The sequence below is a fragment of the Actinia tenebrosa genome, unplaced genomic scaffold (genome assembly GCF_029948245.1).
Source record: "Actinia tenebrosa isolate PJP-AT-01 unplaced genomic scaffold, QUT_ActTen_1.0 PGA_scaffold10__47_contigs__length_13832649, whole genome shotgun sequence".
Taxonomy (NCBI): Eukaryota; Metazoa; Cnidaria; class Anthozoa; order Actiniaria; family Actiniidae; genus Actinia; species Actinia tenebrosa.
Genome location: NW_028292570.1, coordinates 10,764,792 through 10,836,880, shown reverse-complemented (window position 1 = coordinate 10,836,880; position 72,089 = coordinate 10,764,792). Strand labels below are relative to the sequence as shown.

Here is a 72,089-nt window from a genome sequence, read left to right as displayed (position 1 = left end):
ATACACATAAAGCTATACATAACATTTTCTGTCTCTTTTCCTTATATTTCTTATACACGTTGGTAATTTTTTTCATTATTATTATTATTATTTTTAATTTATTTATTTATTTTTGTTACCGACCTCCTCCCCTACTATTTATATGACATTTGAATGTTTTTGAAGAAGAAAACAGAGAGAGAGGGGAAAAAAAAAGAAAGTGACATTTTCTATTAAATTTAGATTGTTCTTCTAATTATTATTGTCGTATATAATAGACAATACAAACAAACAAACAAAAAAAAAAACAACAACAAAAAGAATATATATTATTATTTTTGCACTGTAAAGACTCAAAAGAGAAACTTATCTTAATCAATCTACACTATTTGAAATATCTTTGCTCAAAAATTTAGAAAAAGGGGACCACTTCTTTTCGAAAGATAGTTTTGCGCATTTTGATTTGGATAAAGCAATTTTTCTTTCTAAATCGAATTTAGCTTTTGCGTGCTTGAGAAAAGTTTGGAAAGTATAATATTCCTCACTTATAAAAGCATAAAACATGTTTTGCTTTGCAATCAAAATTAAATGATTTATCAAAATATTTTTTTTGATGTTGGTTAGATAACCATACATTATCAATGCTGTAGTGATTTCAAATTCAGCTGTAGGAGTAATTTCTAGCCACCATGCTTTAAATTTTTTCCAAAAAGATTGAGCTCTTTTACAAAAAATAAAGAAGTGCTTAGAAGTATGTTTTTCACGATCAGTACAAAACGGACAAATATCGTTTTCAGTGACGCCAATTTTAAATAAGTAGTTTTTTAAAGTGAGTATATTGTGAATAATTTTCAACTGAAACATCGAGAGTTTAATTTCCTTTGTTACAATGAAAGGGAGTGAATATACCGTACTTAGTTCGGAAGGGTTGACACCTTCCTGAAGAATCATAGGTTGATTTGTAGGCGGTAAAAAATCCCAGCATACAAAAATCTGTCTTATGGATTTTGCACTCATTTTGGATAAATCGCAATAAGTTTTTTCATATTCGAATTTGGAGGCCGTGTTTAGAAGCTTCTTAACTGCACTCACTACTCCCTGGTACGTGAGAAAATCAGTGTGAATGCCATATTTATTCTTGAAATCAGAAAAACTTTAAAATCTGTTTTCAGCATCTAAAAGATCCTCTGTAGTCCTGATACCTTGGTTAAACCATGATTTATAAAACACTGATGAATCACCGACCTTAATTAATTTGTTGTTCCAAATACTTTTTTCTAGAATACTTTTCTTTGAGGAAGATTTTGAGTTGAAATCTTGAAGATATCTCAGAATATTCTCATAGAAGGGCGGTATACCGGTTATGTTTAGCATCTTTACATCAAAATCGCACGTGAACAAGAAAAGTCCTCCATATCTAATAAGAGTTTCATGTGGTATTACTTTCCATTCCGCTTCTCTTCCATCTAATAACCGTTTGACCCAAGCAAGTTTGAGGGCTTTATCCATATGATTAAAAGATACCATATTCAACCCTCCCTCCTCTCTAGCGCCAATTATAGTTCTTTTCTTTATTTTGGCTGGTTTGTCTTTCCAAATGAAATTAAACGTGATCTTATCTACTTCCGTAGCAAAGTTATTTGGGACCGGTAGAACGGACGCGTTATAAATAAGTTTTGACAACCCTAACGTTTTAACAATATTAAACTCATCACACGTAGATGAGCTTGGCGTTGGTGCTTGGGTGGGAGGAGCCTCGGGAACTCGGCGGAGGTCAGCAGGTTACTATGGCAACCCTATCACCTCCCACCTAGCACCGTCACACTGACTTGGCAGTGGAATACTTACCTATACTTACCTTAGTGGAGGGTGGGTGGGAAAACAAATAGCGTTGGTGTACGGATCACAGATCATAAAGCACGGGCATAAAGGTAAGCTTTATCGCTTTTATAACATTGTACTATCGTGTATTTTTATTATTTTTATTTTTTATTGCATGATGTTTGTAATATCACGAATTTGTCTCTGTTTCGTTCCGGTGTTTCGTTCCGGTGTTTCGTTCCGGTGTTTCGTTCCGGTGTTTCGTTCCGGTGTTTCGTTCCGGTGTTTCGCTGTTTAGCAGTGCCCTTCTTGGACAGACCAGAAGCAGTGTATGGATCTCAGGAAGTATTTCAAGCAAATTTTTCACAACGAAGGGCCGAACAAGATATGCGAAGTCGAGGGCATCTTACTACAGTAACTGCTCGGCAACTTTTAACTATGAGTACCTTCGACTCTGTGGCAATGTAAGCACAAACCCAGGGCCTCAGTCAACTAGAAGGATTTGTACGGAATGTGAACGGGTAGTAGCTCGAAATCATCGGGCAACTCGGTGCGATGGTTGCTCCTTGTGGACTCACATTAAATGTGGAGGAGTCCTTCCAAAGGAATATCGGTTTATGAAATCTACCAAGGACTTTTCGCGCACCTGTAAATCCTGCCTTGAGTTATTACACCAACTTCCTTTCGCCGACGCAAGCCTAAATTCTAGCAACAGTTCGATTCTGGGCTCTGAATCCGGGGCAGAAGACGCAAACTCAGTCTGGGACGAATTTGACGAAATAGCAAAAAAATACCGAAAGAATCTCAAGATCGGACACGTAAATGCAAACAGCATTGGCGGTTTCAAGTTCCATGAAGTAAAGACCTGGCTGCTCTCTGGCAAGCTTGATATCCTTGTGATTTCTGAGACCAAGATTGATGAGAGTTTTCCTGATAGTCAGTTTCAAATCGACGGTTATCGTTTGTGTCGAAACGATAGAAAGGCCGGCGGAGGAGGACTCATGATTTACGTGAGAAGTGATATCTACTTTGTGAGGGTCCAGCAACTCAGTGGTCTATCTCCGGAACGTTGGTCTCGGTTTAGAACCGAATCAATTGTACTCAAGATTAAACTGGGCAAAACTTGGCTTGTTGTCGTTGGCATTTATAGACCTCCTTCGTTTCCCAAAACACAATGGACGGAGGAGCTTACACTTCTCTTTGAAGCTGTTTCTGCACTAAGCGATACTGTATTTTACGCCGGGGATTTCAATGCGGACCTCTTAGATCCCGACAAACCCCCTCGAGAAGGACGTTGTCTTCTGGATCTAATGGATATTTTTGATCTTGACTGTCTAATCACAAAGGCAACTCGTAAGACACACACATCCGAAACGCTGCTAGATTTGATATTGACAAATTCCAAGAAAAAGGCTCTGACATCAGATGTAGTTGATACGCAAATAAGCGATCATTCTTTAGTATACACCATTTTACGGGCAACGGCTCCAAGATCGCGCTCTCGAAAAATATGTTTTCGAAGTCTCAAGAACTTTAATCAAGAAAAATTTATGCAAGATTTGCAAACGGTACCATTTTCTATAGTAGATGTTTTTGACGATGCGGATGATAAACTTTACGCCTTTGAACAACTTTACACTGGTATTTTAGATGAGCACGCACCTCTTAAACAAACAGTTATCAGGGAAAACCAGGTTCCTTACATGACAGAGCAGTGGCGCAAGGCTATAAGGCATAGAAACAAGCTCTGGAAAAAGTTCAGCAAGGACCGCACAGACGCGAATTACGATCAATACAAAATTCAGCGAAATAAATGCACATCGTTAAGACGGAAGGCTATTAAAGAACATTTTGCGAAAAAATCTACGGAACCGGAAAACCCAAGGGAGTTCTGGAATACGTATCGGCCTTTCCTATGCACTAAAGCGAAACAAGCAAATGACATAATCCTAGAGGAGAACAACAAAGTCATAAGTGAAAAGCGTGAAATTGCTGAACTTTTAAATGAACATTTTATTAAGATCACAGAGAGCGTGGGGGCGGTGACTGAAGAGGAGTACGGAAAGAATTTCGTCAACCATCCAAGCATTATAGCGATCCAACAAAATAGCAACACGAGTTTTGAATTCCAGCGCACAAATCAAGTGCAAGTCGAGAAGCTGCTATTAGAGATCAATTGTTGTAAATCGTGTGGCTATGACATGATGACACCTAGACTTATAAAGGATTCGGCGGCTGTGATAGCTAAACCTATTGCAAGCATTTTGAATTCGTCGATTGACCAAGGTGTTTATCCGAGTGGTTGGAAGAAAGGACAGGTGACACCATTGTATAAAAAGGACGACGAGTATATGAAGGTCAACTACAGACCCGTCACAGTCCTTGTCGTGCTCAATAATGTGTATGAAAGGCTGTTGGCGGTACAGATGCAGGACTTTTATCGCGCGATCTTGTCTGACCTAATAAGCTCTTATAGAAAGCTATATAGCTGCGAAACAGCTTTGTTACGCTTGACAGAAGATTGGAGGGCAATGCGCGATAAGGGGGAGCTAGTTGCGGTGATGTCGATGGACCTATCTAAAGCGTTTGACGTTATCCAGCATGATTTATTGTTGACTAAACTAAAAGCGTATGGTGTTGGTGAGAGAAGTTGTGCGCTTCTGAAAGACTATCTCACTGGGAGACAGCAGAGGGTGAAGATAGGAGACACTTTCTCTAGCTGGGAGGGCGTTGGCCGTGGAGTTCCTCAGGGTAGCGTCTTAGGACCAATGCTATTCAACATATTCATAAACGATTTGTTTTTCCACGTCACAGAAGCCAAGTTAAATGCATATGCGGACGATCATCAAGTATACTGTTCAGGCACTGATCCAGCAGAACTTGAACACTGTTTATGTAGTGAAGTAGCTAAAGCAAACACATGGTATAAGGTGAACGCAATGAAAGTTAACGAAACCAAGCACCAAGCGCTGATTTTGGGAAAAACTGACCACAAATTCTCATTCCCTGTGAAAGATTCTCTGGACATTTTTGGAATGAATATAGACAATAAGCTCTCCTTTGACAATCACATCTCCGCCATTTGCAAAAAGATCAACAATCAGTTTAATGTTATGTTAAGATTTAGAAAACTTATCTCAAGGGACACTCTAATAAAGCTGTATAAGGCTTTCATTTTGCCGCATTTTCATTACTGCTCGTCGGTGTGGCATTTTTGCGGTGCGCGCAATGCCAGCAAAATGGAAGCTTTAAACAAGCGAATATTAAGGTTCCTTTTACAAGATTATGATTCTTCATATGATTTATTACTTGAGAAGGTCAACCTAAAATCTCTACAAGTTAGACGCCTTCAGAATTTCTTAATCATATTGTACAAAAGTCTATTTTTTTCTCACTACCCAGGATATCTAAACAGTATGTTTACTTTCCGGTCTACTTCCTATAATTTACGCGGTAACTACATTCTGTCTCTCCCTAAACCTAAAACAACTACATATGGCCTTCACTCTTTTTCTTATTTAGCTGCTACTTTATGGAATGCACTGCCGGATACTTTTAGAACCTCAAACTTTTTGGACTTCCGTCGTAATATACTAAAGTATGACTCTTTCGAGTAACTACTCATCAACATTGAAATTGAACTGATTCTGCAAAATAGTGTATATAGTGTACATATGTAAATATTAATTACCATTATATAATAGTTTTATAATCATTATTCAATAGCCCTTTTCCTTTTTTTTTTTTTTTTCCCTTTTTTTCTCTCGAAGATATTAGCTTTGTAAGCTACTCTGAAATTCGAGGTTAAATAAAGTTTATGTATGTATGTATGTATGTATGCAAACACCTTGTGTGGACCCTTATCAACCTATTTGGGGTGAATAAAGATAGCAACCTTTTATACCAAGTTTCTTTAACACCCTATGAGACCAAAAAGCTGAAAGCCCAAGTATGTTCAGACATACCTGCCAGTCTACGTTTTGATGATCGACGACAACAACAACACCAACAACAACAACCACAGCAACAAAAGCAAATAACAACGCAGTGTCCTCAACAACAACAACCACCACTACAACAACAACAGATATCAATGCAGTCTCGTCAACAACAACCACCACCACCACAACAACCACAGCAACAACAGCAAATATCAACGCAGTGTCCTCAACAACATCCACCACCACCACAACAACAACAGATATCAATGCAGTCTCGTCAACAACCACCACCACCACCACAACGACCACATCAACAGCTACAACAACAACAACAACAATCAATGCAGTATTTTCAACAGCCACAACAACAATCAGTGCAATATCAACAACCACCTATGCAGCAAAGCAATAGCCAGCTTCATCATCACCATAATGTCCAGCCACCTCCATACCCAGATCCTTTATTTGGAACATTCATGGCATATCTGTTACAGTATTGCCCTCAGCAAGTCAAGGTGTGCTTTGGGTGCGGGCAGTCACTGAAGCCGGGCGGAAATATAGGTACTATTTCATATGACCTCGTCATAGTTTCAAACGCCATTAGGCAACATAGAGATAGAAAAGGCGACGTCAGACAAAAACATGGAAACGTATACTACCACGTAAATACTGCGTGCTTGAAAAGGCATCAAGCCTACTTCATATCAAGTCTAGTCCAAATTCCAAATAATATTAAGAACTTCTTTCAACCTGAACATATTTCACTATTACGCGATATTGGTCTGGTAGTCTAGCCTGAGTTAGCCTTAAACATAATGATCCATTTTTGGATACAACGCAGGAAAATCATGAAACATTATATATGTTCTATATTCATCGACAGTTCATTGTGTATTCTATATATAACCTAAAACTCAAAATATTATAAATTGTACACAGTTTCAAATTAGATAAGTTGATTAGACAATCATTTTCATTTAGATCATCGACCATGTGATTAAGTACCGCCCAATTATATTTTATTGATTAGTTCATAGCAATATAAACGAAAATTCATTCAATTTATATGCAACTTAAAAATTAAGTAATTACCATATTAGATGAATAGTCATTCTTTAGATCAATGGCATCGTGATTAATGGGCCAATCTATATTTCAATTAATATAGTATTTTTCTCATATTATTGTTTCGTTTGTATTAAAAATTAATTGATTAATTGGTGATTACATTTAAATAATCAATAATTTAAGATTTTAAAATAGAAACATTGTAAGATTTGACAATACTTGAAATTAATCAGGTCATGTTAATAAAGCATATTGAAATACTTTACGTTTGTGTAATGGAGCACCGCTGCCGAGACATGGACTGCACTGGCGATCTTTTGTGTCTTTTGCTTTCTAGAATTAAAATAATGTATGGTTAAATAAACGAGAAAGCAATAAATCAATAGAATAAATGTATCGTACATATGAATACAAACGATGTGAGAAAAATTGCATACAACATGGCTGCCCAGCATGCGCCATAGTGAAAGTAAAAGTAAACAAAAGTATTTTAACCATGCCCATATCCAATATTTTTTCACACTCATTGTTTAAAGTGTCAGTCAATTTTTGAAGCAATCACATGTAGTCTTTATACGTCTTCCATTTTCTTTGAAATATCGTGCCGTCAGAAATATAATATGGCTTCGGACGTTTGATGTGTCAAGATCAATATTCGATTTACCGGTTCCATAATCCATCAAACATGAGGATGAAATGACTCTTTTTCCTCTTCGGCCAATGATTTCACTGTTGACAAGTTCAAATAAAAATTCAAAAGTCGCCGAGAAATCCACAGTTTTGTGACCATTTTGTGTCCCATTAGAGACAAATAATATTGACTTCGGTAAGTTTTTTTTTTTAACTTTATTTCACTATCTTTTAAGGTTTTGATCCGTCGGTCCGTTCATCTGTTGGTCTGCGCTCACATTTTGGAAACCCTCGTCCGAGTTGTGCTGGCCATGATTACAACAAGGTCAGCTCTCGTTCGAATATTTGTGTGACAGGAGGTCGTAGAAAATGATCTCCTATTTACATGTCATCAACTTGACATTCTGGTGTTTTGTTCGGTCTTTTTGTTCATGATTATAGCATGGCACGTTCTGTCCAACATTCTATCTAAAACAGACGCCTTAAATTACATTATAATTTCTACTATTCGATTTGATGTGGATACTAGTATTGCTATGCTATACTTTGATTTAGAGGTAAAATTAGTCTGTTAATTATATATTTTCGAATAATATTTTATAGCGCAATGATTTTTGTCTTCTTCAAGCCTATACCTCGTTCTCCATTGTAAAAGAAAATCCTCACGAAAATCCTCGTCCACTGATCTGAAAATACAGTCAGCATAGTTAACAATTATTAACCGGAGGCGAAGTGAAAATCGATGAATTATAGCCGAAACAAAGTCGAGATGAATAACTGTTATAACTGTGTAAGTAATTGGTTTTATACCATTACTTTTTACACTATAAATTAGCACTTATTAGATTTTTCGAATCTGAACTTATTTTTTTTCTTTGTTTTTTCGCTTGGGCAGCTTTGTATTTTTATTTGTTTAGTGCACCGCTCTTGCTTATCTCAATCTTGCTAACAAATTTAAACTAACCTTATTTTTCCCTTTACTTGTTTATTTTGTCAATTTTTAATTTTAATTTTTGTAGTTTATGTATTTTTTTCATTTCAGCAACTCGCAACTCTCAACTCGCAACTTTTTGACTCGCATTCTTCCCAAACCCATTGTGAAAGATCCTACATTGCGATCGTCCAGAACACCAGATAATTTGACAAGTGATGACATAAATGGAAGGCTCAAGGTGTTTTGGCTAACACCATCGTGGCTCCCTGCAGCTTCCGGCTCCAAACAAAGAAATGTGTTTTTCTCGAATCTTTTTTGCCGCTAAAACCTCAACTTCAAAAAGCTAAAAGTCCCTTGGATTTCATTCGATATTTTTAAAATTTGGAGAGTTTATAAAGTAACTCATCATCCAAAAAAGGGTGTCTCCGAATTTTGAAATTTAATTTCTTTCCAAAGGTATGACGCTTTTTACTCTAAACAACACTCCAAAAGCGATCGCTGAACTTTGATCAAAAATAGCAAGAGATAAGAAAACAGATATCAAAAATCTGGGACACCCTTTTTGAGCTTATTATCTCCTGAGTATGTCAAGCCATTTTTCGCAAACATAGCTTAAAATGTACATGTCCGTTAACGTTTTCACTGAGGCATGGTCAAATTTCGCTTCGAGGACAATAATGTGAACAACAATGAAAAAATCGTATTTTGAAAAGTTCTTCATAAACTATATTCACTCAGCTTTCAGAAAATGTATACTTTGTTTGTGTTATACTATAAATCCAGCGCGTTATTTAAGTTTGCGCGCATAGTGGTCGTAAACGTATCCTAATACCTTAATGGGGAAAAAATAATTTAGAGTTAAGTTATAAATAATCTAGAGTTAAGTTTATAGTTAAGAGGGTAGAAACTGTACTTTTGCCACCTTTCGATAGCAACGTAGCGCTGATTGGTGAGCAGATCCAGGTAGTTTCCTTTTACTGATATCCTATCATCGATGCCGGTCAGGAAGGTAAGTGCCCTCGATGTTTTTATTACTGCATTGCCATTTAACAATACAACCTTCAATGTTAAAAAATCTACTGCTTTTTTTGTTTATCGAGTCATGTATTGCTTTAAGTCAGTACTAAATATTCAACCTGAAGCCGAGTTATATGAAATATCTAAGCCAAGCATACTCAGTCAAATTTCATGGAAAACTAAAGCAAAAATGATAAGCAATACATGCTACATACTAGTTGTACATGATTGAATGAGGAATTCAAATATTCAAGTCATAGTATTTAAATAAAATTAAATGCCCTGTATTTTTTGTAGGATATGGAAGAAGAAAGAGTCCAATGAGTCTGAAAGTGAAGAGGTATGATTATCTGCAAGTACAAGTACAAACTTGATAATGAATGTGGTCACCTTAGAAAAACTTTCCATTTTAGTATGCTGTCATAATCCTATCTTAGGAAGCAGAAACTGAATTTCTAAAGAAGAGGCGGCAAAATATAGAAGAAAACAACAGAAAGATGTTGCAGCTTAGTTTGGTAAGCTTAAAATTTGTTTATAACATGGAACGAATGTCATGCTGAAAATAAGATATGAAATTTATCTTCAAGTGGTAAAAATATTTGAAGAGTGATTGCAGCAAACAAGTGAAATATTATAACACAAGAAAGTTACCTTTATAACATCAAGCTGATATGCAATTTATTTGTTTTATTTCATTTATTCATGCAATTTGCTGGAGTTGTATGAAAAAGGTGAAGTTTTATAACGACTTATATCATCTTTTAAAAAATCATTCACTGAAGGCAAGGTAATGTAATGGATAATTATTGGATGTAGACACATTCAATCACTAAACCTGATGTGGACTACTGTTTTGTTTATTTATTTGTTTCTGGCAAACAAACTGGATTAAAAGAGAAAAATGAAACTGGATTGAAAGGCTACAATTCTTGGTCTGTACTAACTGCGAGCAAGGCAGATGAAACTGTTGAACATCAAAGCAGTAAGGGAAGCTTGCAAGAAAAATTGCTTTTTATTGCTTTCCATAAATCCATAGCAGAGGAAAAGCTATGCCAAATGCTTGGGGAATACTTATTTAAATCAAAAAAAGTAATTAGGATTAAGAAGATATAACTAGCTAAAAACTAGTGTGAGCTGCGTCGGTGTTTCTAATGAAACAGTAATGATAAAAAGGTAAATCATACACCGTGAAAAGATGAAAAAACTTACCGACGTTTCGGACGCTAGTCCTTCGTCGGAGTAAAAAGGAAAAAAAATACCTTTTTATCATTACTGTTTAATTAGGATTAATGAATAGGACATGATTTAATATAGTAATTTAAAATGCACAGGAAAAAAAAAAGTAAACATCGAATAATTAATTTTAATGTTTTCCCATGTTACACCACAGGTTAAGTACTAAGTTGAGTATCATTTTGGCACATCCCTTTTCAAATATCCTCCATGGTAGGGTATGGGTAGTTTTTTGGGATTACACATAACCAATTCAAGCTCTATTTTTTGCTATCATAATTATTAATTATTTATGCACATGACACACGACTGCATTAATTTTGTCAGTCAATGTCATTAACGTTATTCACCGAAAAAAGACATTTACACATTTAGACATTTAGACTAAAAGAAATATCACGTGTCTCATTATGTATTCTTTGCCTCGTGCGCGTGGTTCGAGGTAATGTTTAACAAAGACTATAGCGAGCTCAATGGCGGCGGTAAATTCAAAACAAACACTTTCTTCTTTGGAAGTTCGTGTACTACACAGGAACAAGAAATCAAGTTTTAGAATAAGAAGTTTACCCAATTTTCCTGTAGTCGAAACTATGACAGAACTATGAAAGGAACTAGGAAATGCATTACCAGAACTCGTAGAGTGTATTCAGCATTGCGAGCTTGGTTTTGTGCAAGGGAAAAATAAAAAGATTTTAGTTGTAACAGACCAAGACGTTGATAATACCTATTGCTTTTTTGCTGCTTGACACCAGATATGGATAGACCCTAGTACAACCAAGGACACTTTTGAGGCTTCTACCAAAGGAGGGCAAAAAAGTACGCGCTAATAATCATGTCAGTTGTGCGAAATTAGTTTGCTAATGTACGTAGCTAATTTAATAGAGGTATCATTCAATAACCAATACGATATTTTTTATGTTTAAGGACGCTTTGAGAGATCAAAGGATTCTTGCTCTAATGAACAAATATTGCACTTAATTCAGAAATTGAAAGAATTGCACGGAAAAGACCAGCTTCAGCCGCATAAATACCGCATGTGGGCTGAAATGATAGTAAGTTTTGTAAGCTTTTACTATAAGAACGCGTTTTGCTGTCAAGATGACACGGTTTTAGATTTTACATGTTGCTACTTTGCGTATTTTCTGCCATAGTTTCAAAACGTTCAACTTTTTATTTCAGAGAATAAAACTTCAGCTCTAGCTGCCTACTAATAAACTGGATGTGATCATGGTGTTAGTTGCATTCCATCTATCTCATGCTCCATTTATTTCCTGATCATTTTTTTACAGTGTAATTTTGTTTTCAGATTGTTGGTACTGCAAGCGAAGAGAAAATGCCAGAGTCGCCTATTTTTACGAACGATCCCGCCAAACGTCCCACAAGACGGAATACAGCGATTGAGGCCTTTACAAAAGTTGGGCATTGCCAATGCGCTACAACCCGCTTCAAGTGCGACAGTGCATGACGAAAATAAGCAGGTGTTAATTGTAACTTTCTAACTGGGCACGTGAACTTGTTTCCATGAGAACTTTTGTTTGCTGATGTAGTTTTGTGTATTTATCTTACATCCAAACCCGTACATCGAACCATTCAGAAGTTCTGAAGCAAATTAAGGACCTATTTGAACTAAAAACTTTAGGTGCGATTACTGAGGACGAATACAAAACAAAGAAAGAAGAAATTATGAAGCACCTGTAACAACATTTGCTGATGATGAACGAATAATACTGCACATCTTACTGTTAAATTGGCTATATTAAAGCTAGTTAGTCCTCTGTATGTAATACTTTAGACTAACAGTCTCATTAGACTCTGTAAGATGTTAAATGCGAGCATCATTTAAAATATGTCGGAAAAAGCTCGAATATGGTCAACAACATATAAAAAGGATAGCAGCAGACGCTTTTGGAAAAAGCAGGGAGAGGGTGAGTGTAATCTTCTGACACCAGAGAAGGTAAACCAATTTGAACGTAGTGAAGTAGCATGAGACGCAGTTAGGCGAATTCTCTGATGGCAAAAGAGCAAATAACCTCTCGCAGTCTGAATTAACAGCAGTTTGAAACTGAATTTATAGCTGAAATAATCATAAATAACGCTCCTAGGTCTGGTGCTATAGCAAATATGACAGTGAAAGAGTTCAAGCAGGCCACACGCGATGATGATCAGTGTTCAGTAAGTGTGGCAGACCACAAGACAGGGGACTGCTATGGTCCAGCTGATGTTTTTTTTATCCAACACTCTACAACTATGTAAGGATTTACATAGACAATATTAGATTGAAGAACATTGGTAGAACATATCAAACGTTACTGCTAAAAAATATCCTAAATGTCACTAGCAAAAGAAAAGAAAAAAGGAAATTGCCCTTTAAGGTTACCAGAATGTCAGTTACCAAAATGCCTTATCTGGTTACCAAAATGCATTGCCTGGTTACCAAAATGTCTTGCCTGGTTACCATAATGCCCTACGTGGTTACCAAAGTGCCCTACGAGGTTACAAAAGTGCCATATTGGTTACCGAAATGCCCTACAAGGTTACCAAACTACCCTATTTTACGTTATGAAAGTGCCCTAAAATATGGCTCTCTATCTCTCTCTCTCTCAGTAGTATAGGGAATGGGGGTTCCAGCGCAATCTCAACACGGGGTAAGACCCGCGTCAAAAATCCACCTACGGACGACCCCCACTCCAAGTGTGGTTGAGGGCAACAGCGCACTTAAATATGTTAGTCTATATATGGAGTGCGAAGAATGTAAGAGAACTTTTAAGAAAGAAGCGGATTTGAAAAAGCATTTGAAAATGAAGACGAAGTGTATGAGCAGTTATGATTGTGGATGTGGTAAGAAGTTTGAGACTAAGGTTAAATTGTTTTGGCATTGTCAGGACTGTGAGTACGACTACGACGACCTAAAAAGTGCTTGGTATTAGGTATAAAATATTTCCTATTATATAGATGGAATCCCAAAGCAACTTCAGCACGGTGTCAATACCCGGTAACGGTGAGATTGACGTTAGACAGTTTTGGCGTCAGTCAGAAAGGAAGGTTAAAAGGACTCTCCGAAAAGGTATAGAAGAATTAGGAGCCCTGAAAGCGAGCATAATGGTAGAAGTAAGTTTGTCAAAAGACGAGGTAATGACGACAGCAATGTTGCGATCAAAGTCGTTAGTGATATTAGAATCCACGAATCTGGATAGGTCACTCAGTGAAGCCTTAGAAGCAATAATGGAGTCGCTGTCTAACTACACGAAAGAAGGATCGGGTTGGACAGTAGAGGAGGTTGAAGGAATAGAGATAAGTATAGCTAGGTACGTACCCATACGAGGGGGGAGTTACGTACCGCTACCAACGTGGGTAGAAAGGAAGAAGGCTATTGTAAACGTGAAGAATGAAGACAATCGATGCTTTATGTGGGCAATCAGGTCTGCACTGTATCCAGCAGAGAAGGATCCCTGTAGGACAAGTAAGTATCCCACAGATGATTTAGAGTGGGATGGTGTGGAATTTCCCATGCAGTTGATAGACATCCCCATATTTGAGGAAATAAACGATCTAGCAATTAACGTTTACGGAGTCAGAGAGCAGACGATAGTACCGTTAGTTCTGTCAAAAAGTAAAGGAGAGCGCGTACATTTATTCTACCACGGCGGACACTACTCATGGGTTAAACACATTAGCAGACTATTCTACAGACATACTAAGCACAAAGGCAAAAAGTACTTCTGTGACTGCTGCTTGCTGTCATTTACATCCTTAAATGCCCTAAAGAAACACGATGAGATCTGCCGCGGAGTCGAAGAAGTGGCGCAACGGATCCAGATACCCACCAACAAAGAGCTTTCATACGCAGACCATCAAAAGCAGATGCAAGTGCCTTACGTGATATATGCAGACTTCGAAGCGTTGATAACTAAGGAAGAGCAGAAACGTGGTGCCACGAATAAGGTAGGATTACACGAGATCTGCTCCTTTGGTTACATAGTAGTCAGATCAGACGGTAAAGCAAACCCTCCTGTGATTTACCGAGGTAAGAACGCAGCTAATGAGTTTCTAGAAGCATTGCGAGAAGAGGAGGGGGAGATTAGAGAACAATTAAGACGTCCAAAGAAGATGGAATTTACCAAAGAGAACCAGGAGGCTTTTAACAAGGCAAAAAAATGCCACATTTGTCAACATACGCTTCTTCAGTTTGGAAGACGAGCCAAGAAAGCGTGGGATGAAGATGGAAAGTATCTAGGAGAAGCTCATTTTAAATGCGGGAAGTATGCTAAGAAAGGTGAGAAGCCGGGAAAGCCCTCCACGCACTGCATTCACTGCCACAAAGCATTTGTTGAGGATTTCTATGTGGATAAGGTTAGGGATCACTGCCACATCACTGGTAAATACAGAGGAGCGGCTCATTGGAAATGCAATATAAACTTCAAAGTAAATCCAGACATGGAGATTCCGGTGTTCTTTCACAACCTCCGCGGTTACGACTCCCATTTGCTACTACAAGGAACAGACGGCTCCGACGTCAAATGCATACCCAACAACAAAGAGCGCTACATGTCCGTAACTGTGGGTAAGCTAAAGTTCTTAGATTCGCAGCAGTTTATGGCGGACTCCTTGGCAAACCTCGTAAAGTATAACACCAACTTTCCCATTTCCAGTCAATATGGTGCGGAAAGGAAAGGAGTCTACCCATACGAATACATGGACTCCTGGGATCGATTCAAAGAGTCCCTACCACCCAAAGATCGCTTCTACAGCACCCTAAACGAGTCCGGCATAAAGGATGAGGAGTACCAGCATGCGTTAGACGTGTGGGAAAAGTACTCCTGTGAGAACATGGGGGACTACCACGACATCTACCTAAGGTCTGACGTAGTGCTGCTTGCAGATGTTTTCCAAAGCTTCAGAAAGATGGCTATGGAATATTACGGATTGGATCCCGCTAATTTCTACACGGCTCCTGGGCTCAGCTGGAGTGCTTTGTTAAAGAAGACAAATGCGCAGTTGGATCTCCTAACGGAGTACGACATGTATCGGTTTATGGAAGACGGTATTCGTGGCGGCGTATGCGGACCCAGCCGACGTTACGCCCGCGCAAACAACCCCTTAGTAGAGCACGACCCAGAGAAACCAACCACATACATTTACTACCTGGATGCGAATAACCTTTATGGTTGGGCAATGTCACAGTACCTACCTGTGAGAGACTTCGAATGGGATCCAGTGAAGCCGATAGACTTCTACATGCAGGTAGGAAAGGAGGAAGACAAGGGTTACGTCTTAGAAGTGGATCTGGAGTACCCAGAGCGCCTGCACGACGAACACAATGAGTTCCCCTTAGCACCAGAAGCGATAGAGATACCATTTAAGCAGCTAAGTCCGCTGCAAAAGCAAATGTGCCCTGGTTACAAACCGTACAGGAAACTAACTATGAACCTGATGGATAAGAAGAAGTATGTGGTACATTACCGCAACCTGCAGTTCTACGTGCGACACGGAATGCGCGTAGAGAAGATCCACAGAGTCCTAAAATTCACGCAGGAACCCTGGATGCGCCCCTACATTGACTTTAACACGCAAAAGCGTACCGCAGCGAAAAATGACTTCGAGAAAAACCTCTTCAAACTGATGAACAACAGCGTGTTCGGAAAGACAATGGAGAACATCCGCAAGCGCGTAAGCGTAAAAATAGTCAGCACCAAAGAGGAAGCAGAAGCATACGTGTCACAGCCAGGCTTCGTTAGATACGTAGAAATGCTGAACTTCTACGTGATTCACATGAAAAGGGCAAACCTCTTACTAAACAAGCCCGTTTACACAGGCTTTACGGTGCTGGATCTATCGAAGCTGCTTATGTACGAGTTCTACTACGATAAGCTTAAGCCAAAGTACGGAGACCGCTGTCGCCTCCTGTACACAGACACCGACTCCCTAATTCTAGAAGTGCAAACGGAAGACGTTTACAAAGACTGCCTCCCCGACATAGACGAGTACGACACCAGCGGTTACCCGAAGGAGCACTTCCTTTACTCTGCGAAGAATAAGAAGGTAATTGGGAAGATGAAAGACGAAATGTTAGGAAAACCCATAGTAGAGTACGTGGGTCTGAAACCAAAGATGTACAGCGTGCTAAAGTTAGACGGCGTAGAAAAGAAAGCTAAAGGCGTAAAAAAGTACGTGGTTAAGAAGGACATTACGCACGAGTCCTACCTCAACGTATTACGAACACGCAAGGAACAGCGGCATAAGATGAACAGCCTGCGCAGCTATGGTCATCAGATACATAACGTCACGCAGGAGAAGGTGTCACTGTCTGCATTTGACGGTAAGCGATGGATGTGTGATGACGGAGTGCATACGATAGCATTCGGACATCACACGATAAGCAGTTCTTCCATGACGAACCCACGTGTGGGGCCATCGTGAAGATAATACAAGATGGGCTGACCCTTCTTAGCTATTACGCTTCGGATCTGGTAAGTTTCCAAAGACCAATTAGGATCCGTAGCTCTTTTGGATCCTCCTTCTAATTCACCCGGTCCGTAGAGATATCGGACTGTGACATTACCTAATTTTTTTTCATGGGGGACGACCGCCCTTGAACTTCTGACGAAGGACTTGTGTTCCACGTGTTTCTTTTTTATGGCATCCTTGGGTTTCATTCCCGTAGCCCTGGCCGCCTCGTTGTTCAAAGCCGCGACGACCTGGGGGAGCCTCTGAGTCCATTCCCTGTTGCGTTTGGAGGGATCTTCCAGCTCTTTCAAATACTGGTACCCAAAGAGACGCTCAGCCAGGGTCTTATTAAATCTTTCGACGATGCTCTGACCCCTGTGGTACTCAGCTTTGGCTCTCCTAATCTTAGTGTCGTGGTCTTTCAGGGTCTTAGTAACCACGCCCATAAACTCCGTCCCCGCATCCACTTGCAGCAGCTTAGGCCATTTCAAAACGCGCTTATAAATCCTACCTAGGGCTTCTGCGACTTCTCCAGAATCCTTGCTGGTTATGGGTTCGGCGTCCTTGTATCTGCTTGCGATATCAACTACGGTCAAAGCGTACCTATAGCTCTTTTTTCTCACCTTATCGTGCGGTAAGAAAAGCAAATCCGCCTGATGAACTTCATTAGGGGTATTTACGGTAAAGCTGGGCCTGGGAATGTACTTCGGCACGGGAAGATAAACCTGCCAGATGGTTTGTTTTCTTAGCCAGTTCTTAGCCGTTTCTTCTGATACCCTGGCCGCGGTCGCGAGTTTCTTGATGGCCGACGCTCCTTTCCAATAGCCTTCAGGCCCATAGTAAATCCTTTTGAGTTTGTCCTCTACGCGGCCCATTATATGAATAGAATCGCGCTTCGCTTGATTCAAGCGAAGGATAGGACAAGATTGATCTTGCGTCCGTTAAAATCCACCGTCTTTCCGTCCACTTTGATGGTGATGTTTATGCTTTCTACCAAATTAGACAAGTCATAGCTCAAAGAAATGGGAGTGTATTCTACTGGGTCAAATGGATTACCTTTGGGCAGAAACTTGGACATAAGAGAAGACTTTTCTCCATTGTTGTAACTATGGACCAAGTCGCAATAGACTTCGTAAGAGGATGCGACTTTCCATTTCACAGGTATGGCTGTGTCGGTAATTGTCTTGCCCGAGGCACATAATAAAGATCCCAATGGGTCAGACTTTCCAAAAGTTACTGAATAGTTTGGCATATTATGTTTGAGGGTCATTTCGTGCGGCAATCCCGTGGTGAGCGTATAACCGTGTTTTGCTAATTCCTTAGCAAGGGTGATTGGTGTGTAATGTCCATCGGGCAGCAATACGCCTTGATAGTTGCCGCCGCCTTTATGCTCAGTGATCAAGGCATTGACTAAATTATACCAAGAATTGTACAAAGAACAACTAACCAACCGAACTTTATGGGCTTTAATGGGGGGATTCAGATAAGTGGTAAAGTTATTTTTATCGCTTTCCAAAAAGACGATCATATATTTCAGGAAACACAGTTTCCTTCGTTAGAGCAGATACGCCAAAGCTACGCCTCCTGCCAGCCCTGCGATTCCTACGAAGACCAGCTCACTATCTTTTTGTTTCTTAGAAGGCTGATAGTAATTCTTGAACTGAGGCTTTCTTAACCTAAAGTCGGGGTGTGCTTGCGCATAAAGTTTGAAGGCGTAGTCCGTATTTTCGAAGTTCTTGTCTGCCTGCATCTTGTCTTGGTAGTTCTTATCCAACCAATCCCTGTAAGCTTGTCTTTTTTCATTCCAAGCCGCCACGTCTCGCTGATATTTCTCCAGCGCTAAGTCGTGTCTCTTCCTTTCGGCGGCTAAATCTCCGCTGCGATCACCTCTAACTAATCTATCCAAATATTGACCACCATAATTAGCTCCAGTGAATGCTAAGGCTGCAATAACTCCACCTGCGACCACGCTAGCCATTATATATTAGAAAATCACAGGGATTTGCGCGAGTTATGTCGTTGGCAGGTACTTTTCCTTCCGTAGGTAATCCTTTACCATGATAGCCCCGCCAACGGCAGCGGTCATTTTAGCAAAATTAGCGAAGCTCTTGCTTGGGTCTTCAGTAAAGTCTTCTTTGAGCACTTTCTTACCTACCCAACCAATACCCGCAACGATGGAAGTAATGATAGCTGCTTCTTCAACAGTTTTCAATAACGCGGTTGACATTATATTACAAAGCGAGAAGGAAAATCTAGGTCGCCACGGGTGATAAATCTACTCCATTTCAGGGATCTTACTTTTTCTAACAGCCGGTTCCACAGGTGCGCGATACGTTGGTGGTTCTACCTTTTTCGTTGCCCGCCATTGTAAGTAGAGGCTGCCTGCTGCTATAGCGACTCCTAACGCGCCAATGACGTATCCCGGATTAATAAAGGATTCCTCTTCTTTTTCCTCCACCTTTTCCTCTTTCTTTGCTTTGTTCTTCCTATTCATCTCCGCGAGCTTCTTTCCGGCAGCGACTCTGCCTGGAGATTTAACCTTGGTAATCTTTTGCTCCTCTTGGGGCTGCTCTACCTTCGACTCTGGTTCACTCATTTATATCTAAGGACTTGAAGGACTTGATAAGTACTTGACTAAGTACTTAAGGACGACTTGACTAAGTACTTAAGGACGACTTGACTAAGTACTTGAGGCGACTTGATCAGGTACCTCAGCAAGTGCTCCCTGGAAGACCTTTTCGACTTCTCTGTCCTTCTTGAAGTCCTTCCAAGACACCAGTACCTCCTTCAAGTCGACGTGCTGAGCTACGTGCAAAGCCGCAGAGGCGACTGCCATTAACTTACCGCACTTCAAAGACAACCACCCGCAGGTTATCTTAAGTTCTTGGGCGATGACATAGTCCTCGCTTATGTCCTTCCGCAGTTGCTCCACGTCGTCTATGGGCAGCGCAAGTCCAAGCAATTTAGTCGCAAGTCGGATGGCGGAATCTGCTACGGTGTCCGTGGTCTTACTTGCAAGGGCGGCCTCGTACCTCTTATGGAACTTCTTGACTTCCTCTTCTGACAACTTATTAACTTGCTCATGGGTAAGTTCCTTGCCTATCATTTCTTTACACTTCCCAGAAGACACAAGGATGTTGAGTTGTTCCTTAAGGTTACTTTCGTCTAACTGTGTGGGGACTTCATCTAAGAGCTGCTCAATGTCCATATATGTTAATGGAATACGGAAACCTCAAAGAGAAAATCATCTTGGAATGTTGGTGCGTCTTTAAATGCCGCATGTATTCGTGTAACTGTTCCTTGCTTATCTCACCGCCGTAGTCAGAGAGAATGGTTTCCAGATCACTACGGCTCGGAGTATAAAATACTACGAGAGAGCCTATGTTTTCCCTGAAGGGTTTAGAGACACTGGTAAGCTGCTGGGAAAGCAACCAAACGCTGATATTGTCATGCCTACCGCTAAAGGCAAGCTTCACCAACTCGGAGGTGCGTCTTTTTACGTCGTCCCCGCAGACAATGTCATCCAGTATGAGGAGCGTCTGCGTATCTTTAGGGAATTGTTTGTGCCAAAACTTAAGATGGCCGGATAACTCGTTAGGATCTAAGATATCTACAAAGAAGTCGTCATCTTTCACTCCTATGCCCGTCCAGGTGCGGTTATTCACGTAGGTGGGGCATAATAGCACGATGTAGTCGAAACAGTATCTAAAGGGTCCTAATAGCTGCTCCACTACGAATTGGGTCTTTCCGCAGCCGGTGGGTCCTACTATCAGAGCATTGCAGGGAATATGGTTCGGATCCATTATATATACGATGGACCCAGTGGACGCAGTAAGAAGGATTGCCGGCGACGCAAAGGATAAAAGAGACACCATAGAAATGCAAAGGGAGGAGATCGATCGGTTAAAAGAGCGCGTGCAGGAATTGTACGATGAAATGTGCGGTCTGAAGCGCGCAGAAAGGTTTGGTGCGCTTTTGACGATGGCCGGTTGGGCAAAAGAGTCCGTTAAGGACATCATGCGATATCCCCTGTAGAATGTTAAAGGTTAAATCTTTGTTAAGTATATGTGGAAACTATTTCAAAAGTGTCTCAGAATGTTGACAATAAGGTTAAATCTTTGTTAAGTCGCCCATAAGCTATTCCAAAAAATGCCTCAGAATGTTGACAATAAGGTTAAATCTTTGTTAAGGATGCCTGGAAACTATTTAAAAAGTGTCTTAGCTTTACTATTTTGAATCCCGCAAGCGCCCTTAAAAGGGGTCTTTATTTTTATTTATTATTATTCATTATCCTTAATAATAATAAATAAAAATAAGAATGGGATTTGAGACTCTTTGCACAAACCCTACTTTACTATCTTAAGCCGCCTACTAATCCTTACGGGCTTTCCAGGCATCCTTAACAAAGATTTAACCTCATTGTTAACATTCTGAGACACTCTTTGGAATAGTTTCCAGGTATCCTTAACAAAGATTTAACCTAAACGTCAACATTCTGAGACACTTTTTAAATAGTTTCTGGCTGTTAAGGACTTCATGCGGTATCCCTTATAGTGGTTATTAAATCCTTATTATATATGGAGTGCGTGCACTGCAACAAGGAGTTCAGCTCGAAGCAAATGTTAAAATACCACCTGGAAAAGAAGGTATGCGCTAAGAAGGCACGCGAAAGGCGTTGTAAGGAGTGTAATCGCCTCTTTAGCAGCGCGCAGATGTTGGATTACCACGTGGATAACCGTGTTTGCCTAAAGAACGTATGTGAGCGCTGCGAGGAGGACAAGAACGATGAATGGCACCGACATCGATGCCGCGGTAATTACGACCTGCTGAGCGTGGCTTGCGAGGAGCACGGCGACGTTGCTGCACGATGTTGCCCGCAGGAAACCCAAAGGAAGTTGACGCGCCGGAAGAAGGAAATCGACCAGCGCTTTGCGGAGTTTGACCTCGTAGAAGGCGTAAGGTGGGAAGATAGGGAACATTGGGAGGCAACTTGTGAGCGCTGCGGCTGTCAAAGGAGCGGTCAACATATTTGGCAGTGTTTGTATGAAGGCCAAGGCGGTTTTGAAGAGTACTTAGATCGCTTTGAGGCCTGGCATGCCGGCAATGAGGCGGCAAGGAAAGCCCGTAGAAGTTAGAAAGGACCTAAGATAGTAAGATAGGGTTTGTGCGAAGAGTCTCAAATCCCATCCTTATTTTTATTTATTATTATTAAGGATAATGAATAATAATAAATAAAATAAGGACCCCTTTTAAGGGCGCTTGCATAATCTAATAATAATAAATAAAAATAAGGACCCCTTTTAAAGGTATATGCTAGCCTACGCAGCCGCATTCTTTGGAGGATTCCTAATCACCCTTTCAATATATGGACTGTATTACATGCGAACTACCAAGCGACTGCATAATCCCTGAAACCCCCGCAATTCGTGAGGAGAAAAAATACACCTGCCTTCATTGCGGCAAGGTATTCCTGGAAGGATCCTTTGTGGGGCATTGGTGCTCCGCGGATCCTAAAGCGCAGCGGACTTTAGCAGACGCGCTTAACTACAAAGAGGAGATGGAGTGACTCTTCTTTCAATGTCAAACTTCCATCGGCCATTTACCTTACCATAGCTGCGTAAGTGGGTGAATTCCTCGCCCTGAATTACGTACCGCACGCAATCCGGCGCCCAAAGGGAATATTCCTTGCCTTCTAAGTCTTTGAGGACTAACCGTAAACGGTCGATGTCTTCGAAGACGACGTAATTTTTTATTTCGTATGCTTTACCGTGGACAAGATCACGCCAGTGAGTCAAGCTGAGCTTCATTATACCTATGGAATATCTTTAGGTGCGTTTTCAAGGTGGCGTAGGACTTAAACCGCTTTACACAGCCCTTACAGGGAATACGAATGCCATCCGCGTAATCCATCAGGGCACGGCAGATAATGTCGTAATCGTTGCTAACCATCGTTAGGTAACCATTTACGTCAAGCTGTGAGATTTTCTTAGATTGCTTCGCGGATAAGACGCCGTTTCCTTTTGGGGTTTTCAACTCAATACATAACCCGCGGTATTTCTTATGCGCATTTAGGATTAAAAGGTCGGGTTGACCGGCTTGGTAGCCTTTTCGCCAGCAGGTTATTCGCTTGCTGTCTGAATCTTGAAGTTCGCCAAGACCCGGCGCTATGATGAAATCGGGGTAAAACCTACGTGTGTAGTCGACGACCTTCGCGTGTAGGTCGGCTTCATTTTCGATCTTAAATACTAACTTGTTTGGGCCGCCAAACCGCCTTTCTATTGCATATTTACCCGTTTTCCTTAGCGCGGGTAGGACTTCCTCAAAGACCCAATCACGAAACTCCACAGCTTTGGGTAGTTTGGAGCTAAATATCAGTTCATACAAGCCAGGTTCGGATATAAACACGGCATTTGGTTGCGTAGTAAAGGAGCGGTGATTCGCAGCCCCTTGTAGATCAACCCATTTTTTCTGGTATTTCTCAGATACGTGTGCTCTAATTGCATCTCTAGGGCGCTCATAGCCCAACGCCAAAGCCACCTCCTTTGCTTTGAAGTACAAAGTTTCGCCTTGCACTATGCATTGCAGTTTGGTGTCGTTGTTTTCAAATACGCGAAGCATTGTATATCTAAGAAATATTTTAACATTAATATGCAACGCTCTTTAGCTGATTCATTTCTACGCTCAGTTGCGCGTCAGACACGACGAAGACGTAGCAATTTATCTTATAACCGTCGCCGGCATCGGTGTTCTTGGTGCGCTTGATCTCCAATGTTATGCCATCCTGCGTATTTACTAGACGTAAACCCTGACCATGTAGGTCTTCGTCGTTAATGGTGCGCATGTCAATCCATAACGCATATTTGTCCTTAAAGAATTCCTCAGGGCTAATTTGGTCGCCAAACTTACGCTTTGCCTCCCTGTACACGTCTGCGGGCTTTATCCCCTGGGAGTAAACCTTGTTTGGGACTCCGTTGATATTCACGCCGACGTTAGTAATGTTGGGGTTATGAAAGGCTTCGGAGTCGCGCTTACCGGCCTCGTAGGGTTTGGCAAACACCAGCATTAACCCCGTGAGACTTCTTCGGGGGAGGTTAATGCTTTGGTTGATAACCTCATCCGTCTTATCCAAGAAGCTAAACGTCTTATACATCACTACGTGGTCGTAAAGGAATGCCTTTCCGGCGCTATATTCCATACCGGCGCTACGGGCCAGCTCTTCGCTGTACACCGTTTCGTACTGTAATTCTAGATTAGTGATAGAGTATGGGGTTGTTGTGGTAAGTGCACTGCTTAGCCCACCAATGATGTTATTAGCATCTGCTAAAGTTACTTCAAACTGCAGTTCGGATAACTGTCTTGGGTAATACACACCGTGATTCGTAATCACTTCAAAGTCCAGTGGTATGACATACTTACTACCATAGGCTGTCTTTATTCGCTTTGCGTCTGCCACTGCGGTTTCTCCGCTGCCGTCAGTAGGTTGCGTTTTCGTAGGTGTGCGGACCTTACGCAGGATAACACTACCAATTCCTTGTTCTATCCTTTGCGCGCGGTCAAAGGCCGTCAACCATAAGTCTTTGTACGTGGTATACAGATCGTACCTATTTAAGTCCAGCAAGGATTCCCCAGCAAACTTGATTCTCATCTTAGAAACGATGTTGCGACCCACGTTGTTAACGATAATCCTTTCATCTGTGGGGCTTGACTGTACCGCTAGGTCGAACCTTAAAGCCAAGGTACCAGGTACTAAGACTAGGTTATCCGTTAGGCGGGGCACGCCTACGTACAGGGTTTCCCCTGGCTTAGCGCTGCTGGGGGTAAAGGTGACCCGGTGAAAGGTGCGTTCTGCTTTCAGTCCGCCAACCTGCTTAGGTAATACGTTGGGATTTAACTTTGAGCTTATCATATATAATGGAAGTAGAAGGAACAGACCCCGACTTCGATCCCACCACTGAGGAAGGTCAGGCTGACATTAACGACGGTGATGAAGAACCGCTGCTTCCCACCCAACAAGTCGACGATTCCCTAAGGGATAGGATTGCAAAGGCCCTAAGACATCCCAAAGCACGCGAGTACACACAGAGCTTCAAAACATGGGCGAGCCGGAAGCAGCCGCGCGGGAAACCGTAGAGTGGGCAGCGCGGGAGCTAGAGCTGCGCTACGACAACTTTGATGCTGACGACGTAAAGCTCACGGAAAAGGGAAACAAAGTCCTCATAAGCGTCCAAGACTTAAGATTTCCCGACAAAGACCGCTGGACAAAACCGCAAAACCTCTTTGATGAGGAGGGCAACGTTAGGGGTGACGTCTTGAGATTAAGAGGCTTTCAGCGTGCTACTAGAAGCCTGTTAGAAAGGCTGCACAACTTAACCGAAAGGACCAACGCGGAAAAACGTGCCGCGGATCTGCAAAGGGAGTTAAGAGAAAAAGATGTAGAATATGCAAAGCAAGGTCAGCTACTTGCCGATGCTGAAAGGAAGTCCGCCCATCAAGATGAAAGAATAAAAGAAATAGGAAATCAGGTGGATCAGGCCCTGCGCGAATTAGACAAAGCACGGGAGGACTTAGGAGAAGCCCAAAGCTCTGGCGCCTCAGTGGAAGCACTGCGGGAAACGTTGGAAGAAAGGGAGGAGGAATACATGAAGCAAAACCAACGACTCGCCGACGCACATAGAAGGGAGGTCGAATTCAAAGACCAAGAAATAAGGGAGCTGGTAGACCAAAGAACCCAAATTCGACGTGAAAGAAATCAAACTCAAAGGGCTCTTAACCTCGCCCTGCAAGAGTTGGATCTAATTAAAGACGATACCGATAACCTACAAACCACCATAGCCGGCTCTTTAGTGGAACGGCGACGGTTAATGGCTGAAATCAATACTAAGGAGGAGCAAATCCGGCAAAGAGATCAGGCTATCGAAGACCTGGAGGGGCAAATAGAGCGGCAGCAAGAAGTAATTGCGGACCAAGCTTGCCCCGAAGAGGAAAGGGAGGCAGCTCAAAGGGAAGTAGAAACCCTTCAGGAAAGAGTCGCGGAATTACAGGCGCAAAAGGACAACCTGGAAAAAGAGCTGGGGCTTACCACCAAGGAAAAAATAAAAAGAGCCCTTTTGAAGTATGGTATTCCGCTGGCATTTGCGGTTGCTATTTCGAGCGTAGTAGGAGTTATCCTATCCACGCTTAAGGCTACAGGCGCGGGCGTAAAGAAATTAGGCAATGGACTAACGGACTTGGGAAAAAAGATGGCAGCCGGTCTTCCTGGGCTGCTGGGTAGCGTTCTTAGCCTGGTATTAAGAACCGGCGGAGAACTGTTAAAGTTCGTGGGGAATAACATTTGGATCTTAGTCGTAGCTATTGGGGTGGTACTCCTGAAGAAGATGAAGGGTTAATCTTATCCTTGTATGTTATGTCGGGCTTATCATCGTCGGGTGTCCGAGGCGTCCTCGACTGGGGATAAGTAAAGATAGTATTCGCACCGCCTTGATAATGCGGAACTAGTGGTATGGCTGTTATAGTAGAAATGGTTTTATGATTCCAAGTTTCATTGGGGTTGTTAGGTAATTTATTTATGAAAACCGTGCGGGTGCTAAGCCTACTATCTGCGAAAAGTTGTAGCTTAGCGTACTCACAATTAACCACCATTTGAAACGTCAACACGTAAAACGCCTCGGAACTATATCGATATGGTTGCGCCGAGAAATGAGAAGGCTCTCGATTATTAGCCGATATCCTAAAGGGCGCCAAAGGCTCATTCTCATCTATTAATCTAAGTCCTATATTAGATTGATACGCTGGGGAAAAGTTAATACTACAAATGATCAGTGCAAGACCTCCAACTTCAACCCACATTCCAATATCACGCCAGCCGCGATGCTCAAGAGTCTTATCTGTTAAGTAATAAACATGGTGGGTTTCCCTCTGATGTGGATTCATATATTTAAATACTAAGCACTGTCAAAGTGCTAATGGTTAAATGGTTATAAGCCGTATCTCTTTGATTTTCTATGCTATTCACGCAAACGCTCCCTGAGTCGTCTACTCTTATTTGTAGCTTTACCTTCCCATGACAGTTAGTGACCATATGAAAAGTCCAAGTCGTAAGATTCTCAGGGCTATTCGGTGGCGGCTCTACGGAGAAATGCGCGGGCTCCCTGTTGTTCGTCTTCGCGCGCATAGGCTGCAGTATGCCATTGTCATCCAGGAACCTAAAGCCCACGTTGGCATGGCCGGTCGTGCCAATGCAAATACTGCAAAGGATTAACTTCTTTCCTGAGTAGTTCAGATCCACGGACATGCCCTCAACGTCGACCCAAGACGCCTGGGTGTATTTTTTCTCGCCTGTGTAAGTCGTATAAACGCAATCTACTCCAGCTACGTAGGGGTTATTCATCGCCATATATAATAGCTCAGACCAATGCTTGCAGCTGCTAAGCCGGCCTTTAGTAGGTTATGGTCATATTCCTCAGGTATCGCAGGCAAAACTTTCTTCTTTACGTTCTTTGGTGCGGGCTTTTCTACGTGCTCCTTCTTAGGCTTCTCCACGAAATGGGGGATGCTTCTAAGAGTGTCAGAGTTCACGTCGTTCACCCCAAACTTCATGTCCTTGGTTGCTCGCTGCAGCTTGTTGTTGTATCCCACGACGGAATCGGCGTTGATAACCAAATTACTTGGCATTAACCAACAACCAGGACTCAAGGCATAATCTAGCCGCACTTTAGATTGCTGCACCGCAAGTTGATATCTTTGAACTGACTTAGAGATCTCATTCTCGATAACAGCGCTTTCGAAGAGGACAAGGAATACTTGTTGTGTTTCCTGTGACGCACCGGAGGCATCTACGATGGGGCTGCGAGTGCTAACCTGGGCCCCTAGAATGCAGTAAACAAAGGCTTCGATGCTTCGATTAATCCTTGCTAGGTTTTTCAGTCCAATGCCCTTTGCGGCAAAGAAAGGCGCCCAAGGATACTTTTCTTTGCTTTCTATGTAGTAACTTAAATTACCCTTCGTTCCGCTGCCTCCTAAGTCCGAGAATTCGTAGGAGCTGGGATACCCCATGCCCGGCCTTTCTATGCTGGCACCAACGTAGGAGGCATAGGTGTAAGTCTCTCCTAAACCATGGGCGGTACCCTCTTTGTTACGAAAATCGGGGTTGGTAAGCTTAAACTCATTCCTTAATCGCTCCCATGCAACTTTGTCATACTTGTTATCCTTCGGGTTAAAGATAGTGTCACTAGGAAGCGGCGCTCCTAACTCAAACAATATCCTACGAATAGTAAAAGCAACGTGGAATCTTAGGAAAGGAATATGGAACATATCCGCGGCTATACCACATCCTTTAGTAGCAGCCCAGACAGCAAAGTTTAACTGCTGCGGCCAATACCGCATGTTGGGACCTGATAACCATTCTCTGGATTCTTTCCCTGAGTTATGTTTCATGGCAGTTTCTCTAAAGATGTCTCTGACCTTTGTTTTGAAAGTCGTAGGACCCACGGGGATTTCTAAGGAGGTAACCATCTTAGCAAAGTCATCCGCTCCACCTTTGTTGTCGTAAAATGGGTAACCCTCTGTTGTCGGTAATAAATTCTCCGGGAAATTAGGCTGCCTTTCTTTATGCTTAACGGTCGCCTTTGGCTCCAAGTCCGCATTGCTGTACATTCTTTCGCCGTTGAAGTAAATCCCATCAGGTCTGCGCTCAAACTTACTGGGGTCTGCATGCGGAAACATCTTCCTAAAGGCTCTCCAGTTGGCATAATCCCGGTTGTCGTGATGTGGCTGCTCCTCAATATCATTCCCAAAAGCGTCGTACATTAGTATATATAATGGATGTTATACCATCAGCACCTAAGTTGTACCCAGATGTTCCCTATACTACACCTAACGAACTAAACGCCGAAAACTTTCGTCTGAATAAAGCAAACTTAATCTTGGCTTACTTGGAAGGGCAGGCAAAACACTACGAAAAAGTTAGAAAAAAATACGTCAGAGCCCGGAGTACGCTACATAAGATTGCGATAACTTCAGGGTCCATATCTGTTGTGTTAACGGGCTCCGGCGTTGCTACTTCGCTTACTGGACCGGGAATAATCGTTGGAGTTCCTTTGGCCGGCGTTGGGGCAGCTTGTGGTATTATTTCGGCTGTTGCTACGGGCATTATGAAACAGTTGTCAAGCAAAATATCCAAGCATGACACGACAATAGCTCTGTCAAGGGCTGAAGTAAATACAATTACCGATCTTGTCTCAAAGGCTTTGCGTGACAGAAAGATAGACGACGTCGAATTCTCGCTTATTCTGGCCGAAGAAGACAAATACGAGAAATTAAAGACGGACATAAGGAATAAAAAAACAGTCGTAAAAGATCTTTCCGAGGAATCTCGCAAAAAGATCTACCAGGAGGCAAAAGAAGAGCTTCAAAGAAAGCTTGCTCAGTAAACATCTGCTTTGAAAAAAGCAAAACAGGATTCTATTTACATATTGAACGCCGGCTGTCTGGTTCATATGCAAATTAGTTTCACAAAATATTACACAAAATATTACGCAGCCTGCATCGTTTTCACAAAATATTACACAGCCTGCATCGTTTTCACAAAATATTACACAAATGTGAAAAAACTTGTGTAAAATCATCGCCTGGGAATCCATCCCAATAGGGGGTGGTTGGGGTCTATTTTGTAAAATATTTCGTAAATTACGTCAGGGTAATAAGGAATATCCTTATCCAGCCGACAAAACATCCACTCGGCTCTTGCCATATCAGAAACCTCGGGAATAGACTTACCGGTAATTTCAGACAAAAGATAAGGAATAGCTTTGTAATATTTCCCTAGTTTTAATTTTTTCAATGTCTTCCGTAGGCTTTGTGGGGTTGGCTCTTCTAAATGGTCTATGATTTTCTTCTTTACTTCGTTGTTTAAATATATCGGATGTAAACCTTGGATATGACTCATCCAGTCCCTGAAGTATTTTATTCTCTTATATGGCGTTTTCTTACGACCTCCATTGGCGTAATATTGCTCTCTGGTAGCATTTGGTACGGCATTACGAATATTCTTACCACACTCGTAACACTGTGCTGACGTGTCGTCTTCTATTCGCATTTTCTTACCACAACAAATATACTTATTTGGCTTAGTAGGTACAAACTTGGGTTTCAAGCACTTTACACAGAAATCATAAGCAAACTCTTTACAATCTTCGCACTCCATATATAGACTAACATATTTTAAGTGCGCTGTTGCCCTCAACCACACTTGGAGTGGGGGTCGTCCGTAGGTGGATTTTTGACGCGGGTCTTACCCCGTGTTGAGATTGCGCTGGAACCCCCATTCCCTATACTACTCTCTCTCTGCAGAATGACCTGATATTAACCAAATATTGCAAGGAAAAAGAACATGCGGTACGTGCCACTGCAAACCAGTATCAAGTGCAGGAACGATTTCTTGACGACGAAAGGCCAGGCTGAACAACGAAACAGGATGATCTATGCTATACTCCACGCTATTGTAGACAATAGCGGTAAACGATATTTTCGAATTGTTAATTGCACCCAGAACTGTCGAAACACTTGGTGCACTGTGTATGGCATCAAAGATACCAGATAAGACTATTAAATCAGTATTGAACCCACACCAAGAAATGAACGGGTTGAATTTTTTTCTTAACAGGTACAAACACACTCTCAAATTGGTGAAGGAAGGCATTTAGTCTGTTGATGGAAAAAGGACACTCTTCCATTCTAATGCGAGCGAACTAGCCAAAAAGTGGTTCCAGAAATTTGTGTTCATATGCGATGTCATGCCTACGACAGAGATGCTTAATGAAGCAAGGCATCCATATTCTTTACAAATAGGAACTAACACGGAAAAAGAGAAGGGAATACCGGCACAGTGCGAAATTACAGATTTCCGAAATCGGAAATATTGTCGGAAATTCGATAGTTTGGAATTTCCGTCAAATTTACGGGTACGGAAATCCACTTTTCTGAAAGCCAGTCCTCCTTCACATTTCCGTTAAGCGTTTAAGGCAAATAACGCCGTATAGACACTGCTACATGTTTCCGTTCCATTTAAGGCACACGGAAATTGAATAAACTTCTGAACACTTAGAAAAAATGTAACAGTTAAATGTAAATATAAAATATGCATAGATCGATATCGTGCAAGAAAATGCAGAAGGTCTACGAAGGATCTATGTAAGATCTAATCAGCTAAAGTGAAAATCATAAAATATTTTGAATAACTGAATCATACTAGTCAGAAACTAAAACGGCTTGCCAAAAAGCCATGCAGAAATAGCCAGTATTTGGTGAACAGCAGCGCTGTTTCGTCCTATTTGAGTTTAAGAGTTTATTATTTATGTCAACGACATAGCGAACTCTTCAGATCTACTGAAATTTATATTATTTGCCGATGATACTAATGTATTTTATTCTGATAAAAATGTGAATAATTTAAATTATATCTTGAACTCTGAGCTTGACAAAGTTTCGACATGGCTAATCGTGAACAAACTTACTATAAATATCAAGAAAACTAACTATATACTATTTAAGCCAAGATAGAGGACATTGAATAGCAATAATCTGACTTTAAAAATTAATAATGTATTAATTGAACGTAAACAAAGCACCAAATTCTTAGGTGTCATAATTGACGAACACTTAAGCTGGAAAGATCACATTTGTACTGTTGCTGGGAAAATATCTAAATCTATAGGAATTATATCTAAATCTCAGTTCTTTATTTCACAAAAATCTCTTCTTATGCTTTATTATACTTTGGTTTACCCTTATCTTTATTATGGCAATATCATGATGCTCTACCTATGAAAGTAATTTAAATCGTTTAAAAATACTTCAAAAACGCGTAATCAGGATTATTACTAACTCTAGATATGATGCTCACACTTCTCCCTTATTTTCTAAATATAACTTATTAAAACTGCAAGATATTCACTCTCTTCAGTTAGGGCTATTTATGTATTCAATAGAAAATAAAATTTTGCCTTACTCCTTTCAAAACAAATTTGTAAAAAACTCCCAAATCCATAATTATCCAACTAGACAGTCAAATAATTATAGACCTGCTTTCTGTAGAACCAATATCAAACAATTCACAGTAATAAGTCAAGGGCCAAAACTGTGGAACATGCTACCCAATCACATTAGGTCAGCAAGTTTTAAATCTATTTTCAAAATTACACTAAAAAAGCATCTCATCCGCTGTTATGTCTAAACACTGATCTTTACGTGCTTATTAATTTAATCTATCAATTGAGTTTAATATCTGTATTTTTTTTATTTAATTAAATTGTAAATGAACTCTTTATAATTACTGATCATTGTAAATTAATACTTTCTAACTTTAACTTCATGTGCATATGTATGTACTAATATGTATTTATTTCTATATATTCATTTTTATATATGACAATATACACCTTCATGCTTCATCAAATAATTATATCTAAATTACCCAAGCTTATATAAGACACCTCAAGAATATAAGTCTATGGTTTCTTCTTTAGGTGTCTTCCTTCTGGATATATATACATATAATTATAAAATCTGCAATCACTATTTCTTTTATTACATATTTGTACAATTATTGTTAATAGAATTTTGAATACTTGTTACTATATTTCCAGAAAGGTAGATTGAATAAACTGATTGATTGATTGATTGATTAAAGTTTCCTATACATTTCTTTTAGGTTGAATAAGTCGTCGTTGTCAAACGAAGAGATCACGAAGCTATTTGGCAATGCTACGTCACTAAAATCTGTCCACACATCTGTAAGGCTTTCTATTGATCCTCGTATTGCGATTTGAAACTTAGAAAGTCTATCTTGATTAATTTCCTCCTGAATATTATCCACTATAACATCCCTCAGAAGAGCTTTGCAAAATGGAAAGAAAACTTCGCTGTACTCTTTCGGCAATGTATACTGCAAGTCTGCAGCGCTGCTCATGCAAATAAACTTCCTCATTAACTGTGATTCAATGAACCTGTTATTGGTGTGAAAGTTGCCTAACAATCCGTTATAACGCTCAAAGCTGAAACACCAAAAACCAAACACACTTCCATAGTTTTCAACACATTTCTTTAAATGCATATGTAGATGAATATTCGGAGTAACGGCTTCTCTTCCATAAAGATTTTCAAATTTTATTGCAAAGTCTAGTAGTTTTCTATCAGCTAAAAAGAGATCAGTTTTCGAAATAGAGGTCTTGCACAGTAGCCGACAGGCGATTACAAAAGTTTGTAAACAGTTCAAATGTTCTTCTGGGAGAATTCCTTCGAGACAATACAAAGAATAATAAAGAATCCAGTTTTGCCACTGAGAAGCTGTAAAACTACCATAGTTTGTTGTAATTTTATGTGGTAATCTACCAAGATCAGAAGTGGAATTAATGTTTTGTATACGTCGCTCGATTTCAATAATATTCTCTCTTGAAAAAAGCTCGTTATTGCTCCAGAGTTTAAAAAGGTGCTTAGCAGTACCCAGAAATAAATTGTGCATCGGATCAATCACACACATTGTGATACTACCGTAATACGGAAGTCGTAACAATTCGGTGTATCTTGTTCCAAGTTCTTTTTCCATTCGTTTCTGTGCAGTCTTATTTTTACATCTAGTGGTTTTAAGAGCATCTCGTCTATGCTGCTCATCTGTTCTTTTTGGCCAGTTGTCCCGATCTGTGAACCCGCTGTAATCCTTCTTTTCTCCAAAACTCTACTGGACATCGGTTAAACTAGTGCTCGGTTTATGTGTATACGTAATGGGACCAGAAGTCAAAAACTCTTAGCGAATCTCAATCAAAAGCTAGTACAGAGCTCGATTTAAAATTTCTCACAACACGCCAAAAATACAATAAAGACTTTTAAACATGTTCTATTGACCCATAGGTGATGACAGAAATGTCACTGTAGTATTTTGATATTTGCCAGATAAACACACCCACGTTTAATTTAAAAAAATTTATTTTACTTTTATTTCATATAGCAATGACTGTTTACAATAAAGATAATTTTTTTTGTAGAAAATCTAATATAGTTCAGTAGTTCAAAGTTCTGTGTAAAGAACTGTCTGAATGTTCTGTTTACTTCTCTTGCAATGAATCGAATTTGTCAATAAAACCCTGGATTGATAATCTCATTACAGCATCATCGGTATAACATTCGTTAGCAATTTTTTCATACACTTTACATGATCTAACCTTACGGCATATACGACTAGCTAACCATCCAAAACTGTAAGCATCAGTTATAGCAGTTGCTATTGCTGTGCCATCTAACAATTCCGGGGCAATATGAGGATATCTTTGTTTATCTTCCGGATCCCTATCTGTGTTACGGGAACGTGGTTGCATTGAATGTGTGTGAATACTTTTTCCAAAATCTACAACAACTGGGCACCACACACCATTTCTTCGAAACATTAATACGTTACTGCCATGGATATCGCAATGGATAAACCCTTTCGAGTGCATATGAGCTATTGACATTGCTAACGAGTAAATAATTGTAGGCCAACAACTGTCAACTGTCATCTGTTATTACTCTTGTTAGCAAAGCCCCATTCAAAGTTAACACTTTGCCATTCTCTCCACAAAACTCCATGACCAGCAGTATATTTCCATTCTTTTCACAAATTCCATAGAAGTACGGGAAGCCTGGATGATCATCTAAGTTGGAAAGTAACTGCGCTTCTTTCTCAATCAAATAGCAGTACTTTTGTTGCTTTATTGTCTTGACTGCTACTAAATTAGTTCTGTACCTCATCAGTCGAACGATACCAAATCTTCCTTCTCCTAAAATAATATTCTCGTCACATTCTTGTAACAATGTGGGATTCAATGAGTCTGTCGGACGTCGGCTGATCAGCGAAGATGTTGGCTTTGTGGGGTTTGGCTGAGTAGGATGAGGTTCATTCAAACGGAAGTTTCTCTTCAGCTTTGCCGATGATTGTCCAATTTCTGGTCTAGCTGCCAACAAAACCTTTCCTGCGTAAGTAGAACCCAATAAACGGCTATTGTTCGGATTGAGAACAAAACCTTTGTCGGGTTTGATTTTTTTACCCGTTTGATGTGTAGTACTATTTGCTGTGGATACCACGCTGTCTTCACTCTCTTGTACTGTATCCTGAGTGCGCTTTGATGTGTACTGATGTTTTCTGAAGATTTCTTTTGTACGACAGCTGTCTTCTCCTGTACACGTCGCAACACCTGCTTTTTCCTTAAATTTTTTCGGCGCAGTGACCGTTTCTCCTTTGAACGCGTGTATTTCTTGACTGGTTTCATGATAACACTAGTAAATCATCTGAGAACGCATAGGGTAATTGGGCATTATTTCAATCCGGAATTGTGTACCACCCTCTAACAACCGATGACGTCAAACGTCGAGAAAAGGCGGGAAATGCAGTTGTTTCAGACCAACGTACCGGTAATATGTTATTCGTGCTTCTAAATATATTTCTCTGTACTAAAACTATCTTTCGTCAAAATGATTGGCCTTGAGGATGAAACAACTGTTGAAGAACTACGGAGAGAGAGGTGGAATTGCTAAAAGGAGAGATGAAAGCCCTCAAAGAATCGAGAATAGAAGATCAACGATCGCGAAGGCAAACAACAATCAAGAAGCAAAACATCGACCATGACTGCTCTGTAAGTAAATTAAATTGTTGCAATACTTAGTGGAAGGACTAATTTATTGGTTATCTTGCATGCAGTCTATATTTCTGCGATTGATACATATGCTAAGGAGGAAAGTGAGTTTATTTTAGATTACAATTAAAATGTGCTTACTTGGGTAAATTTCGCGCGCTTTTTAAGATCTATAATTTATGCAGTGCATTAATCAGTAGCCGTTTCAATTGCGCATACATTATGAACATACTAAAGTCAATAGTAATCAATGTTTGACATCAATTCGGGCCTATAAAATCTTGAAAGGCTATAGAAATCATTACAATCAAACAGTACAGTAAAAACCATAGTTCTTATGACTGGCGTACAAATATAATCATGTCAACCTAGAGAATAGAGTATTTATACTTGGGTTTCCTGTGGTCAATTACCTACAGACGACTGTTACACGGTCTTTCATCACTTCAACAAGATTAATGTCATAAGATCTATATCACGTTAATTTTCTTTTGTCTTCGAGAAAATCAGTTTGATATCAAATTTTTGACATCAAAAAGACTGCAAAGTTTAAGATCACACTGATTGTTGTTACTAACTTAACGAAAATATGATTTTTTATGTCGAATATTTGGAATGAAATGAGGTTTTAGTCTCGTCGGACATGCGATGAAAGGAAATTAAAATATATTTCTTTGCCAAGACGCTTACCAAAAACATAATAAAAATTTTTGCATCTTTGCAAAGTCACTATCATGGATGTGACATATATTTGACAGTACGAACGCTTTTCTTGAAAATAAAATATTGCATATCACGCTAGAGTGTATACCATCTCGTACATTTTTCAGCGTAAAACTAAGCGAGTTTTGTCCCAAAACAAAAAAAGGTGTTTATTCCTATATTATGTCATTCAATTATTTGTTTTTTTATTTTTTAGAAAGCAGTACACAAAGTGTACCGTCAGCTCTTAAAGAATGCTGACTTTAGTGAATGGAGCTTTCAAGAAGGGTATAGTACCGTTTTCAACAAATCATATGAAATAAGTTAGTTCGTCTCATTCGACAGGCCATCCGTCTTTGAGCGGAAAGCTAGTTGGTGCAGTTTAGCCGTCTTTGAATGGCAGAACAGCATTGAGACATTTTAATTGAAGAGCGTGTGTATGTAGGCATCAACAGATTGCATAGTTTGTCTCATTCGACAGGCCATCCGTCATTGAGCGGAAAGCTAGTCGGTGCAGTTCAGCCGTCTTTGAATGGCAGAACAGCATCGACGATTCCGGTAAGTCATCTGTGCATTTTCATTCTTTACGTTGCCTGCATGTTTTGTGCTGAATTCTGTTCTCTTGTCTTTCCGTGTACTTTTCCCCCTAGATTTTTCTCTGATAGCAACAGGGACACCTCGCGAAAACTTAGAAGAGAAGTGAGAGGTCTGTACGGAGATGGTACTTGGAAGAAATCCGCTTTAAAAGGTTAATTTAATGTTTATATTTGTATCGAGTTGTACAATTCTGTTCAAGGTACTTGAAAATATGCAGTGCAAACAAGACGCTATGAATTAAAAAGCACATCTCCTTGCCCTCAGATAAGAAATCCCTATTTTTAACTCCGCGCAAACCTAAATTACTTTTATCATTATGGTCTAAAAAAATCAAAACTTTTGAAAGTGTTTATATCTGCCGAAACATTGTCCATTTCAAACTCCAATAGAATCCTACTCAACTGCAATGCACTGAGGGTCAATGCCAATTTAATTTACAGTATAATGCATTGGATCCAGCGAATTTTTAACAATTATCGATATATATGTGTTTCAATTGTAAATCTTACAGTTGCTGTTCATAATATGTTCAGATTCTATTCACCGGTACTGGAAATCCCTGAGGGACGATCAAACAAGACGGAAAAACCAGAAGTTTATGGAGCATAGGAATAACCTACGACAACAACAACGAAAAAAACGGGTAAATGAGTGCCATCAGATGTTTTCCCTTCGTCTTGCCTGAAAACACCGCTGATATTTATTAATACATAGTTCTATACTTCCTTTGACAGAAACTTGAAAGACGAAGAAAAGCTCTTGCTTCCGTTGAGCTGTCTACCGGCGACAGGGAAAAAGCAAAAGAGATAATAGAGGGGCCATTCGCACTTGAGTGCATGTCAAGCGAGGAGAGCTCGAAAGATTCGTAGGCTGTCCTGGGAAAGATCGCGATTGCATAACATCAAAAAAGCGATTGATGATCATATCAAAAAGAATCTAACAGCGGCGCAAAAACGGCTTAGTTCCAGGACCATCATTGCAACTGAGAAATCGAATCGCACAAAGCCTAAGGAAATACCTTCTTGGGCAGCCAGAGAAGGCAATGAATGAAGTGAATGAAGTCAGATTTGTCTTCTCCTTTACGATTGTATAAGAGCGATATCACATAAGCAATGTTTTACATGCAAATGAGCTGCCCAGTGAAATAGCATGATAATGAAGTGAACCAGATGAGTTTTGTAAGCTAAAACATTACAACAATTGCCTTGTATTGGAAATATTATTTTTGACAAACTAAAGATCGATAGCACTTGAACTGTTTTCTAATACGGTGAAAATTGTATGATTCACGCATATCTCATTTTTAAACAGTAGTGAATATCGGACTGTTTTCCCACCTATACTATGCATGGTGCAATTTTTATTATTCACGACATCCAAAAAGTATTGCTGTGCTTCAAGGACTTAAACAAAATTGAATATAGCAGTGTAAAGCCGTTTTTTGTTCATTATCATTTTTGTTAGAAAAGTTCAACGCGTCTCTCGGCCATAAAAGCCACAAGCTCAGTAGTGCAAACAGCATGTGCACACTTCATTAGCATGCTATTTCACAGGGCAGCTCATTTGCATGTAAACATTGCTTATGTGATGTCGCTCTATTGTATTGTTTCTATCGTATTAGAGTACATGTACAAACCCTAAAAGCTTGCAAAATTTTTCACTATTTAGTACAAATGGTACAAATTAAAATATAGAAAACAAAATAATTACGAAGTGAAAAAACATTCGACAGCCGGACGCGATCTTCAAATTACTAAATGTCCACAGTCAAATAATTAAATGGTTTAGTCAAATAATTGCCACAAAATATAACTATACATTACTGTTTATGATCCACGCTTTTGATGTTTATACTTTAAGTATGTCTGAGTATGTTGTCATAATTAAGAAGACATACACTATATAAGAGAAGCTAAACTCAGTGCCCATTCATCAGCATTGAATTGTCCGTTTTTCTCCTCGCATACTTTGCTTTTGTGATTCCTTTTTTTTTTTGTTCATTTTTTCTTTAACGCAATTTGTACTTATATCGCGTATTTGTTTATTATTTCTTTCGTTTTCAATTTTGATTTCTATAATATGTAAGCTTGATTTGTTGTTATCGCTAAATCTAAAGTAGTTATTGCATTATTGATTGACTATTAATTTATACAATTGTAATATTTATATATAAAATGAAATGTAATAAAATATATATTTTTTAAATCCCCTCGTGGATAAATGTCTAAATACGGATTGCAGCAGTTGCGTGAGGATATGAATGAAGTGAATAGTAAAGTGAATAGTGAATTGAAGTATATAAACCACACAATCATGAAAAGTAGCGGCTTGATAAAAAATCAATACGGCTCTTATTGATGCGTATATAAGCCTTTCTTATTATGAGTATAAGTCTCTTATTCATGAGTATAAGCTACCAAAACACGGGTATACGTTACTCGTATACTTGAGTTTCAGATGACTTAAACTCAACGGAAACAGAGTGCGGTTTTTAGTGCGTTTCCGTACTTTACGGTAAAACGGAAACATGAGATTACGACACGTTTACGTCAACTTATACAAATGAATAAGCAACGGAAACGTTAACTTATCCTTACGATTCCATCAGCTTTCCGTTGACTGAAATTGAGGATTTCGCACTGTGCGGGCGAGAGCCATTTTGTACACAAGATGTGGAAAAGAGGATTCTCAAACGTCATATACCAAAGGTATGGTAAACTCATTTAGGTTTCTAGGTGTATTTGCTCTTTTTTTGGTATTAAGAGTCTCATAAACTTCCATCTCAAGGAAACTAGATTTACAAAATGTCCAAAATGTGTACGTTTGAAAGAGCAACTACAAAATTCAAGGCTAAGTATACCAGATCGTACAAAATTAACGATTACGAGAAAAGTTCACCTTTTGCACAAAAATGTAAGTCGGTTTTCCAAAGAAAAAAGAAAAAAAAAGCAACCGCGGTTGATTGTAGCGTATTACAATTCAATAAAACTTGATGTTTTACGCTGCTTTAAAGGGCGGAAAGACGCAACTACTATATGCATGGCTTAAAGTCAAGATTGGAACCCATTATCCTCGAAGATATGGACCAAAACAAAAATGCGTTCCTCAATTTTTTGAGACTTACAAGGTGAACTGAAGATTTCTACTTAACCTAAATTCTAAACAACGTGACTTTTTTAATTATTTCGAAAAATTACTCAATTTAAAATATATATATATATATATCAGGTCGATGAAGGACTGTGGAACCTTAAGAGTTCATCTCCTGCAGGAAATGTAAGTTGGTATTCCAAAGAAAAGCATCCGTGGTTAATATTAATTTATTACAATTATTTTAATAAAGCCTGATGTTTAACGCTGCTTTAAAGGGCGGGAAGACGCAACTACTATATGCATGGCATAAAGTCAACAATTGGAACCCAATAAGTACGTACCCATTATCCTCGATGATATGGACTAAAACAAAACACGCGTTCTTCGATTTATTGAGACTACCAAAGTAAAATGAAGATTTCTACTTAAGCTAAATTCTAAACAATGTGACTTTTTTAATTATTTCGAAAAATTATTCAAAATTTGTATATAATTTTAGGTCGATGAAGGTGGAAACTTAAGGACACACATAATAGTCAGGTAGCAGAAGCCGGAAAATGAGGGTTTCGTTCAACCCACGGATTAGAATAGGTTTGAATGTGGATTCTGGGAGAACTTTACCCCCTGAACAACACCTGGTAGTTAGTGGAGTCGAATTGTGGTATAGGTTTTGAGTTAAGGGGAGGTTTTTATTTTAGACCAAAAAGGGTACCCAATAATGATTTTTTGGGAAAAAAAGCTTTTTCATTTAAAATTGCTACAGAAAAGCATCAAACATTACACAGCTACAAATTCTATTGTGGTATCTTTACTTTTAACTAATTTGGAACTATAAGGTATATAAAAAGTTTTCGCTATATGATTTATTTAAACATAAAAATAATCTACAAAATAAAAAAATTATTTTTAATCATCCATTTATTGTAGCAGATTTTTGGTATGGAATTTGTAGAACTTAGATGATCTCAAATTTTTTCTAAAGCGTTTTAATTTGAGATATTGGTCAAAAGGAAGCGGAAATGCATTTCAGCCTCGCTTCCTTGAACGTCATATCGAGGCTATTACGTCACATCCAACATGGCAGCCTCCATGGATTCATCTTTGTTGTGTCTGTAAAGACTGTAAGTATGTTTATATATGCCTTTTTTACTACATAAACTTAAGAACTATTGAAAAAAAACATTGATAAAACTTTCTTCTATAGCAACAATTTAATACGAGAAGAAAATATATATGAAATAAGAGCAATTAAAACGTCAAAAATCGCTGGGACGTGGTTGCTTTGACTGACGTTTAATTAATGCCTTGTTTTCCTATATATCCATTTCTTAATTGTTACCATGGAGAGTGAAAAAGAAAAAAATAGTTGAGTCGTCTGCTGAAAGTAGCTTTTCATTGCCCCTTCCTCCTGAGCCGAAAAGAAGGAAGCTTGTCATTAGCAAATGTATCATTTGCCAACAATCTCGAGGGAGTGAGCCTCTAAGGACGGGCAAAGATTCTTCCGTTATCAAGCTCATATCCTCAGCAAAACGAAGACGAGATTAAGTGCTTTGCAACCTTGTAAGTGGTGCTTCTGAGGGGTTTGTATGGCACTCGCCATGCTATGCGTCTTACACGAGCGCAGAAAATATTCGCCATGTAGTGAATTCTTTTAATTGCAAGGATGAAAATACCAAAGGTGATGGCGACAAAGCAAACGAGACTGGTAGACTTTCTCGATCCGTGTCTGAGGTTCCGGACTGGTCAAAGTGTTTGTTTTGCAAAAATAGAACTTACAAGAAATGTAAGGAACTAATTAATGTTTGCACGTTTGAAGCATCCAGTAGCATTAGAAAGGCTGCAGAAGCAAAAGGGGACGAATCGATGCTCCATGTTCTTAGAAGCATTAGGTATGACCTAATGGCCGCTGAAGCAAAATACCACAAGAATTGCTATTCACTGTATCTTCTTAAAAAAGATGCAAAGACTGAAGACCGTGACTCTATGTATGAAGTTTCATTTCAGGAGTTTGCAGTCGAGATAACACGTGGTATCCGGGAAGGAAAAGCTTACGACATGGCATCTCTTCTCTCCATGTATCAAGACATCCTAACAACCAAAGGTGTCAATGGAAGTAGTTACACTAAGCAGCATCTAAAAGCAAGACTCCAAAAGCATTTTGGAGACAAGTTGGTTTTTCACCCCCCGACTGCTCGTAACAAACCAGAACTTGTTTATGGCAGCACTATTATAGTGCAGGATATATTGAATGATTGGGCTGAATTGCAGCGTCAAAAGGATGAACAGTGCATAGAGACTGAGATATTTCGAGTGGCAAAACACATCAAGAAGAAAATATCAGAAGTAAGAGGAATTTCAACAAAACCCCTCAACGTCAGTGATGTTGGTCTTGCATCCACGCAGCGCATAATTCTCGTCTCCCTGCACTTGCTTCTGCGTCTTCTGGTAACATCCGACATTACCAAAGAGACTCAGCTTTCAGGTTGTGATACAGAGTGTAATAACGCCAATGATGAAAGACAGGTTTCAAGCATTGCCCAGGATGTCATTTACTGCTGCAGTAAAAGTAGGGTGAAACTGCCAAAACAAGTCTGTCTTGCTATGTGTGTTCACCATCTTACAGCATCCAAGGGCCTGATAACCCTCCTTAATAGGATGGGCCATTGCTGCTCATATGACGATTTCAGAGCAGTAGACACTAGCATTGCCATGGAGGTGTTAGCTAAGGCGCATGAATATGGCACGGTAGTACCCACCAATATATCACCAGGCTTATTTGTGCAGCTGGCTGCAGATAACAGTGACATTAACGAGGAGACGCTTGATGGTAAGAATACCACGCATGCGACTACAATGGTTGTGTATCAGAAAAAGCAGTTCGGACCCGAGCTGCCCTCCACACGTCTTGCCCAACACGAAACAAGACAAAGATCGCTTCAGACAGACGAAAGCGTGATTACTCTAGAAGAATGCTCGGTGCACGGCAAGAGACCAACTGTCGCTGAGTACGTTGGCAAAGTTGACAAGGAGTGGTTCACCGGAGAGAGTGAAGCATTTAACTGTGCAACATCAAATGATGTTACATGGAAAGTATTAAGGTTAAACGACAGATGTCTATCCCAAGATGTAATCGTAGAAGCATGTGAGAATCAGTCCATCCCAAGTTGGAGTGGTTTCAACTCCATTCTCTTCTCCGATATTCCATGTACTAATAACATTGGCTATTGTCCTTTGATAGAAGGATCATCTACCGATTTCAGTACCATCTACGCTGTCCTAAAGCATGCTCAGGCAATTAGCGCTAGCGTTGGACAGGCAGATACTGTTATAACTTTCGACTTGGCGATCTACATAAAAGCCAAGCAGCTACAATGGAGGTTCTCAGATGAATTCTCAGATGTCGTAATTCGTGTCGGTGGTTTTCATATAGCCTTAAACTTTCTGTCGCTAATGGGCAAGAAATATGCCAGCTCGGGGTTAGATGATCTCCTTGTTGAATCTGGCGTTTTTGGAGCTGGCGCAGCATCGGCATTAATGAAGGGAAAAGCCTATAATCGTGGAGTAAGAGCCCACAAGCTTACTATGGAAGCATTCTTCTGCTTAATGTGGCGAGCTTTCCTTGAATGGTGCCAAACTAACGACAATGAAGTGATTGGCCGTCAAAGAAACCATCTTTTTCAGAAGATACAAGAGTCAATCACGGTAGTGGAGAAGAAAGAAAAGGTGAGCAAGAGCATCCATAAGCTAGAAACAGACTTAACCGAGGTTACCGAGCTGTTTAAAGAATACAAGAAGACAAGGAGCACTGAATCGAAGATGTTTGCATTCTGGGAGGAATACATGTCCATGGTCAACATTCTACTTCAGTTTATCAAGGCAGAACGAACAGCTGACTGGGATCTTCATCTTACCACAGTAGCTGCTATGTTACCTCACTTCTTCACTATGGATCGCCAAAACTACGCCATGATGGCTGCCTGTTTATCTCTCAGATATGAATGGCCTGGCCAAAGTACATCTAAGAGTTTATGAGGAATTTCAGTCCGGTGGTCATGCAGCTAGTCGTTCCACTAACCCATTTGCGCAGGTGTGGACAGATATGGCGCTAGAGCAATCTATAAATGCCGACTCCAAAGCAAAAGGAGGCATCATCGGTATATCTCAGAACCCTGCAGCCCTAAATCGATGGTTCCTGACTGCCCATGAGCGCGCATCTATTACTTCAGCACTGAAGCAAATGTACGGCCTACAATCAAACGAACAGGAAGTTCACAAAGAGGCATCAACGAAGAGAGTTAAACGAGATGAGGAGGATGTTCAGAAGCTACTATCTTGCTTCTCGACAGGTTTAATGACAGATCCATTTTCTCAAGATACCGCTACAGATATTATGAACTTTGCCACTGGTGTAGTCTTACCTGGAGACGCATTTCTTAGCTGTACCAAGAAAGGCAAAGAGCACATGTCCACTTTCATAGAGAAGCGAATCAACACAAACACCATAAGTTTTTGGGATCCCATCACTAAACTCAAAATAAAGACGTTTGAGACAACTTCAAGGAAAGTACAACTCAGAGCAGCAGACGAGCGTTTGATAACCGTGAAAGCTGACAGAGATTTATTTGGAAGATTGCTTATCGTGGCAAATGTCAGACAGATCAATCTTAGAGAAGTTCTGTCGTATGAGTTATCTCCAGTGCCCTGTTCACTAGTACACAACGATGGTAGCATAAGAAAATCTACAAAAAGTGACCTGACATCATTTCTGGAAGATGGAGTCAATGCTCAAACAACACTTCCAGTATCAGAAGGTGACATCGTTCATATCATTGATGGTATGGCACTTATCCAGATGCACAAATCTTGTGGAGCAAGTACATTCGCTGAACTTGCCATGAAATACTTCACCATTGTTGTAGCGCAGCTTTCAAATAACAATTGCACAGCAGTTCACCTCGTGTTTGATCAATACTGGACGACTTCTATCAAAGCTGGAGAGCGTACCAGAAGAGGGTCCTCAGATGCTCTTGAAGTCAGAATAACTGGTCCTAATACACCAGTGCCCAAACAGTGGGCAAAGTACATCCAAAACCCAAAGAATAAGATCAACTTGTGTGACTTTCTGACCTCTTTATTGTGCAAGATTGGGCAAGAAAAGCTGAAGCAAGGAAAACACCTTATCATCGGAGGAGGTCTGGCTGATGGAGAGAGAGAGCTGTGAGGATCACACGCGCAAGACCAACTGAAGACATTGACGCCCTTAAGTCCAATCACGAGGAAGCAGATACACGAATGATCCTTCATGCTGCATATGCTGTGAGAGAGTCTCCTACCTCTGTAATCATCATCCAGTCTCCAGATACCGACGTTCTTGTCCTATGTGTATCCCATTTCTCTGAAATTGAATGCAGAAAGTTGTGGTTTCGTACTGGCTTAAGCGACCGTCAGAGATAAATTCCAGTGCATACTATCCAGCAAAGCCTAGGAGAAAGGTTGTGTCAGTGTCTGCCAGCATTCCACGCCCTCACTGGCTGCGATTCGACGAGCAGCATATCCCATCGTGGGAAGAAGAAACCGTGGATTGCCCTCAAGTGCAGTGCCACTCACCAGATAACTCTCAGCCTGTTTGGTCAGCAGCCAGATTTGGATGATACGCTTGCTGAAAAGACGGAAGCTTTCATACGTGATCTATATCCCAATACGAAAAGAAGCACAAGTACCATGGACGAGCTACGGTACCTAATGTTTTGCCAACAGCGTAAACGCAGAAATGAGGCTCTTCCGCCAACATCAGACAGCTTGAGACAGCACATGAAGCGCGCAAGCTACCAAACATTTATCTGGAGAAGCTCTCTCATAGCGATGCAGGATCTACAGAGTCCAGAAGGCCATGGATGGGAGATAGAAGATGGTACTCTCAAACCAGTCTATATGACGAAGGATCCTGCTCCACGCAGTCTTGTTGAGCTAACTACATGTAACTGTAAGAAGTCTCGGTGTCAAGGTAATTGCTCCTGCTACAATTCAGGACTCTCCTGTACGGAGGCGTGCTTTTGCATGCGTGACGAAACATGCAATAACCCACATTCTACAGCTGAGCAATATTACAGTGACTCAGATGAGGGATCTGACGACGACTTGGAAGATGACAGCGATGAGGAAGAGTGAACAACTTCACTCTGTCATAAGGTTCACCTAACATAAGTATACCTGCATACTCGATACAGAAAACAAATTAATATCATACAAATGGATAACCATATATGGTTGATTCATTATTTCTAGTTAAGTAACTAACTAAAGTGCTGTAACGAGCCAGCTATCATGTCGTCTTTAGGCCATAAAGTAAGAGACAAAACATTCTGAACCTCTAGTATTAGTGTTGAATATTTTCACGTGACTAAAAAAATCAATGTAATGCATTGTTATCGTTCATCTTAAAAATATTTTTTGATGACCAACATCTTTCATAAAACTGGAGATTTTTACAGTCAAAAAGAGCAGTTCACAAATGTCAATTCAAGATTTAAGATTTTGTGTAATGCGCAGAAGATATGTTATATTCCTAACAGGGTTATACTGACATACTATTCTCAAGGAGATATTGGCTATGGATTGTGTAATGTTTGATGCTTTTCTGTAGCAATTTTAAATGAAAAAGCTTTTTTTCCAAAAAATTATTATTGGGTACCCTGTGGTTTTTGGTCTAAAATAAAAACCTCCCCTTAACTCAAAACCTATACCACAATTCGACTCCACTAAACACCAGGTGTTGTTCAGGGGGTGAAGTTCTTCCGGAATCCGAATTCAAACCTTTTCTAATCCGTGGGTTGAACGAAATCCCCCTCTGCTACCAGACTATAACTGGTGTGTTGGTAAATGCTCGTTCACGTGGCAATGCGTATGTGCAAGTTTGTGAATAGTCATAACTGGAATGTGTAATTTGAACTAGTGTATTTCTGCTCTAAAAAATTCAACTTTAAAAAATTGATATCACTGAATATGATACATTAACAACAACAAAAACTTGATTGTTTTGCAGGTTCCTGTTGGATTTCGAATGGTCGGCTACACACGTGTATTCTCGTGTGTGCCTAGAAGGCTTAGGGAAAACAATGCCGTCAATCTTGATGATCTGGCATAACAAATACAAACAGCTTAATATCCCTTCTCCAGTTGTACAGACCATCAAGTATATGCTCGATGTTAAGGACTGGGTGTCAGGTAACAAAGAGCAATTACAGTACTATTCGTTGTAACACCAATTTAAATTGGAGAAAACAGCGAAAGGCCGAATCGAGCTCAAGTAGAGAAAAATGGAGCACTAGTAAGGTGTGGCTGCCGGACACTGAAGTTGAGGAAGAATGATTGTTTCTATTGAAATCGATTCCTAAAAGGCGAACAAATTCCTATTCCCTTTAAATTCGACAACGTATGGACCAACTTGGCCAAAGACATCGAAATATGTGGGAGTTTATTCGATTCCACTCAAACAGCTTGGTGGAAGGAGTACCTAAGTGAACTGAAGAAACAACAAAGTTCTGCCCAAGAGGGTCCTTTTCCTTCTCAAACATCTAAAAAAAATGCATTCCTGGCACAGGTCAAAGGGAGTCCGAAGAATCTTTCTTAACTGAACAAGACCAGCAAGTCCAAACTGAAGGAAGGCGAAATCTGTTTCCAAAGGTAATAAAGAAAATCAAATCAAAAGGTTATTCCTCTTTCCGATAGAAATTAAAAAAGAAAGTTGAGATAGCAATTTTGAAAGTTTCACTCTTTGTCTGTAAGCCCTTACGTATAGGGCGAGTTGGCTAAGAGATCTTTTAACAACGTGTTAACTCTCTGTCCGTAAGCGCTTAGGTATAGGGCTAATTTACTAAGGACAACGAGTTGGTTGAGAGATCGTTTAACCGCGTGCTAACTCTCTTTCCGTAAGCCCTTACGTATAGGGCTAATTTACCAGCTGGAAACAGTGAGTTTGTGTTTTTAGCCTGTCTTAAGTTTCTGCCCATAAGCCCTTACGTATAGGGCCAATTTCCTGAGGACCAAGGAGCAGGCGTAGCTCAGTTGGTTAGTGCACGGTCTTCAAAGCTACAGGTCCATAGTTCGATCCTCAGGAACTCCACGTCTGTTTCGACTTCTATCTGTTCTGTGTAGCCTTAATTAGCTTTAAATACCCGTAAAAAGGAGCACTGATAGTAAGAGGGGGTAGAGGGCGCACCTTCGAAAAATGTAAGCCCCCCAACTGAAAAAAACGCTGCGCCCCCCTGTGAAAACATGAAACTTTAGGCGCAAAGATATAAACTAGTAACACTCTTCAAGTACCATATCAGTTTTGTCTTTTCAATTTGTTTTAATTTTTTGGCATTGTATATTCCTTTAACGCAGTTAATTGAAGCAGATTCTTGAAGTGCAATATTTGCGCTTACAATTAGACATTTTCCCGTGGTAAAAGGCTTAAATCCCTCGGTAAACCGATTTTTGTAGTGTAACCGATATTTCCCGTGGTAAACATACCGCGGTGAATCACCACAGGTACGTCAAAAAGAACCAACGAACCATCCGTGACATTTACCTAACTAAAGAGCTGGGTTTTTCTTCGTCCAAAGATAAAGCGTCCAATCAGATTGCTTTGTAAGGTTAATCCCGGAGACTGCATCTCAAAATCGTAATTAGTTTCGTATCGCGATTCCTGTAATGTTTTGGTGTTTTTGTTTGTTTGTTGTTTTTTTTTGTTTTTTTTGTTTTTGTTTTTGTTTTGTTTTTGTTTTTGCATGAAAATGTGCAGTTTTCATGATGAAACAATAAATTCTCCCAACATGAGAATTCCTGTTTCTATAATCGATCACGCAAGCACTTTTTTCCTGCAGTCGTTTTGGCATATTTTTTTTTTCTGATTGTGCAGATGAATAATACTAACTTTATACTAACTATGCTTGATAGGATAAAGTTTCATATTTGAAACATGAAAAATTTTGGAAAACATGATAAATAAGATGTAAATACTAGGTATCACAAAAATTGATAATACAATCTCACTAGAGTGGTTTTCATAAACCTGAGAAATAATTACTGTTACATAGTAGTGAACTTTAATTTCTTTGTTGTTGTTTTGTAGTTATCAACTATTTAATAGTAAATGGTATTAATTGTTTCAATGGATTTTGAAAAAAAAGCCCACTCTATATTGTGACTAGTTCTGTTGATGGGATGTGAATCAAAGGTTATGATCTTCACACACAGTATAGCCTGAGTTGAGGTGGTTCAGGAAAGGGCTGGAGGAAGAGAAGGGAAAGGGATGAAAAACCTTTTTTTTCCTGCCATGGATGCATCCATTTCCTAAACACACTATGTAGGCTACATACAAACATGAACAACATGAAACAATTAACTTTGAGTAACAGTGAACATACTACTTATAATTAAAATGTAGGTGGTCATTTTAATGTGTTGTGTTAATTGTGTTTTGCACTTACTTTTTTAAGCTCTAGTCTTTTTAAACTCACTTTAGATGTTTTGGATGCTTGCAACGGGGGTTAAGAGAGAAATATTTTTTAACATTGGTGAAAACTAGCAGCCTCCTTTCTATATTACGAAATAACCAGCCACTTATAACTAGAATAGATGCACAATAAAACAAAGTCAAATTGACAATGTCTTTCAACTACGATTGAATTATTTGATAAATTTGTTGGGTTATAGTTAAAACCATATGCATGGTTTGTGCAATTAATTGTGCTTGAAATAATTTATTGGGACCTTTTTATTTGAAATGAAAGATCGCGTCTATCAATCAATGATTTTTCTGCTTTCTAAAACAAATTCGAAAGCCAAAAAAAGTTACCTTTTTCAAATTATTTCAACAAACGTTAAAAAATTAACCAATTGAACAAAAGTTGTCATGCAACACCTTCAAATATTACAACATAATGCTGCAAGATTGATTTTAGATCAACCCAAGTACTTTTCTGCGACCCAAGCCCTTATATCAGTTGAATTGGGAACCTTTAGCCACCCGCCGCCGCCGCCATCGCTGTACAGCCGTATATAAATGCCTTAACAATATCATAGATTTTAATTTTAATTTTACTAGTAATTGTAGTATTCATAATTATGATACACGGTTGCTAACATGCTTGTCAGCGAACAAGACATCCAATTTAGCTGGTCGTACTTCAACGATAATGCTAGTAAGAAAATGATAAATGAGAAATACAGTGGGCTGTCTTTTCAATTTCATCAGTAGGATCGAAGAGACGAAGTTGCATAATGTAGTTTAAAATAATTTTAATCGGTTTTCAGCAGCATAATATGGAACCAATCGGAATATGGAATAGGAGGCCCTGAGGTTTTGTTGGACTTATGGCTTGGCTCTCTATTGGACGGCGAATTCTTCTGTCCCAATGGCAGGTTTGTGTTAAACATTTGACTCGCCTTTCTTCTTCATGCTTTTAGATGTGTACTTCATGGCTGAATGCCATATAGACGACAAGTATTGAAATCCCATATTCTCAACATACTTTACAACCGTAGTCATCCCTAACCATCCTTAACCATCCCTAGCCATCCCCAGTCATCCTTTACCGAACCTCTTCCCCAGGGCCCTCTCGGCCGACTCCAATGCAGTATGGCGGTCCTCGGGGATAAGAACCTTGTGTTGGCTGGTATATTAAGCGTTTTGGTTGGCTCCTGAAAAAAATCGTACAAGCCCTCTGATTGAGAAGATATAACTAGCTAAAAACTAGTGTGAGCTGCGTTGGTGTTTCTAATGAAACAGTAATGATGAAAAGGTAAATTATACACCGTGAAAACAGGAAAAAACTTACAGACGCTAGTCCTTCGTCGGAGTAAAAATGATTGATCTGATTGGTTGAAATTTTATAGAACGAGATGGCGGACTTCTTTTCTATCTTTTGCTTTGTTCCTTGGTGAATCATTCAAAAAAAGTCGTGTTAATTATGATTTAAAGGAGCACGATCATGACATGCGCACGCGCGAATCTTGGCTCCAATCTTGAAATCGTTCACCTTATGTTTTTAAAAGACGCGAAGGGTTTTGAGTGACTTCGAGTATCAAGTCTTATCGTTGCCATCCGTGCAATCTAGAACAATTCAGCTGTTAATTCATTTAGTTTTATTATTTTTTCACATTTCTGAGCGGTTATTTTTGTTTTGGAACCCTATTTTATACATCTTTATCGGTCGAAAACGAATATTCGAAAACTCCGCCGAAAGGATCCGAGAATGGAGGACTGGCCATCAGAGAATATTCTTGGACATTCGAGTGTACAGTTCTTGGTTTTCTTGTAAGACGAATTGTGGATATTCGACCGATAGTGAGAAGAAAAGGACTTTACCTGAATTGTCACCTCGACCTCTGGAATTGTCGACTCATTTGTCGCCATTTGTTCGCCATCTGTACAGTTAACCTGTTATTGTTACATAATTAGCGAAAGCCGAACAGAAAAACTCATTCAAATTCCTTTAAAACACAAAGTTCAACATTCCCAACAAGATTCTCCCAGGAAATCTTTGAGTTCGTAACCCTTACAAAATCTTTGTATATCATTAAAGTTCACGCATGCAAGTGTCGTGACAGTGCTCCTTTAAAAAGAAAGAGCAATGACCTAACAGCTTCTAATGACATCCTAGATGGACATACAAGGTTAGAATAATTGGTAGGACTTAGTTCGATGTTAGAAACCGTCATGAAACAAAGGAGGTTCGAATGCTTTTATTTACAAATACAGTGAAACCCCACGTGTGAGAACCTAAAATTTAAGACCTGTCAGGCTGAAATTTTCATTTTAAGCATCCTTAACATAAGAACCATTTCAGGCTGAAATCTTAAATTAGGTTCTTAATTTCCAAATATAAAGTCAATCTGTTTTATTTTCTTGTAAATAATGAAATACAGTACTCTGTAAGTTAGACTTAGACAGCTTACACTGTGTCAATGAAATAAGATAAGATTTATGTGATTTTAATGTTTGCACTATACTATATTCCATGTAGCTAGAATGAAAATGTGTGAATTATTTAATGTATAATTAAATACAATACAAGTACTCTTTTTCTTATCAAAAATTAAGAACCCATTTAAGAACCTAGAACCTGATTTCAAGTTAAGCACCATTTATATAAGAACCTGTTCAGGCTGACTTACACGCAGGGTTTTACTGTAATTTACCCTGACCTGGAAGTATAAAATGATTAAGCTTACAGTAGAGGGTGCAAAAATGCAACCAAAAACGGTCATAACAAACTTAGTTGCGGCCGATTAGTCTTCAAACGGAATGAAAGGAAGATAGATTTGATCATGATCAAGCACGTTTTCAAAAACTTCAATAAAAGCACTTATAATAACGCTATTCCAAAAGATGAAATTCCATGTCCTTAAGGTCATTTTGGTATTCGAGGCTAATTTGATAGATCTTCAAATGACGTGGGTATCAAAATCCAATTAATAGTCATAGAGTTGAAATAGTCACTGTCAGATCTAGTCATTATCACCACAGAGCTCTCCACACACTTGAGATATAACTTCCATGACTACTCGTGCATGACCTACTTCCCATATTGGGAATAATTGGCAAAGGTTATCAACTGATGTGATATGTTCATACTTTTCGACGATTGACTCTATTAATGCCAGTGTAAAACCAGTGGTACTGTCAATAGGTCCAAACCTTTTCCTTTCAGCACCAAGCTCCAGTCTATAGTTTTTCAGCATATCAGAAATTTGAATTCTTTGACCTTCTAAAACTACCCTTATTTGTTTAGGTTACTTATAAGGAGAAGATGATATCATCACATTTGAGATGCGAGCTGTGGACAGAGTTAGGTAGCTAATTATGTCATAAAACACAGTTTCCCTTTTGTTTCCTAATTCAGAAATATAATAAAAATCACATTATAACTAACACTTTGGGTAATCCTCATTACCATACAGATATTATGGATTGAACTTGTTGGAGTTGGCTGTTTTCTTGATAAAGCTAATGCTAGTGGACACATGTGCAGAGGGTAATGGAGACAGAAACAACATCAACAAGAAAAGACTTCTGTATTTTTAACGCTGTAATTCATTTTCTAAATATTCTTTAGAAATGTTTGTGAGCATTGCACAGGTGAAAACACTACTGTCTGAAGAAATGACCCATAGACTGACATGGGGAAGGTTTGTTATCTGTGTTTTATACCTTCTTTTATATAATCGTATATATTCTCCAAGTTATTTCCATAAACATTATTATTATCATTATCATAACGTTTGTCAACTGGAACAGAAATCTTGGAGACTTTGATCACGTGATACCAGCCAATACTGAAAGACTTTTATTTTAAGCATGCTATACAGTTCCTTGTATGATAAACTGTTTAGTGTTACACCCTCAGTAATTATTGTTATGCAAATAATATTGTGGTTGTGGTACAGAATGCTTGAGTAGAAGTTAGTCATTTGAATAAATGTAGGTGTCTAAAACTTACGAGGAATAATATACAGCTGATAAAGTGTTTCAAGACAATGTTCAAAGTTTAAAAGTTATATTTCAAACATGGGGTTTACAACTTAATAACTATTATGACCTATTTAAACCAACAAACGAGTAACTGTAACAGTTTATTATTCCATTAGTTAAGGAACGTATCATATCAGTGTGTTGTAGGCTTCACTTTTGCTGAATTGTATAACAACAGGATGGCAGGTATTAGTCTGAGTACACTATGCAAAGAAAGTGAACCCTACTTGCTACTCTAAAATAGGGTCCAGGAAGTTACTTATTACACAGCGGACTAACCAAAGTTGGTTAACAGTACCAAGGAATGATATACGTAATGGCTTTGAAAAAATCTCAAACCTCCTGACTTTTTCTATGGCTCTTTCTACATGTATTTTATGTTGAGCAATTGTTTGAGTTTTTAATACATCTGACTCTTGAAATTGAGCTTCTGAGCCTCAAACATAGTGGTATATTTAATTGCAAACTAATACCCTTTAATTCACTCTCTATGTCAAAACCTTTATTAGCCATTAATGGAACCATTAGGTAATATTTCCCTGAGTGATAACTTCCTTTCTAGAACATTCAAAAACCCAGACCTTGTTACTATTTGCTTTTCAGGTATAGACCCAGTATATAGCTGTGATATAAAAATAAACCCCCCTTTGGCATCAACTCCCACAAGGCTCTTTAAAGTATTAGTACTCTTATATGATGAGTAACTCTGTGACTGTTTTACAAAAGATGAAGGTGTCTAAAATAAAATACAATAAAATAAAATCCCGAAGAGGGAAAATCCAAACTGTTCGACTTGAGCCTACGGCTACAAAAGACGACATTCTTTCAAAAACGTTTGAAAAGCACAAACATTTTGACCAAAGCTTTGATGACTCAGTGGTATACATCCTGTTGTTCCAAGATTTCAGTGAAGGCAAACATATACCAGGTACAAGCCAGGTGTTTACTCTAAGATTACAAAAGGCTCACATTTTATATGATACCAAGCAACGAATTTGGTAAGTTTGCTTTTTATGTGTTATAGAAAATGCTGTGGCCAAATGCCCGGCAGCCGGTCCCCGTCTAAAATTGACTAAATGCCTGACAGTCCAAACTTTCACCAAGAAAAGATAACTGGCTACTGCTAATGGAATCAAACTAGTCTTTGAAACCAAGTTATTGGAAATCCAGATGCCAGTATATATAATGATGTGTATTGACGGTGATGGACTAGGAAAGATTGTCGGTGTGTTTATTCTGACAGAAGAATATAACCTTGTTGTTGAACAAACTATGGAATTTTTTTTAAAACACAACAATTCTTGGCCCGAAACCAAAGTAGTGATGTCACATGAAGACTTCGTTGAAAGCCTTTACAAGCTGGTTTCCAAATGCTCAACTGAACATCTGCTTGTACCACACCCTAAAGTCTTTCAAGAGATGACGATCCCGAGCAACTGCTGCAATGATAATTTTCTTAAAGTTTAGGAAAATGTTCGCTTTTTCATTGATCAGTTTAAATCTGTTACATTTAAGTTAATAATTTCATTTTCATTTTAAGCATGTAAATTACTTTACTTAATCAATTAATTAGTGGCTACTTGATTAAATAAAATAAGAAAATAATAACAAAGAGCATTTTTACACAACCCAAGACTTATATGGTATCCTGTCTTGACTACAGAAACATGCAGTTGATAAAGAGACTAATAGAGTAGTTTCAAATTGTTGTTAGTTCAAAGTTAAGAACAGGTTTCATGGATGTTATCTTCAAAATCCATGATTATTGTTAAAGGGCCACTTGGACGAAAATCGCTCCAAAATTAAAACTTTTTCATTCGAGCTGGAACTTGGCTGAAATAATCTTAAAAACATTAAGAACCTCTCACTGAAATATCTTTCTGATATTCGAAAGAAAAGGGCCAAAATTTTACGATTTATTTTCGTCCGCCATAAATTTTTTGACTCACAGCCAACGAGTTATTATGTGTAGCGGTTTAACGCTGTGACGTCATTTACTCAACACCTTCATGTTAGCGTCGTTTTGACTACATTTCTTGTTGAATTACCTCAAGTTTATTTGATGTTTTAATCGCGTTATCGTGAAAAGAATAATCTAAACAGACTTTTTTTAAACCTTTGATACCTTTTCAAATATGAAGGAAAGTCCTTTGGACACTCGCTTTGTCAATCCTGAAGAGTTAGAACCAGAAGTTATCATGTATAAAAGAGAAGATGAAGCTGAACTAGAGGAAGAAGCAATGCTTGGGAAGAGGTTTTCATAATAATTCCTTACTCTCATTTCATTATTTGTATTTGATACATACTGTCCATGATATAAAGATCTTAAATTTGAAGTTTCAATGTAATCTAACAGCTAATGTTATAAAAAAAACCGATTGCCTTTTGAATTCTGCTTTGTGATATAAAGATTTGTGACAATAGGCCCTTTGCAGCTAGTGGTCACGTGCTTGGATACCGCTTAGCAACACAAAACTGGAGTGCAAGCCTTCCAGTAAACAAAAGCTCTAAGAGGTCAAGCACGCGTGGTTTTATGCAATAGTTTCATCGTTCAAAACGCTTAATCCTTTTGCCCTATCTACAAAAACAGTAAGATCATCTTAAATTCTCTCCTTTGGACTCGATTTTTGGTTCGAAGTAACAATATTCATCGCGTTATCGCGAAACATTTGTCACCGCCGTCCCGCTCGACGGCTGAAAGACATGGCGACTTCGCAAGGTATGTACTTCAAAACTCTCCTTTTTTTTGGTTTCTTTTCAATTATTGGACTTCTAAAATCTCTAAAATAACAGTTTAGATTGTAAATGGTGATCGGTTGTAATTGGACGGCATTTAATGGCCGATTTGTTTATTTTTTGTGAGAGTGATTCCACGTCCAAAGTCAAGACTAACCCATGCTTACATATATTCACTGTAGATGTTAGAACTCCCGACGAGCCATCACATACCAAGAAAAATTCTTCGTACCATTGTTGTGTTCCCTTGTGTAACGGAGATTCTCGATATCATCCTGATTTAAAGTTTCACCTGCTTACCAGGCCGTGCAAGGGATGAGCAATTGAAAAAGGAATGGCTGGTGAAGATACGAAGAGATGTGGGCCCACACTTCAAGGTATATAGGAATCTAACAAAATCAATGCACAATACGAATTGCCTGTGGATCTTAAAAAAACTGTAGTGAAGATAAAAATAGTTGAATACAGTTACATTGTTATTAAAAGGACATTTGATTTATAATAGGTTAACAAAAGTACCAGAGTGTGCTCAAGACACTTCGCTGAGGAAGATTACAATCCTCCAACTGATTCTGGCCATCAGTTGCTAAAAAGAGAAGCCGTACCATCAATCTTTGACTGGTCAACCAAATCCAAAGCCAGAAGAAAGATAATTCGACAAGTAGATAGGTAATGAATATCACATATTTCTACTTCAATACATTTCATTTAGATTTGACTGATGGAATTGTACTTGATGTTTATTTTGGTTTAAACCAAAATAATTTTATAATTTTATAATTTTAATAATTTAGTCTTTTATAACTTTTTATTTATTGTGAAATGAGTGTCATCATAATTTCAAAACCTTTTTACAGAGACACTCAGACAGATGAAAGTGATGACAATGAAGATAATAGTCCCAGCACTTCTACAACCTTCAGCATGGATGACCTACAAGCAGAAGTCCAGTCACTCAGAGCACAGTTCCAAGATGCACAAAAGCAACTTGAACAAAGTAGAAATGAAACTGTATCAGCAGCAGTAAGGGGGACTCGCGGTCACCATTCGGAATCGCCCGGGAATTGCCCGTGTTTACGCACTAGCGTCCCCCGCGGGAATTACCCGTGTCCCGTTATATGTTGCGCGAAGATTTCCTTACTGCTGCTATGTTTGCGAAGGTTAAAATATTTGTGTCGCAAACGGAGGATAAAATATTCCTTAGATATAGATGGACACCATCAAAAGCATTAGTAACAAGACTGTGCGCCGACTGCGAACTCAGGTGCTGGACCGCTTAGACGCCGACTTTGCCTTCACAACGTTTATGGAGGGAGATACAGATGAGACGATGAGCGAGGAAAGAGCAGAAAGGATAATTGACTTAATGCCCGAAGGTAATTACCGCCTGGAGTTGACGTTTATAAAGTATTTAGACGGCGAGTGGATAATAGAAAAGGGCAGGAATCCAATACGGGCGTCTGGCAGGAAGGACCTGTTCGTTTTAAACAAGGACACGCGTCCTGGGGCGCTGGTGGGCATCGACATGTTGTTCTACGAAGTTGCTTACCCGGTCACCGTGGTTATTTACGGTGCGTATGAAATTAAGAACCCGGACGTTAAGAAGCTCAAACCAATGCAGCATCCGGGTAACTGCGTGGGTAAGTTAGTTAGAGAGTTCTTCGAGGATTCCTCTAGGGGAGGTAAGCTTACGTTGAAGAGAAGAGAAGCCATCAGGAAATGGGAGCATGCTACTCGTAGGGCAGGAGCCACCATTGAAAACATCAAGAAGTTAGAGGTTGCTTTAGAAAGGCGCATACACGTGAAAGACATCACCGACGGCTTCATTTACTCCAGGACGCACAAGTATGGGGGCCGGGGTGCGCCTATCGTAATTTACCAGCATAACGCACATGCGTGGAGGGAGTTAAGGTTCCCAAAGAAGAAGGAGACGCGCGTTTACAAGGAGTCGCCGCTTGCAGAACTAATGCACGAGAATTCTATTTGGTTAATGGATGCGGAGGGAAGTCAATTTATGACCCAAGATGGTACTTTTATCGTCCTGAAGTGGAACAGCTGCGCATTCAAAGCGCCTGTGAGACTTTAGGAGAAGACTTCTCCGACGAAGTGCTTAGCAGTCGCAGTTTGGACTTCTTAGCCGCAAAGAAAAGAAACGGTTGGAAATCCACGCCGGAGGAGTTCAAAGACATAGCTAAAGCTTGCGTAGAACATGGCCACGGCGGTCTGTGGAACATGGAATACGATGAAGACGAATACGTATCGCTGGATATGAAACACTGTTACCCCGCAAGCTTCAAAGGCCTGGGGGATTGTGAGGAATATTATGATAGATACGGGCATCCAGACTCGCAATTCTTTCGTGTTGCGTTGGATGGTCACTACGACGCCCCAGCAACGGGGTTCGTACGGTTAACCAGCTGGAAATTTACAAAAGACTTACATCCAATAATCTATGCGTGGTACGGGAAGCACCTGCAGGAGAAAGAATGGATACCCATACCCCTATTGAAGTTCTTTGAAGAGCGCAAACTTTTAAAATACACAGCGCATGAAGCCATACTTTGTCACAGCGCCTTTACGCAGTGGTTACCGGAGCATAACCCCACGGCGCGTGTGGTCATAGGTAAATTCACGCAGGGCGCAAAAGAAGGCGAAAAACATATGCAGCGGCGCCTAATAACGGACGAAGGTGAGCTAAGCTTCCTCATCAAGCGTGCCCACGATCAAGGAACGATGGTGTCTGTAGAGAAATGGGATTACCTCGTAGATGATAAACTACACAAATGGAATGCTTTGTGTTACTACCAAGACCATCGACCGCAGTATTATCATCTGCGTGCCAGCATGTTAGCCTACGCGCATATTAACCTACTTGCGATGCTCCTACGGTTTGACAAAGAGGACGTTCCGCGAGTAGCCACGGATTCCTTGTACGTAAAGCCTGAAGTGTTAGAGAAGATGAAAGAATTCTACACCGAAGATGAGTTGGCGGAAAGTGGTCAATGGCGCGTTAAAGATGAGGAGATAAAAGCATGGAGAGAACGTGTAGAATATCACGGAGAACATCTTTGCGGTAGCGTGGAACCAACCGGGGAGCCACTGCCTTCGGTTGCCGACAACATTTCCTACCAACGCTTCTCTTACCTCTACGGTACAGGAGGCAGCGGTAAGACGACGCGTGTGTTAGAACTCTTTCCTAAGATAAAGGTGCTAACGCCAACGCACCGTTTGGAAAGAGAACTCTGCGAAATGGGCCACGACGCTCAAACGTACCACAGCTTCTTTCGTTGGAATGGCCAAAAGTGGGTACCAGAAGCTATCCACGACGTACCTCCGGTGATACTTTGGGATGAGATTTGCACCGTTCCTTTAGAAATCCTCAAAGAATTCGTAGAATTCCTCCGTGGAAAGTGTCAAGTAATATTCGCCGGAGATCCCTGCCAGCCTCCTCCAATAGCCGGAGAGATGCCCCACGAATGGCTGAAAGATTTCGTAGACCATGCGGAGGAAATTAACACCGACTACCGCAGTAAGGATCAAATAAGAAACCTGAAAGCGGAATTGAGGGGCCTCAGTGACGCCGAGCAATGCAAGACGCTGCGCAAACGCGTACGAGCGAAGAAATACGAGGACTTCCTTTACACATGGCATCCAAAGGATCTGGTGCTGAGCAGCAAACGCGCGGCACAATCTCGCATACAGAAAGACTTACTCAAAATACACCAAGAGCGCTTCCCTACGCATCCCGTACCTGTTTGCTACAAACCCCACGACACCCGCATGCAAAAAAGAGACGTCTGGGTACCTGGTACCGACATCCAACTGCAAAATGCAGTAACGCACGATAAAGCCTGGGTACCCATAGAAAAGGTGGAAAAAATAACCTCCCATCCAGATTGGCGCTTAGGCTATTGCATGACAGTCCACAGCGCGCAAGGGCTTACCATAAAAGAAACCTTATGGATCATAGACCAGCGGCTGAGTTGGAGCAACCTTATCTACACCGCCGTAAGCCGCGTAGAATATGCCAAACAGTTAAAAAGAGCCTGGGGGCCGCAACTGCACTACGATAAGACACCAGAGGACGTAGCCAAAGAGAATATCGCCAAGAAACTCCTTCGCTACAAGCGGCACGACGAAGAAAAAAATATGACGTTCGACCTAAGCGTGGACGACGTCTATAAGAAAGGGGCAAGGTGTGCCAAATGTAACATACCTCTACTGTGGAGGTTTGACCCAAATGACGATCAGCAGTTTTCCGTGGATCGCATAAATAATAAACGCGGCCATTGTAGAGGCAACGTAAGGTTGACATGCCTAGAGTGTAATCGGGCGCGTGGAGCAGCACTACTTTGAGTCTTTGGGAACTATGAGCAGCTCTTCCTTGACGAATCCGCGACTTGGGCCATTTAGGTAATACGACACGGGTTGCCCTTCCTTGGTGACGGACTTCGAAATCTCATACGTTTCCAGGGACCAGTTAGGAATCCGTGGCTCTCTTACTGCCACCTTCGAGTTCCCCCGGCTGATAGAGGTATCTGACCACTATGTCAGCGGGGGAGCTTTTTTTCCTTCAGTCCGACCGCCCTCGAACTTCTGACGTAGGACTTGTGTTCCACGTGTTTCTTTTTTATGGCATCCTTGGGTTTCATTCCCGTAGCCCTGGCCGCCTCGTTGTTCAAAGCCGCGACGACCTGGGGGAGCCTCTGAGTCCATTCCCTGTTGCGTTTGGAGGGATCTTCCAGCTCTTTCCAATACTGGTATCCAAAGAGACGCTCGGCCAAGGTCTTATTAAATCTTTCGACGATGCTCTGACCCCTGTGGTACTCAGCTTCGGCTCTCCTAATTTTAGTGCTGTGGTCTTTCAGGGTCTTAGTAACCACGCCCATGAACTCTGTTCCCGCATCCACTTGCAGCAGCTTGGGCCATTTCAAGACGCGCTTATAAATCCTACCTAGGGCTTCTGCGACTTCCCCAGAATCCTTGCTGGTTATGGGTTCGGCGTCCTTGTATCTGCTTGCGATATCAACTACGGTCAAAGCGTACCTATAGGTCTTTTTTCTCACTTTGTCGTGCGGCAAGAAAAGCAAATCCGCCTGATGAACCTCGTTGGGGGTATTTACGGTAAAGCTGGGCCTGGGAATGTACTTGGGCACGGGAAGATAAACCTGCCAGAGGGTTTGTTTTCTTAGCCAGTTCTTAGCCATTTCTTCTGATGCCCTGGCCGCGGTCGCGAGTTTCTTGATGGCCGACGCTCCTTTCCAATAGCCTTCGGGTCCATAGTAAATCCTTTTGAGTTTGTCCTCTACGCGGCCCATTATATGAATTCCAAAACAAGATTGATCTTACGTCCGTTAAGATCCACCGTCTTTCCGTCCACTTTAATGGTGATGTTTATGCTTTCTACCAAATTGGACAAGTCATAGCTTAAAGAAATGGGGGTGTATTCTACTGGGTCAAATGGATTACCTTTGGGCAGAAACTTGGACATAAGAGAAGACTTTTCTCCATTGTTGTAACTATTGACCAAGTCGCAATAGACTTCGTAAGAGGATGCGACTTTCCATTTCACAGGTATGGCTGTGTCGGTAATTGTCTTGCCCGAGGCACATAATAAAGATCCCAATGGGTCAGACTTTCCAAAAGTTAGTGAATAATTTGACATATTATGTTTGAGGGTCATTTCGTGCGGCAATCCTGTGGTGAGCGTATAACCGTGTTTTGCTAATTCCTTAGCAAGGGTGATTGGTGTGTAATGTCCATCGGGCAGCAATACGCCTTGATAATTGCCGCCGCCTTTATGCTCAGTGACCAAGGCATTGACTAAATTATACCAAGAATTGTACAAAGAGCAACTAACCAGCCTAACCTTATGGGCTTTAATGGGGGGATTCAAATAAGTGGTAAAGTTATTTTTATCGCTTTCCAAAAAGACGATCATATATTTCAGGAAACACAGTTCCCTTCGTTAGAGCAGATACGCCAAAGCTACGCCTCCGGCCAGCCCTGCAACTCCTACAAATACCAATTCATTGTCTTTTTGTTTCTTAGAAGGCTGATAGTAATTCTTAAACTGAGGCCTTTTTAACCCTGTTAATGCCGCGGGGTGTGCTTGCGCATAGAGCTTAAAGGCGTAGTCTGTATTTTCGAAGTTCTTATCCGCCTGCATTTTGTCTTGGTAATTCTTATCCAACCAATCCCTGTAAGCTTGTCTTTTTTCATTCCAAGCTGCCACGTCTCGCTGATATTTCTCCAGCGCTAAGTCGTGTCTCTTCCTTTCGGCGGCTAAATCTCCGCTTTTGTCGCCTCTAACTAATCTATCTAAATACTGACCACCATAATTAGCTCCAGTGAATGCTAAAGCTGCAATAACTCCACCTGCGACCACGCTAGCCATTATATATTAGAAAATCACAGGGATTTTCACGAGTTATGTCGTTGGCAGGTACTTTTCCTTCCGTAGGTAATCCTTTACCATGATAGCCCCGCCTACGGCAGCGGTCATCTTAGCAAAGTTGGCGAAGCTCTTGCTTGGGTCTTCAGTAAAGTCTTCTTTGAGCACTTTCTTACCTACCCAAGCCAATACCCGCAACAATAGAAGTAATAATAGCTGCTTCTTCAACAGTTTTCAATAACGCGGTTGACATTATATTACAAAGCGAGAAGGTTATTATTCCATTTCAGGGATCTTACTTTTTCTAACAGCCGGTTCCACAGGTGCGTGCACGGGCGCGTGATATGTTGGTGGTTCTACCTTTTTCGTTGCCCGCCATTGTAAGTAAAGGCTGCCAGCTGCTATAGCAACTCCTAACGCACCAATGACGTACCCAGGATTAATGAAGGATTCCTCTTCTTTTTCCTCCACCTTTTCTTCTTTTTTGGCTTTGTTCTTTTTATTCATCTCCGCGAGCTTCTTTCCGGCAGCGACTCTGCCTGGAGATTTAACCTTGGTAATTTTCTGCTCCTCTTGGGGCTGCTCTACCTTCGACTCTGGTTCACTCATTTATATCTAAGGACTTGAAGGACTTGATAAGTACTTGAGAATGACTTAAGGACGACTTGGAAATAACCTGGGCGCGACCTGACCAAGTACTTAGGGATGACTTAACTAGGTACTTGAGGCGACTTGATCAGGTACCTCAGCAAGTGCCGCCTGGAAGACCTTTTCAACTTCTCTGTCCTTCTTGAAGTCCTTCCAAGAGGCACCAAAGGTGCCTGCAAGTTCCTTCAAGTCGACATGCTGAGCTACGTGAAGTGCCTGCGGAGGCGACTGCCATTAACTTACCGCACTTCAAGGACAACCACCCACAGGTTATCTTAAGTTCTTGGGCGATGACATAGTCCTCGCTAATGTCCTTCTGTAGTTGCTCCACGTCGTCTATGGGCAGCGCAAGTCCGAGGAGCTTGGTGGCCAGCTTAATGGCTGAGTCTGCTACGGCGTCCGTGGTCTTACTTGCAAGGGCGGCCTCGTACCTCTTATGGAACTTCTTGACTTCCTCTTCCGACAGCTTATTAACCTGCTCATGGGTAAGTTCCTTGCCTATCATTTCTTTGCACTTCCCAGAAGACACAAGGATGTTAAGTTGTTCCTTGAGGTTACTTTCATCTAACTGTGTGGGGACTTCATCTAAGAGCTGCTCAATGTCCATATACATTAGGAATCAAAGACTTTAAAGATCTGCGATCTTTATGGAATACGGAAACCTCAAAGAGAAGATCATCTTGGAGTGCTCATGCGTCTTTAAATGCCGCATGTATTCGTGTAACTGTTACCTTGGATATCTCACCGCCGTAGTCGCTTAAGATGGTTTCCAGGTCAGACTTACTTGGAGTATAAAATACTACGAGAGAGCCTATGTTTTCCCTGAAGGGTTTAGAGACACTGGTAAGCTGCTGGGAAAGCAACCAAACGCTGATATTGTCATGCCTGCCGCTAAAGGCGAGCTTTACTAATTCGGAGGTGCGCTTTTTTACGTCATCCCCACAGGCAATGTCATCCAATATGAGGAGCGTCTGCGTATCTTTAGGGAATTGTTTGTGCCAAAACTTCAAATGGCTGGATAACTCATTAGGGTCTAAGATATCTACGAAGAAGTCGTCATCTTTCACTCCTATGCCCGTCCAGGTGCGGTTATTCACGTATGTGGGACAAAGCAGCACTATGTAGTCGAAGCGGTATCTAAAGGGTCCTAATAGCTGCTCTACCACGAACTGGGTCTTTCCACAGCCGGTGGGTCCTACTATCAGAGCGTTACAAGGCATGTGATTCGGGTTCATTTATATCCCTTCTCTCGAAGGGAACTTGTTCCCTGATATATATGGAGCCAGTGGAAGCAGTGCAAAGAATTGTCGCCGACGCAAAAGATAAGAGAGACACCATAGAAATGCAAAGGGAGGAGATAGACCGGTTAAAAGAGCGCGTGCAGGAGTTGTACGATGAAATGTGCGGCCTGAAGCGCGCGGAAAGGTTTGGTGCGCTGATAACGATGGCAACGTGGGCTAAGGAGTCCGTTAAGGACTTCATGCGATATCCCCTGTAGAATGTTAACAATAAGGTTAAATCTTTGTTAAGGATGCCTGGAAAGCCCGTAAGGATTAGTAGGCGGCTTAAGATAGTAAAGTAGGGTTTGTGCAAAGAGTCTCAAATCCCATTCTTATTTTTATTTATTATTATTAAGGATAATGAATAATAATAAATAAAAATAAAGACCTCTTTTAAGGGCGCTTGCATAATCTAATAATAATAAATAAAAATAAGGACCCCTTTTAAAGGTATATGCTAGCCTACGCAGCCGCCTTCTTAGGAGGATTCCTAATCGCCCTTTCAATATATGGACTGTATTACTTGCGAACTACCTGCCGACTGCATTACCCCTCATAAGCCACCGATACCCAAACCGCGTAAAAAATACACCTGCCTTCATTGCGACAGGGTATTCTCCGAAGGATCCTTTGTGCGGCATTGGTGCTCCGCGGATCCTAAAGCGCAGCGGACTTTAGCAGACGCGCTTAACTACAAAGAGGAGATGGAGTGACCCTCCTTTCAATGTCGAACTCCCACCTCCCATTCTTCTTACCATGCGAGCGCAGATGGGTGAATTCCTCGCCCTGTATGACATACCTGACCCTATCAGGCGCCCACAGGGAATACTCTATGCCGTCACTGTCTTTGAGGACCAGCCGCAAGCGGTTGATATCCTCGAAGACGACATAATTTTTTATTTCATACGCAATACCTTCTATTAGATCTCGCCAATGTATTTGCCGCAGGCTCATTATACCTATGGAATATCTTTAAGTGCGTTGCCAAGGTCTCCGAGGTCTTGAAGGCCTTACAGCACCACCTGCAAGGAATTCGTAGGCGCTCTGCATACTCCGTGATCTCCCTGCAAATGACGTCGTAGTCGCTGCTAATCATTACCTTATAACCGTTTTCTTCATACCTCTGTAAGAGTAGTCGCTGATCCTCGGATAATACCCCGTTGCCTTTTGGAGTCTTTAGCTCGATGCAGAAGCCGTGGTAATGGGTGTGCGCATTCAAGATAAGCAGGTCGGGTTGCCCCCGTTGATATCCTTTCTGCCAGCACTTTATACGTTTGCCGTCCGAATCCTGCAGTTCGCCTAGACCAGGGGTCACAAGCATTTGGGGGTAAAACCTGCGGATGTAGTCCACTACCTTTTTATGCAGGTCAAACTCATTTTCTATTTTGAATACCAACTTGTTTGGACCGTCAAACCGCTTTTCTATTGCATATCGACCGTCCTTACGCAGCGCGGGTAGGACCTCTTCGAATACCCAATCCTGAAATGCTTCTGCCTTTGGCATCTTTGAACTACATATTAATTGATAAAACCCAGGTTCGGATATGAACACGGAATGTGGGTGAATAGTAGAAGGGATGCGATTCGTTACCCTTAACTCACTCAGCCTTTTCTTATGTTTTTCAGAGACGTGGTCACTAATAGCTTTTTTGGTGTTTTCGTATCCTAACGCAGACGCCACCTCCTTTGCTTTAAAGTAAGGCTTGTCGCCTTGCACTATGCATTGCAGTTTGGTTTCGTTGTTTTGAAATACGCGAAGCATGTTATACGTAAGGAATATTTTAATTTTTCGTTCACTTCGTTCACGAAACTAGTAGGCGACGCTCTTTAGCTGATTCATTTCCACGCTTAACTGCGCATCAGACACCACGAAGACGTAGCAGTTTATCTTATCGCCGTCGCCTGCACTGGCGTTCTTGGTGCGCTTGATCTCCAATGTTATGCCATCCTGGGTGTTTACTAGACGTAAACCCTGACCATGTAGGTCTTCGTCGTTCGTTGTGCGCATGTCGATCCACAGCGCGTACTTATCATTAAAGAATTCCTCGGGACTTACCTGGTCGCCAAACTTACGCTTTACTTCTCTGTACACGTCTGCAGGCTTTATTCCCTGCGAGTAGACCTTGTATGGAACGCCGTTAACGCTTACTCCTACGTTAGTAATGTTGGGGTTGTGGAAGGCCTCGGAGTTGCGCTTACCAGCCTCATAGGGTTTGGCAAACACCAGCATCAACCCCGTAAGACTTCTTCGGGGGAGGTTAATGCTTTGGTTGATAACCTCATCCGTCTTATCCAAGAAGCTAAATGTCTTATACATCACTACGTGGTCATAAAGGAATGCCTTTCCGGCACTGTATTCCATGCCGGCGCTACGGGCCAGCTCTTCGCTGTACACGGTCTCATACTGCAGCTCTAAGTTGGTGATAGAATAGGGATCCACGGCTCCACTGATTGCGCTGTCCATGCCTCCTATGACATTCGTAGTGTCCGCCAAGGTTACTTCAAACTGTAACTCGGATAACTGCCTGGGGTAGTACGCGCCATGACTCGTAATCACTTCGAAATCCAAAGGGATAACGTACTTGCTACCATAGGCGGTCTTTACCCTCGTTGCGTCTGCTACTGCGGTTGCTCCGCTGGAGTCCGTAGGCGCGGGGTTAGTATCGCTGCGAAGCTTACGAAGAATAACGCTTCCAATTCCCTGCTCTATCTTTTGTGCACGGTCAAAGGCTGTTAGCCACAGATCCTTATACGTGGTGTACAGGTCGTACCTATTCAAATCCAAGAGAGATTCCCCTGCGAACTTGATTCTCATCTTAGAAACGAGGTTCCTACCCACGTTATTGACGGTATAGCGCTTGTCCTTGGTGGTTGGTTGTATTGCTAGGTCAAACCTTAAAGCCAAGGTACCAGGAACCAATACTAGGTTATCTGTTAGGCGGGGCACGCCTACGTACAGCGTTTCTCCAGGTTTAGCGCTAGAAGGCGTAAAGGTGACCCGGTGAAAGGTGCGTTCCGCTTTCAGCCCGCCAACCTGCTTAGGTAATGAATTTGGATTTAACTTCGAGCTTATCATATATAATGGAAGTAGAAGGAACGGATTTTGACCCCCTTACCGAAGAAGGCCAAGTCGACATTAACGATGAAGAATACGAGTCTTTACTTCCTGATGACAACGTTGACGGGCGGGGCCTTTTTGACAAGCTAAGACGCAAATATGGCAGCAGGGCCCGCGAGGCCTGGCGTTCCTTAGAGGATAAGTGGCAATCAAGGAACCCAGGGCGACCTATTCCAGAATATTTGGAATTGCAAAACTTGGATTCCACGGACCTAAGAACTGAAATGCTAAGGGGGCTTTTAGACGACGTAAGGGAGAAATTTCCAAATGTGGACTTGACCCGCCTTAATTTCCAAACCGGAGATAAGGGGCAAATTCAAATCCAGTATCAAGGAAGGGATAAGTGGTATAATCTCTACCAAAGGAGAGACTCCGACAGGCTCACCAGTAATCTCCCAAAAGAAATCAAAAACGCATTAGGAAGACCTAATTTGGTGGAAAGACTAAGAGAAAACGATGAAAACACCAGCGAAGACTTTGAAAAGTTCAAGACCCTAATGCAGCGGCAACAAAAAGGCATCGAAGCGATAAGGGAAGTCGAAGGACTAAAGGAAACAATGGAGGAAAGGGAGGCAGAATACATGCGACAAAACCGACTACTCATCGATGCTCAAAAGAGAGAACTTAACGATAAAAACCAAAGAATAATAGAAATGAGAGAACAAACAGACAAAGCCCTACGCGATAGGGACCAAGCCCAAAAGGCCTTTGAACTTGCCCTGCAAGACCTAGACATAAGCAAGGAAGAAGCTAAGAACTTACGTACCACCATAGCTGGCTCTTTAGAGGAACGGCGGCAGTTGGTTGCCGAAATTAACACTAAGGAAGAACAAATCCGGCAAAGAGATCAGGCTATTGAAGACCTGGAGGGACAAATAGAGCGGCAGCGAGAAGTAGTTGCGGACCAAACTCGTCCCGAAGAGGAAAGGGAGGCAGCACAAAGGGAATTAGAAGCCCTTCAGGAAAGAGTCGCGGAATTACAAGCGCAAAAGGACAACCTGGAAAGGGAGTTGGGCCTTACCACCAAGGAAAAGGTAAAAAGAGCCCTTTTGAAGTATGGTCTTCCGCTGGCATTTGCGGTCGCTATTTCGAGCGTAGTAGGCGTGATCTTGTCCGCGCTTAAGGCTACAGGCGCGGGCGTAAAAAAATTAGGTAATGGGCTGACGGACTTGGGAAAAAAGATGGCAGCCGGTCTTCCTGGGCTGCTGGGTTCGGTTGTTTCCTTGGCACTTAGGGCCGGCGGAGAACTGCTAAAGTTCGTGGGGAATAACATTTGGATCTTGGTTGTCGCTATTGGAGTGGTACTCCTGAAGAAGATGAAGGGTTGATCTTATCCTTGTGTATTACTGGTGGCTTATCGTCGTCGGGCATCCGAGGCGTCCTCGACTGGGGATAAGTAAAGATAGTATTCGCGCCGCCTTGATAATGCGGAACTAGCGGCAGCACGCTCATGGTGCTAATGGGCTTATGGCACCAGGCAGCATTAGGGGAACTAGGACCAAGGCCATTTATTCGAAGGTAGGCAACGTCATTGGGAAGAACCTGAAGCTTCGCATACTGGCAATTAGCTATCATATGAAAAGTTATCGACGTTATGTCCTCTGAGCTTTGCGGTGGGGGCTCCGACGAGAAATGGACTGGGTTCCTATTGTTATCTTTTTTTCTGTAAGGCAGTAATGGATGGTTATTCTCATCAACGATCCTAAACCCAGCATTGCACGAATACCCCGTGTTAATGCTAATAGTACACACGATCAATCCCAGGCCCCCAACCTTCACCCACAGCCCGGTGTCATACCAATGCTGTTCTAAGTATTCCTTCTCCTCCAAATAATGAAGAAACCAATCTTCCTTTGCGTGTGGATTCATATATTTAAAGACTAATCACCGTTAAAGTGCTAATGGTCTTGTGATTATAGGCTGTATCTCTCTGATTTTCTATGCTATTTATGCAAACACTACCAGAATCGTCTACTCTTATTTGCAACTTTACCTTCCCGCGACAATCGGCGATCATGTGGAAAGTCCAAACGGAATGATTTTCGGCACTGCTGGGGTTGGGCTCTACGGAGAAATGCGCAGGCTCCCTGTTGTTTGTCTTATTTCTCATAGGCTGCAGTACGCCATTCTCATCCAGGAACCTAAAGCCCACGTTGGCATGGCTGCTCGTGCCAATGCAAATACTACAAAGGATTAACTTCTTTCCTGAGTAGTTCAAATTCACGGACATGCCCGTGACATCAACCCAAGATGCTTGGGTGTATTTTTTCTCGCCTGTGTAAGTCGTATAAACACAATCTACTCCAGCTACGTAGGGGTTGTTCATCGCCATATATAATAGCTCAGACCAATGCTCGCGACTACTAGGCCAGCCTTTAGTAAATCATGGTCATATTCCTCGGTAACCTTCTTTATTGGTTTCTTTGGCGGCTTTTCTACATACACCTTTTTTAATGGTTTTTCTGCGTGTTCCTTTTTTGGCTTCTCTACGAAGTGAGGAATGCCCTTGGCCATGTCAGAGTTCACGTCATTCACCCCAAACTTCATATCCTTAGTAGCTCGCTGAAGTTTGTTGTTGTAACCCACGACGGAATTGGTGTTAATAACCAAATTACTTGGCATTAACCAACAGCCAGGCGACAAAGCGTAATCCAGTCGCACTTTAGACTGCTGCACCGCTAATTGATATCTTTGCGTCGACTTGGATATGTCATTTTCTATTATTGCGGACTCAAACAGGGTTAGGAATTCTTGTTGCGTTTCCTGTGAAGCGCCTTGGGAACCAACAATGGGGCTGCGGGTATTTACCTGCGCTCCCAGGATGCAGTACACGAATGCCTCTATGCTGCGGTTAATCCTAGCGAAATTCCTTAAACCTTTTCCTTTCATTAACACAAATGGATCCCAAGTGCCGGGGTAGTTCGTTTGAATTCTAGTAATTAATGAATTATTGCCCTTATCACCACCCATATCACCGAACTCTAACTCATCACTTGGGTATTCCTGATGCCCGTAGTCGGCTGGCTTCTCACCATTGGCACCCCAAACGTAAATTATACCCAGCCCATGCGTCTTACCCTCCTTATAACGAAAATCTTTTTGCTGTGGTTTGAACTCATTAATTAACCTTTCCAGGGCTGCGACGTCATAGCGATTATTCATTGGATCAAATGCCTTATCTCCCGGTAGGGGTACGTTAATCTCCTTCAACAACCTCCTTACCGTAAAGGCAACGTGAAACCGCATAAATGAAATGTGAAACATGTCCGCGGCAACACCACAACCTTTAGTGGCAGCCCAAATAACAAAGTTTAACTGCTGCGGCCAATACCGCATGTTGGGTCCTGCTAACCATTCCCTGGCCTCTTTACCTGACGTATGCTTCAACATCGTATTCTTATAGATATTTCTTACTACTATGTTAAATGATTGTTTACCCACTGAAATCTTCAGGTGCGTTACCAATTTTTCGAAGTTGTTTACACCACCTTCAGCGTCGTAAAATGGATAATCTTCCTTGGTCATTAATAGATTCCTTGGAAAATTAGGCGGAGCTTCCTGATGCACCGGCGTAGGCTTGGGTACCGGCTTTGGCTTTAAGTCCTCATTGCTGTACATCCTGGAGCCTTGGTAATAAATCCCATCGGGTCTCCTTTCGAACTTACTAGGGTCTGCATGCGGAAACATCTTCCTAAAGGCCCTCCAGTTGTCGTGATGTGGCTGCTCCTGTATATCATTCCCAAAAGCGTCGTACATTAGTATATATAATGGATGTTATTCCATCAGCACCTAAGTTGTACCCAGATGTTCCCTATACTACGCCTAACGAACTAAACGCCGAAAACTTTCGTCTGAATAAAGCGAACTTAATCTTGGCTTACTTGGAAGGGCAGGCAAAACACTACGAAAAAGTCCGAAAAAAGTACGTCAGAGCCCGGAGTACGCTACATAAGATTTCGATAACTTTGGGGTCCATATCTGTTGTGTTAACGGGCTCCGGCGTTGCTACTTCGCTTACTGGGCCGGGAATAATCGTTGGAGTTCCTTTGGCCGGCGTTGGGGCAGCTTGTGGTATTATTTCTGCTGTTGCTACGGGCATTATGAAACAGTTGTCAAGCAAAATATCCAAGCATGACACGACAATAGCTCTGTCAAGGGCTAAAGTAAATACAATTACCGATCTTGTCTCAAAGGCTCTGCGTGACAGAAAGATAGACGACGTAGAATTCTCGCTTATTCTGACCGAAGAGGAAAAGTACGAGAAATTAAAGTCGGA

At 40.8% G+C, this 72,089-nt stretch overlaps 1 protein-coding gene and 1 pseudogene across 2 annotated transcripts; both read left to right on the top strand.

Annotated features, from left to right (window-relative positions):
* Positions 1–35,600: 35,600 nt before the first annotated feature.
* LOC148913014 (uncharacterized) lies at positions 35,601–38,233 on the top strand. Of its 2 annotated transcripts, XM_089026731.1 has the most exons (5): positions 35,601–35,726; positions 36,646–36,986; positions 37,079–37,176; positions 37,559–37,668; positions 37,760–38,233. In XM_089026731.1, the coding sequence occupies exons 2-5, from the start codon at positions 36,961–36,963 to the stop codon at positions 37,892–37,894; spliced, it is 369 nt and encodes a 122-aa protein (XP_088882857.1). In that variant the 5' UTR covers positions 35,601–35,726; positions 36,646–36,960; the 3' UTR covers positions 37,895–38,233. The 2 variants fall into 2 exon arrangements, with proteins under 2 accessions (XP_088882857.1, XP_088882856.1); XM_089026730.1 differs by having other exon boundaries at positions 36,646–37,176.
* A 7,177-nt stretch (positions 38,234–45,410) lies between these two features.
* Positions 45,411–46,286, top strand: LOC116290780 (uncharacterized; annotated as a pseudogene).
* Positions 46,287–72,089: the final 25,803 nt, after the last annotated feature.

Bases quoted from the DNA above. Each gene is read 5' to 3' on its own strand.
- LOC148913014 (XM_089026730.1), top strand. From the start codon at position 37,026: ATGTTTTGTGCTGAATTCTGTTCTCTTGTCTTTCCGTGTACTTTTCCC. The intron at 37,177-37,558 runs GTTAATTTAATG...TAATATGTTCAG, and splicing joins GAAGAAATCCGCTTTAAAAG to ATTCTATTCACCGGTACTGG. The intron at 37,669-37,759 runs GTAAATGAGTGC...TTCCTTTGACAG, and splicing joins AACAACAACGAAAAAAACGG to AAACTTGAAAGACGAAGAAA.